This window comes from Brachyhypopomus gauderio, chromosome 21 (assembly GCF_052324685.1).
Source record: "Brachyhypopomus gauderio isolate BG-103 chromosome 21, BGAUD_0.2, whole genome shotgun sequence".
Taxonomy (NCBI): Eukaryota; Metazoa; Chordata; class Actinopteri; order Gymnotiformes; family Hypopomidae; genus Brachyhypopomus; species Brachyhypopomus gauderio.
In genome coordinates, this window is record NC_135231.1 from 10,285,283 (window position 1) to 10,343,657 (window position 58,375).

At 40.9% G+C, this 58,375-nt stretch overlaps 6 protein-coding genes across 7 annotated transcripts in view; 2 read left to right on the plus strand and 4 right to left on the minus strand.

The window, feature by feature from the left end:
• The window catches only part of LOC143484953 (uncharacterized), a 17,799-nt gene extending 15,910 nt beyond the window's left edge, over window positions 1-1,889 (plus strand). Inside the window, exon 5 of the mRNA XM_076984039.1 lies at window positions 1-1,889. This exon is cut by the window's left edge and continues 2,241 nt beyond it. The gene's annotated coding sequence lies outside the window, so the exon portion shown is untranslated.
• An 8,349-nt stretch (window positions 1,890-10,238) lies between these two features.
• On the plus strand, window positions 10,239-15,365 carry LOC143484956 (uncharacterized). Its single transcript, XM_076984041.1, has 3 exons — window positions 10,239-11,049; window positions 11,153-11,312; window positions 11,565-15,365. The coding sequence occupies exons 1-3, from the start codon at window positions 10,719-10,721 to the stop codon at window positions 11,674-11,676; spliced, it is 603 nt and encodes a 200-aa protein (XP_076840156.1). The 5' UTR covers window positions 10,239-10,718; the 3' UTR covers window positions 11,677-15,365.
• Window positions 15,347-19,226, minus strand: LOC143484952 (uncharacterized). Its single transcript, XM_076984038.1, has 7 exons — window positions 19,083-19,226; window positions 18,688-18,876; window positions 18,228-18,324; window positions 17,845-17,918; window positions 17,623-17,730; window positions 16,778-17,062; window positions 15,347-15,816 (listed from the first exon to the last, which is right to left on the minus strand). Exons 1-7 carry the CDS (start codon window positions 19,153-19,155, stop codon window positions 15,569-15,571), a joined length of 1,074 nt encoding a protein of 357 aa, XP_076840153.1. The 5' UTR covers window positions 19,156-19,226; the 3' UTR covers window positions 15,347-15,568.
• Window positions 19,227-23,603: 4,377 nt separating this feature from the next.
• LOC143484947 (uncharacterized) lies at window positions 23,604-28,330 on the minus strand. Of its 2 annotated transcripts, XM_076984027.1 has the most exons (8): window positions 28,078-28,330; window positions 26,413-26,983; window positions 25,863-26,190; window positions 25,464-25,569; window positions 24,840-25,075; window positions 24,343-24,501; window positions 24,122-24,241; window positions 23,604-24,011 (listed from the first exon to the last, which is right to left on the minus strand). In XM_076984027.1, the coding sequence occupies exons 1-8, from the start codon at window positions 28,204-28,206 to the stop codon at window positions 24,008-24,010; spliced, it is 1,653 nt and encodes a 550-aa protein (XP_076840142.1). In that variant the 5' UTR covers window positions 28,207-28,330; the 3' UTR covers window positions 23,604-24,007. The 2 variants fall into 2 exon arrangements, with proteins under 2 accessions (XP_076840142.1, XP_076840141.1); XM_076984026.1 differs by having other exon boundaries at window positions 23,604-24,241.
• Window positions 28,331-36,312: 7,982 nt separating this feature from the next.
• On the minus strand, window positions 36,313-40,120 carry LOC143484954 (zona pellucida sperm-binding protein 3 receptor-like). The gene is made up of 7 exons (XM_076984040.1): window positions 39,962-40,120; window positions 39,348-39,527; window positions 38,894-38,993; window positions 37,943-38,016; window positions 37,725-37,832; window positions 36,939-37,223; window positions 36,313-36,778 (listed from the first exon to the last, which is right to left on the minus strand). Exons 1-7 carry the CDS (start codon window positions 40,032-40,034, stop codon window positions 36,669-36,671), a joined length of 930 nt encoding a protein of 309 aa, XP_076840155.1. The 5' UTR covers window positions 40,035-40,120; the 3' UTR covers window positions 36,313-36,668.
• A 3,186-nt stretch (window positions 40,121-43,306) lies between these two features.
• Window positions 43,307-49,785, minus strand: LOC143484951 (uncharacterized). The gene is made up of 9 exons (XM_076984036.1): window positions 49,660-49,785; window positions 49,331-49,470; window positions 48,273-48,458; window positions 47,804-47,906; window positions 46,980-47,053; window positions 46,590-46,700; window positions 45,563-45,862; window positions 44,175-44,423; window positions 43,307-43,770 (listed from the first exon to the last, which is right to left on the minus strand). Exons 2-9 carry the CDS (start codon window positions 49,401-49,403, stop codon window positions 43,661-43,663), a joined length of 1,206 nt encoding a protein of 401 aa, XP_076840151.1. The 5' UTR covers window positions 49,404-49,470; window positions 49,660-49,785; the 3' UTR covers window positions 43,307-43,660.
• Between the last annotated feature and the right edge of the window lie 8,590 nt (window positions 49,786-58,375).

Consider the following 58,375-nt stretch of genomic DNA (forward strand, 5'->3'; position numbering starts at 1 on the left):
GTGTGTGGCACACAGCCGCTACACACAAAACACGAAGGGGCAGGAAGGCAGGGACAGGCAGGAACACACCTCCTGCCGTCCAGGAGCTGGAACATAAAACACAAAACATTAGGCAGCTCACCTCCCCGGGCGGGACCCTGGACCGACCGGGCCGTTCACAACACAAAACCACGCCCCGTTCGGTCACAGGGCCCTCACGCCCTAACCGGCGTTTAGCCAGAGAGCCCCAAGGGTGTGCGGACGAGGAGCTACGACTCCTTTATCGTCCTTAGTGTGTGTGTGTGTGTGTGTGTGTGTGTGCGCAAGTTACCTCCCCGAGGCGTGGCTACTTCTCCTCCTGGACCTACCTCCTCCCAGAGCTGACCCCGGCCCTTGGCTGGGGGTCACCCCAGCCTCCTGGGGAGCCAACCCCTCCCGGGGCCCCTCATCGCAAGGTGGACTCCTCCACCCAACCCAGGAGCGCCAGAGACCGAGGCCCAGAGCACCCCCGACGCGGGCTAGGGAGCAGCCCCAAGGGCCTCCTGGTCACCCTGGGCAGGAGGGAGGATCTCCATCTCCAGCAGGAGCTTCTCAGACCAGAGCCCCATGGTCCCCAAACATCCGGGGGCCCCAGCCCTCTAGGGAGGGGCTCTTCATGACCGGGCTCCGGTCACCCCACAACACAAGGGGGCTCCTGCCAGATGGAGACCCCCACAAGGTCCAGGAACACCACGACACCGCCAGGGGGAAGCACCTGCACAGAAACAGAACACACACACACACACCCAACCACACACCAACATACAACACAAACGCGCCACACCGACGCCCTCCGTGCCATACCCCGTGGCACGGGACCACAACCGGTCCCCCCCCAAACACACATTTAAGGGGAGGAGCAAGCGTGGAATTACACACAACAACGACATTTCACGAGCACGCTAGGACACAACGAACACGCAAATACTAGACAAACAAAATAGTGCACAGACAGTAAACGAACGGGACCAAAACGTGCGTGCTCTACATAAACACAATAGTGACGCGCTGCTCAGAGTCGCAGTCGCTCCCCACATTAAACACAAGACACACAGGGAGCGAGGCGACCGTGACGAGCGGCGACCGCGTCACACACATGAAACATTAAACACATATCGACGCGCACGCACACTGATCCTCCGGTCCGTTACCCGTACACACTTATCACACACACACACGAGAGTTTTCCCAGGCAGACACCCTGGTCCTCACCGTGCCACACACAAACAAACGCACGGCGGAACTCTCTCAACACACAACGGACACGAAGGGCTTTCCCAGGGCAGACTGCCCTGGTCCTCGTCGTGCTACACACATACACACACACACAAAACACAAAAGCACGGCGGAGCTCTTCAAACAAAACACCACGTAGACAAACACTTACCACGAGACATGACCACGAATGAAGGAGAAAGAAAAAGAGACTTGGCAGCTTCCGAAGTGTGGCTGGTCATTCTGTGATGGTGTGAGCAACTGAAAAGGAAGCGATCACGCGAAATCTCAGGGAAAAAGGATGGTTTAATAGAAAGTGTGCAAACCAAAACCCGTGCAAAAGATCCAAATTAAGGATATAATGACCAGCGGTCAACTGGTACAAAGACAAGACATATATAGGCAAACAAACGACCCTCAGGTGAGACATATCACGGGCTCCTCCCACCTGAGGGACGCACATGACGTCACCAAATAACAACAACAACAGCCGCTGTGGACGGAGGCGGCCGGTAGGGGGCCGCCTCACCGTGACAATTTTGAGATACTAAGTCATTATTTCAAGATAGTATCTCGAAATAACTACTTAGTATCTCAAAATAATGACTTAGTATCTCGAAATAATGACTTAGTATCTCGAAATAATGAGATAGCAATTTACGTAATAATGAGAAAAATATATATATATACAGTATGTGCTGTTTTTTTTTTATTTTATTTATGACGAATTTCAATGTTGCTTTGTGTTTCAGGTTTGAAAAGTACTCGCGACGCGTCAAGTATAAAGCCTGGTTTATAACATAGCTAACATAGAGGAAGTTATTGAGTTTGTCGACCAGCTTCAAGGTTCTGGAAGACTTAATGGCATATCGTCTTGGTAGAGATCACTGACTCTTAAGCCTGGTTTATACTTGACGCGTCGCGAGCGGCGCGAGGGTCTGCGCGCTGTGGCTCTGCCCGTGCGCGAGGATCTCGTGTGCTGTCGATTCAGCGCAGTGAACAAAGTCATGTTTGCAGGGTTCATACACCTTTATAAGGTGGAATTCAAGCACTTGTACGTCACTTTCAAGGTCCAGTTCAATATTTCCCAGCACGATAAACTTAAATAAGTTAAACATTTATACATATACTCGAAATGATTCGAAATAATTTGCTTTTAATCACATTATTTAATGGTTGTTTATTTTCAAAACGCCCAATCTGAACGTCTTCACGTTCTCTCATGTTTCGTCCTGGAATTACAAGAGGCTCGTATTTGTTAACGTAATACAAGAGAACTGTTCAGTTAGACAGATATTTGTTGTGAAACGAAGTAGTTACAATTTCAAGCATGTTAAAGTACTTTTCAAACCTGAAACACAAAGCAACATTAAAATTCGTCATAAATGTTCATTAAAAGGCTTAGAATTCGCTTCAGATGCCGTTTACAGATTGTGATTCCCCGCTGTGCAAGGGAAGCTACAATGTCCTCATGAGGCATAAGCAAATAAGACCTAATAAATGTATCTCTGTTCATTGTGGTATAAATCTAAACAATCAAAGTATATACATTTTCAGGGAACTGTTACTGCCTCTCTCCTTGTATCTGCAATGTATGCATTTAGGCCAGTAGGTTTGCAAATGAATGAATGAAAACGTGCGCACGATTAAAACAAAACGTGCTCACGAATTGTTAATCGTGTGAATGAATTACTAAATCGTGACCACGAGTTTAATTAAAACATGCGCACGATTAAAACAAAATGTGCGCACGAATTGTTAATCGTGTGAACGAATTAATAAATCGTGAGCACGAATTACAGAAAACGTGTGCTCGAATGGTAAAATGTTCCCTCGTTTAAAATTGGTAATTTTTTTTTTTACCCATGTCCCCTCCCGGGCTCCGTAGTAACTCGTTATATTACTCTTCACTGAAAAAAGTGGTAAGATTAGAGTAAGGCGTTACTGACATCACTGTTCACCACACACTGCATCAGACGTGTTTGGTTCATGACTGGAATGTAATCAGACTGTGATTTTCCATCTCAAACCTGCTATAAATGTTGTTTCTGCATTTGCTCATATATGTTCATGAAGGTGTTTGTTGCTCAATCTATTAAGATTAAAAAAAAATTTTTTTTTGCAACACTAAGAAAATTCTTGTTAATTGATTTACACTCATCGGCCAATTTATTAGGTACACATGTCCAACTGCTCAGTAGTTGGGCTTCTCTCCAGCAGGTGTGTGTGTGGGTGTGTGTGTGTGTGTGTGTGGTGGGGGGAGGGGGGTCCACTAGAACCCCCCCCGCACTTCCCAAGTGCTTCAGTCAGCCTGGATGAGAATTTGGTAGTGTATGTTTAAAACGTTTGACGGATCGCCCCAACCGATATGCAGTCCTTCTCATTGGCTGTCATTACCAAACACCTCTTTGGCTCTATCTACTGGATATGGGCAACTACTGCATCTTTGTTACACTAACACACACACACACACACACACACACACACACACCTGTGAATGCGTGTGAAAGAGGACCGGCTACCAAGTTCATGGGGCTAGGGCACATAAAGAGGGCTTCATAAAAACCACAGTCTACCTCTGATACACATCCTGTCTGAGCTTACAACAGGCACACCAAACATACCCTTAGATGTGGCTTCTAAACCTGCTGCTTATATCTCAAGGTGAGTGTCTTCTACTGTGTGATAGTTCAGCCAAAGATCTGGGAGGCTATAAATATGTTTACTATGTCCTTTTGACTAAAGATCATTGGCTATCCACAGTGGGCCGGTTTAAACGTTTTAAAGTAACTTGAAAAGATGTAGAGGTGTACAGGAAATAGCACCGAGCTGCCAAACCAGTCCCAAACCGTCAAGTTCTGTAATTATTTACAAAATAATATAAAATCTCTTTTATTTGATCTTGAGCTGATTCTTTATGTAACAGTTTTGTTGTTCTTTATAGTTAGTGCCCACCTTTGGTGTGACAACAGCATTGTCCATGCCACCGTTGGGGGAAGGTTTAATGTCACCTGCAAATACACTGCAAATCAGTACCGCTTCAGTAAGAAGTACTGGTGTCTGGGGGAGTCCAGAAGTACGTGTGAGATTCTCATGGATACGGACGGGTTCACCGCGGCTTCCTTGAGGAGTCGGGCTCAGATGGTGGACGCCGTGAAGAGAGGCCTGCAGGTTTGCGTGTCCGCCCTCCAGCTGGGAGACGCTGGAACCTACTGGGTTGGGATCGACACAGTCTACGCTGATATTATGGTTAAGATCCAAGTTTCTGTAAGAGAAGGTAAGGTTTTGCGTGTTTTTTAAGGCTGTGTCCCCGTACCTGTGAACTACGACATCATGACCTGCTTTTAACACCAAATACTTATGGAATGATGGACATCTAATGAAATGTACACTACCTATTGTTATTATATGGGTCATTCCAGGATTTTGGTACATTTCAGGGGTGGTAACTTCTGAAAATTTGATCTTCAATTTGATCATTTTAAATCATATATTTATTATCTACAGGTTATAAACTATGAAAAAGTTTGATTCGTCAATCTCAGATATGGAAGAAGTTTTTTCTTTATTAGATTGGTGTGCAGTAAATTGGTATGCAGTAACAGGGTTGCGACTAACAGGGTTGCAAATTTAGGCTAAGTTGTGGTCTACCCCAGGAACAGATGCTCACTGTAAAATTTAGCTATGTATACAAGATCAAGGACAAATATGGTTATATAAGTATATAAAGTAAATTTTGACTCTACTCAATATTAGTCTTACAATATGAGGAACAGGGTTGCATTCACTGAGTGACACACACAACTTGGACAAACATATTTGGAAAAAAACCTTGAAAATTGTTAGAGCACTTACCATTTTTTTTTGCCATGTGGGCAGGAAATGTCCTTGTGATGCAAATTCCTTTGTGCCAGCACACAAATATTTTTAACCCTTTCTCTGCCAGATAAAATTCCTTATGGTAACAGGGCTGCGCGCATGTTGTGGGACACAACTTAATAGTGTAAAAACTGTGACAAAGAAGTTGTTTTCATAAGTAAAGGAGATGCATTTCAACAATATACAAGAGGAAGTAATTTATTTAGAGCTTATTTTAATTGTTAAATTTGGCAAAGAAGTTGGTCACCCAATGTGTGGGACAAGAGAAAATGGCCATTTTTTGAGGTGGTTCAAAGGTATTCGGTCTTTTGAATAATATCTAAGGTGCTTATTTTTCCACCAAATTTTACAGTTTGTCTTATAACAAGTACAATGTTAAAAAAAAAATAGTCATTTAGATATTTTGGATATGTACATTTGAAATTTAAGTGGTGGGACAGGAAATGTACCAAAAAAGTGTACATTGTTAACATTGTAGTAGTGTACATTAACGACCGCCGTTAACGTCCCACCACTAATATAATATCGGGCGATATAAAAATTATCGCCGTTAATCTATTCTTAAAGTTGGGTTGGGAACTGGGTCAAAATGGGTAAACAAACTATGATGACTTTCAACTTGATAGTTTAGCTCGGCTGTATTCCTAACCAAATTGCACAATAGGGGCGAGAACATGAAAATTACATGTGAATTACAAATCATACGTGTGTTTACATGGATACAGCCACGAAGAATCCTGGGATATGGTGGGACGCGAAGGATACTCAGATGCATCCTTCGTTTTCGGGGTTTTGAAGGCTACATTCGTCGGCCGCATAAGAAGGAGTCCACGAATTGGGACAGCCTCGTCGCGGCGCAGTGACGTAACCGGCCTACAAATGCGCACTTCGTGGGCTGCAGCCCCTGAATTGAGATACAGCCATTTTTAGGAACGTAAAATGTTACCGGAGCGGAGCTCGGAGCGGTCGTTTTCTGCATGGTCCTAGCGCTAGAATCGTCGCTATTAAAATATTTCTTTTTAACCGTTAAAACTGCAGAGGACCAAAACCGGCTTTTGAAGAAGTCCCCTCCCAAATTACGTCCGTGAGGTTAAACGTACTAAATGTTGGCTTACATTTCAAATATCATGTTTAGCTGAACAAACATGTTATCAACCCCTTTATGTACAGTATGTAGGCTTACAAATTCATGTTAACTGAATAAACCGTTGAACACGAGTAGCCTACATTTTATTGAGCATATTTTTTTTCTTCAAGTATCAAAGTAGAACAGCTTTCTCAAGCAGTCATTGATGCATTTTGGAAACAGGAGATAAGCCCCTGGTCTATGGGTTAAAGTTCTCCGTCACTACGACGGATTTCCGTCATTTGATTTTTGGGGGGGGGAAATTCCGTCAAATCATAATAAACCACACAAGCGCGTACTATCTGTTTTGTGGCCGAAATATGATTCTCTCACTGGCGCTAATCAGCACCGGATGGATGACGGCGGTGTCATTTGATTGACTTGCGGGTCCGCCTTCAGATTTTCGGACATTACGTAGAAAAGTTACCTCCCTCCTTATACTTTCTCGAGTGACAGTGTCTCGAATTTTTTTACTTCGCGCGCGCCGCGCTTCAGCGCAATGAATTAATCATTAAATATTCATTTGTTCATTCATTTTGAATATTATAACGTCATGTCCATACTAAAAAGTAACTACATTTCAATTTTTATTTGAATTTGTAGTGAAATATAGAAGTTATGGTTATTTATACTGAATAATCTCTCCACCGATCACAGACTTTTCTTCATTAATTAATACAGTTGGAGAAAATAGGCGCATTTAGGGCCGGAGTGGGGCACTTTTTCAGCCCGGGAGTTTCAAGCCCAAATCCGGCCCAAAATTATTTTCTTCCATTTAAAATGTCAACTTTTTTATTTCTAAACCAATTTAACATGGATGGTGTTGTTCTGTTTGTACTTAAAAGCTCTATCCAGTGGTGTGATTTAATTTGCCATTTTTGGATATTAAATTTTTTTGTAACATACCTATTTAAGCATCTTACGGCTTATGTTTTTGCGATAGTGAATCTGATAAAAACAAGAGAGCTTCATACCTTTTAAAACTCACCAGGATTAACTAAATTTGACTTGATCTTTAAATAATTTTCTGGAAGAGGACCCCCAGATAACTTGAAGTACATTTATTGCTCAGGTGTTGCATTTTGTTGCTTCATAGCTCTCTTTTCTCCTTACACAGGCTGTTTAGATAAATATACTTTATAAATGTGTTTATTGTGTAGAATTAGGCAAAAGAGGCCTTGTCCCAACTACACCACATTATCAGTAATTGCTGGCATTGTCTTTTGCCAGCAATTTCAGTCAAATGAAAATTTCTTGCTTTAACCCGTATACACACACACACACACACACACACACACACACGCACACACGCACGCACGCACGCACGCACGCACGCACGCACACACATGCCCATGCACGAGGGAGGAGTCAGAGGATGTAGCATGACAGAAACATCAGGTTCAGTTTCAAACTCGTCTGACTTTTCAAACCCACACAAATTCCACACTGTGGCATCATGGTTCTCAAGACCCTGTCATTTCATTTCTGTCCTGGGCACACATGCAATTATGTGCAAAATAACAGCAGAATGTTTACAACAACTGAGAAAAAGCTCAATCCTCATAACAGCATTCATTTCTTTATTTCCACACACACACAAAGGCTCTGTGATCACTGCACATCGCAGGCCTGATAGTTTTCAGGCACCACGCCGGAATTCCGGCGTACCGACGTGTCCACGAGAAAAAAGAAATTGGGGGGGGGGGGGGGGGTGTCGTTTGGGCGGTGTCGTTTGATTGACTTGCAGGTCATCCCGCCTTCTGATTTACGGACATTACGTAGAAAAGTTACCTCCCTTCTGCCTTAAGTCCACTTTGCTTTGGTCAGTTAATGTTTTCAACTTGTTTGGTCGTGCCGAAGACATTAATGCTCCGATTCAATCGACATAAACATCATACAGACGGTCCCCGGGTTACGAGGTCCCCGAGTTACGATTTTCCGTGGTTACTACACATCTCCCATTTACTGTATAGGCTAAAGCCTCGTTTGGACTTAAGTGGTTCTGTGTCGTAAACGGAACTTGGTGTTTGGTGTGCGCGGCGTCAGGATTAGTTAAACGCAGTTATGGATAAAGGTATTTGCCAAAAGGCTAGCTTTAGGATACGATAACTGTGTATAGTACGTTATTTACGTACAGTATGTACGTATGTTCCGATTTACACCGAAAATCGATTTACGACGGATCAACGTCATAACCCGGGGACCGCCTGTATCGGAAGAGCTTCAGGGGTAGATATAAGATAAAGTCAGTATTTTATCTTTATTCTGATTAAGTTAAATTTTTATCAGAAATATAAGAAAGTGGTTTTTTTGAGCCAGTACAGGTGGTCAGACGATCTGATTAATCATGGCCGTCTGTAACTTATGGCGTAGGCTAAGGTGTAATACATGAACAAAAGCACAAAATGTACCTATGTCCTAATAAACCAACACAAAATATTTATTAAATATTTTATATATTAAAACTAACTATAATCATAATACTTGTAATTCTTTTAAACTTTATTTGCATAATTTCTTTGAGTTGTCTGGTATCCTATAATTTACTAACAATAATGAATAAATAATTAATCATGCCTGTTTTTAACATATTGTGTCTAATTGTGTTACCAATCTTTAGGTTACAGCATTTTCTCAGAATATTAATATAAATTTGTTTTTTTTATTTATTTCACTATAATGATTACCTAACTTATTTATTATTAATTAATTTAAAGATTAATTATTAAATATTCTAAATATGGTATACTTCCACTTCAGGCAGACCACACCTACACATGCCTGAAGGGAGGGGCCAGGGGCTGGACCACGACACACATTCAATTCCACATGAAAACATGACCAAAATTCCCTTTTTAGAAAATTAAGATAAAAGAATAATAGGCTGTTAAAAATAGCAGTGTCTGTATTTTCTGATCACTGAACTAATATGTAGTTGTATAACCATTATTTCTGAAAATTGCTTTACATCTATGTGGCATGGAGTCAACTAGCATCTGATACCTAGATGAGCAGATATTCCAGCCCAAGCTGTCTCCACAGTTGTGTTCACATTTTTTGGGTTGGCAAAAACAGCATTTTTGATATCACTCCACAAATTCCCAGTCAGATTGAGGTCTAGGGATTGGGCTGGTCACATCTTGGTTGGTGTGGAAGCAGGATGTTTGCGTGCTTGCTGGTGTGTTTGGGGTCGTTGTCCTCCTGATCACACATTTCAAGGGCATTTGTTCTTCAGCATAAGGCAACAGGACCTCTTCCAGTATAGTGATAAATTCAGACTGGTCTATGGTGCTTGTTATGCGATAAATAGGCCCAACTCCAAAGTATGAAGACCATCCCCAAGCCATTATGCTCACACCACCATGTTTTACTGGCTTCACAGTGTACTGTGGTTTTAATTCAGTGTTTATGGGTCATTGCACCAACGGTGGCCTTTAGACCAAATGAGAACAATCTCGCTGCCATCTGTCCGTACAATGTTGTGCTACTTCTCTTTAGGCCCGTCAGTGTGTTCTTTGGTAAACTGTCACCTTTTCAACACGGACGCTTTTTAAACCATGCGACTTTATGAGCGTTTCCTGCAAATAGTTTGGCTTCATGTAGGCGTCTTCTGATTGTTGTAGTACTCACAGCTAACTGAAGATCTTTGATTTTCCTGCAGCATATCATTGGATGTGTCTTTGCCCATCTGGTTATTCTATAATCAAATTCAGTAATTAAACACATTTGTGATTTAAGACTGCTGTTATTTGGCACATAAGTGTACATGAACTGACGTCCAGTAAGATACAGAGAATAAAAGCATAGCATTCTAATATCAAAAGAAAGATCTGCAGGATACCAGCAGGATTCATATCTGTCTCTTCTTTTGCTGTTGGCCCAATTTCACTAATATAAATATGTAATTATATATATTAATGCATGCATTAATACGTGAAGGCATATTGTTCTGGTATATGTATATCGACTCGAAACTCCATGTATAAAGTCTCATGGAAGACAAAGCTCCAGACTATTCTCCGTCCTGGCTCCAAGATGGTGGAACGATCTTCCATTAGCTGCTAGGACTGCAGAGTCTATTGCTATCTTCAAGCGTAGACTGAAGACTCACCTGTTTGTTGAGTTCTTACCAGAACACTAACTCAGCTGATACCACTTGCCGTTGTTCTTAAATTGTATGTCTGTCTATGGTTATTTGTGCTTCTTGGCAAACGTCTAACTTGCAAAACACTAGGTAATGACATTGACTCCTGTAGTTTAGTAGTAGTCTGACTCAATGGTATCTTGAATTCTGGCCTATCCGTACTATTTCCTAGGATGTATTCTGTGATCAGAAGCAAAGCACTTTGTAAGTCGCTCTGGATAAGAGCGTCTGCTAAATGCCGTAAATGTAAATGTAAAATATATGTAACATGTAGTGGTGATTATAATGAAGGATGGATATCAGGATGGGGCTATGTCTCACTAATGGGTCACACAAATGACTGTAATTGCAGAAGGTGTGAGTGTTCCAGAGGTCTGGACAACGGGCTCCCCCCTGGTGACCTGCAGGGGGCAGTCTATCACCCTTCACTGCAGGAGCGCCCAGGGCACCAGCGTGCAGTACAGTTGGTACGCAGGCGCCCGTGGGGCAGACGTCCTGCTACGTAGCGGCCCTGAGCTGCCCCTGCGCTGTCCGTCTCTCCCCCCGGACGGGCGGGTCGTCTGCGCCGCTCACAACGCGGTGAGCAGAGAGCACAGCACACCCGTCTTCCTCCGCGTTCTGAAGACGGGACAGGAGGAGGACTGTGTGTATACCGTCACGTCTGAAGGTGAGTCAGGCCTGCTGACTGTGGGCCGTCACCAGCTGTGTGACGCCAGAAGGAAAGAAAGAAATCTGGGTCAACAACAGCGCTGATGTGATGTTGCCCTCAGGTCTCGAGAGCTACGACTGCTGGATAACTACACAACCACCCCCGACAACCAGCACGACATCAGAGGAAACGTCACATCCAGCCGCTCGCACTCTGACCAGTGGAGACGGAAACCAAACACCCCACGGCAATCAAACCTTTAACGGCAACATTTTCCTCAGGTATGACCTAGAAAGTTATCATATGGCATCATGCAACAGTTGTATATCTATGGTATATAATAGTATATCTGTTTGGATAGCCATGCATGCCTCAAATTGAAACTGACAATGTTGCATATAATATCAACGTGTATTTGTCTTATGACATTACCATTTTGTAAAGACTTTACAAAGAAACCCACCGTAGTTTGGGTAACTGTAGTGGTTCAGATTCTTCAGCAACACCTCAGCCTTCTGCACGTGTGTTTCCAGGTCCTGGTCTGGTGTACCAGTGTGGTATGACGTCATACGCTGGTGTCTCTTCACCGCCATGATTGCCACCATTGGCCTGGTGCACATGTACACAGCTGTCACATTACGCTGAATTCAGACGAGCTAAACAAAACCTGAGGCCTCACATTAAATTCACACATCTCCATAAGAGTCATACAATACCAAATATTTGTACTTTTTCCTCTTTTTTGGCACAAAAACCTTCATACATTCAAAACTTGCTTTGCTCAAGTTTATAAGGCTATTTGCATAGAGTCAAAAATATTAGGAAACTGGACTGACAAATGGAATGTAATCTATTAACTGGGATAGTGAATGTTATTATATAATCTTATTACTTATATAAATATTATTATATATTAAATATATTACTCATATAAAAATAGGGAACATAAATCATCTTCAGATAGCATGTACACCTTCTCTTGTGTGTACTGTATTACATGTCGTATATATTATTTTCCATGTTGTTTTGTACTTTTAATGTTTGATTTGGAACTACATTTTTTATATGGATTCTATTTACTGCTGTTTATATTTTATTATAGAGTAAAGAGTTAACAGAGGTACAACGACAAAACTCTACCTGAATTCATGGCTGGTAAAAACTCTTCATGACATTTTGATTTCATAGTCAGTGAAAATTGTTTAATATTGACTGGAGCCATGTTCACAACACTGAAAAACAGACATTAAAACTAAACAAATGTTTTGACTGAAGCAGAATTTGCTTTGACAGGGATCCAAAACTGCACAGAATCCTAAAGCTTTCTTGACAAATACGGTTTAACCACTAGATGGCACCATTTCCGCGTTATAAAAACACTGTTGCGACTGAAGTGTTTGTCTAATTTCCTGCACCCTTGTTGTCTAACGCAATGCTTACGGGAAGCGGCAGATTATTAACTAGAGTTAATTAATGTGGCCCCTAATAACACCCAATAATATAACTCCAAGCTTGATGTCATGTATGCAGTGTAACTGATATTAACAATGGGTTGCATATGAGTTTCTGTTCAGTACTAATTTTGCTGTTTACAGAACTGTAGAACATGACCAATAGAAACACACACATAATATACAATAGAGACCAATTATTTAATATGCACCAATTCTAATTAATTCTATTTGCAGTAGACATACAGAAAGAAACCAAGAAAGAGAGAAATTGCTCTTGAGGTTCAGCTGAATAACTTCACCACCAGTGATGGCTTAGTTACCTTGAAAAAGGAATCTGATTACTGATTACTCCTTTAAAAATGAACTTAGTTACGTTACATATTACCTGATTTTAAAAGTAACTACGTTAGACTACAAGTTACTTTAGTAGTTCAGCAGCAACATTAGTTTTTCCAATACTCACTTTATTGGAAGTGCATTTTTAACAGTAACAATGTATATCCTGACATTTAAATAATGTATCTCCTCACATCACGTTTGTGTCGCTGCGCGGTATTATTTGTAAATTTATTTGTAAACGTAGCAATACAAGCGAACTGTTCAGTCAGACAGCTATTTGTTGTGAAACGGAATACAATTAAAATTTCAAGCATTTTAAAGTACTTTAGCCAAAATTCCAGCACTTTTCAAACCTGAAACACAAAGCAACATTAAAATTCGTCAGGTAAATGTTCCTTCCCCTGTTTTTGAGGGGTGTTTCTTTATACTGTACTACCACACTGCAAAAAATGACTTGTAAAACGCGCTCGCGCTCTCACAGGGTCGCGCAGCGTGCGGAGTGCGCTACGGTTAGACGCAAAAGTAGAACTGAGCCAAGAAGAAAGGAAAAATATATATTTTTACTAAGGAAAATAAAAATAGTAAAGCACAGTTACTTGGATAAGTAACTTTAATCTGATTACTGGATTGGAAATAGTAACTTATATTACTCTTTACTGAAAAAAGTGGTAAGATTAGAGGCGTTACTGACATCGCTGTTCACCACACACTGCATCAGACGTGTTTGGTTCATGACTGGAATGTAATCAGACTGTCATTTTCCATCTCAAACCTGCTATAAATGTTGTTTCTGAATTTGCTCAAACATGTTCATGAAGGTGTTTGTTGCTCAATCTATTAAGATTAAAAAAAAATAATTTATTTGCTGGTTTTCTGGAGGCAAAGGGTCCAACCTTATCTGTGCTGCTACACTGTAGCATCATCCAGACAATTCAAAATGAGAATAGATAAGCAGACCTGTCCTCTATACATACTACATCATGTACTAGACTACCCCTCTATACATACTACATCATGTACTAGACTACCCCTCTATACATACTACATCATGTACTAGACTACCCCTCTATACATACTACATCATGTACTAGACTACCCCGCTATACATACTACATCGTGTACTAGACTACCCCTCTATACATACTACATCATGTACTAGACTACCCCTTGCTGGGTGGCTATCCACCTCAGAACAGAAAGAGACCATCATCAATATGGTCAGAGCAAACAACTGCATACGTTTCCAACAACTACAACAGCACATCATTACTGACCACGTCACCATCAGCAACATTCATTCAGTGAGTCTATCCGGACTGGACCAGTGACAGTGTGAAACAACTGCACTAATTTGCCACTCATCATCATGCCACTCTTGGTCCATACACCACTGTGCACATCATCACCTTCTTCAACACAGAGCACAACACACTCATTCTCCATCACCAGGGGGATGAACCAGAACAGTCCAGGTTTGTTGTCGTCTGGGACAACATAAGTTTGTACCGGGCTGCTCAAGTACAAACTGGTTCACTGAACAGCCACGATTTGTTGTGTGATTCACCTGCACCAAACTCTCCATTGCTGTTGAGTTCTTTGGCATGGAGGTGGTCGCCAACCCCCCCAGTGCAAATACATTCAGCAGGTGATGGAGGAAGATTGAGGATATTTTATCTTTTTGTTTTTTGTTGTTTTTGTTGTTCATGTGTTTACAGTATATACAGCATGTGTTGCTGTAGTGTTCATGCAAAACAAAAACAAATAATTTACTTTATGGTGTTTAAATGTACTGAATATGCAGAAATAACCTCAATATTTGTGAATATTCATGTATATGTGAGACCTCTGACAGACCTTCACAGCAGACTACACACTAAACACTCAAACACATGGTAGTAGTGTTTTCCATTTGTCACTTCAGTGTGTAGTCACATGTATGAAAGACTAATCATCTGATATTTGTGTGTAGTGTTTAGATGCAAAAATATGGTTTTGGCAAGAGTTGGAAGAGTTTTGGTTGAAGTGTTTGCTTTTTCCAAAAGTGTGAGATGTTTTGCCTCTTGTGTGTGCAGCATTGGCTGATGTGTGTTTCGACAAAAGAGACAAGACAGAAATTGGGTCTTAGTGTCTGCAAAAAACTGTGACACAAATGTTGAACCAGCCAATCACATGGCAGCAACTTACTAGCAAGGTGTACTTAATAAAGTGGCCAGTGCGTGTACGCATCTAATAGTTAGAACTGAACACCAAGCAACTCTAGAATCATTACCCCATTTTCAGAGCAAGGACAAGTTTGTATGGTTATGTAACGATACAGACCTCTGTATTCATCATTACTACTTAATAACTTAATTAGCAGTGAAATGTAGAGCATTTGTGGTTAGGTTTAATTCCCAACTACCTGCAGTATGTTTCAATGCTACACAATGCTTTGTGTGTATGTGTCAGTGTGTATTATCTATATATTAATTTTCTTGAGGTTTGTTTTATTGTCCTGAGGAGAAGAAGGATATCAAAGATACTTCATGCTAAAGGTTTAATCTTGACTGTGGTTATAATTAACAATAGCAAGTACAACATGCAGTAATACTTGGGCAATGAATGCAGCAGGTTAACTATCATGGTGGCAGAGCTCTGGGAAAACATCAATAATCTCATTAATTAATCATTAATTCTCAGAACATTCTGGAGATTTTCAAGCAGAGCAGAAATCATGCAGTATAATAAATGGCTGTCAGGTTAAACTAGGCTTGTCCAGTTTTCTTATTAAGCTCGTTTAATGTGACTGAAATTTCAGACATAATTGTCTTCATTTCTTTTAACTCATCCGTCAGTTGATGAATTGCTGCAATTGTGTCCGCCTGTGTTTGTAATATCGCATTGGTGAATTCAGGCCCGGTGCGGGAGGCGTGGCCAGGGTCACGTTGAGCATCAGGGTTGCCGCCGATAACTGGTAGACTCTCTTCAGCTGTCTCCACGTCCACTGTGCTCCCTATGAAAACACAACAGTGCCTGTCAAGACTCCAACAGAATATTGTAGGACAACAGTGATTGTGTGGACTGTGTCTTTCAAATGTCCTAAAGAATGTAAATGTATTCAGACAAATTGGCATCTTCCTGCATTTCACTAACCACACCATGTTTCTCAGTACCTGAAGACATTCACACATCAAACAGTGAGGGGGTGTTGGCTCGTACGCAAGTTCCTTCTTTGCATCAATTTCTATCTGTACTTTTAGACAATACTTAAGAAAATAATATTTGATTAAAAATGCAAAGCCTGTAATACTAGATGAACTATTAATTTCACCTTTATTAAATGTCATACATATTGAATTTGGCAATGGTTACATCCTAAGACTATTGACATGTGCATTCTCAAGACTATTAACATGTGTTTGTGCATTCTCAAGTAGTTAGTCTGTACATCTAAGACTATTAACATGTGTTTGTGCATTCTGAAGTGGTTAGTCTGTACATCTAAGACTATTAACATGTGTTTGTGCATTCTCAAGTGGTTAGTCTGTACATCTAAGACTATTAACATGTGTTTGTGCATTCTCAAGTGGTTAGTCTGTACATCTAAGACTATTAACGTGTTTAGCAATCTCAAGTGGTTAGTCTGTACATCTAAGACTATTAACATGTGTTTGTGCATTCTGAAGTGGTTAGTCTGTACATCTAAGACTATTAACGTGTTTAGCAATCTCAAGTGGTTAGTCTGTACATCTAAGACTATTAACGTGTGTTTGTGCATTCTCAAGTGGTTAGTCTGTACATCTAAGACTATTAACATGTGTTTGTGCATTCTCAAGTGGTTAGTCTGTATATCTAAGACTATTAACATGTGTTTGTTCATTCTCAAGTGGTTAGTCTGTACATCTAAGACTATTAACATGTGTTTGTGCATTCTCAAGTGGTTAGTCTCTTGAGAGAGGTGTATCTTGACTCACCTCTCACTGTAATTACATATTTGGAACGCATTAGTTCCCCGTTCACAAGGATCTCACACTCATACGTGCCACAGTTGTTACGTTTCAGATTCACAAGTGTGAGATCTCCAGTTATAATATTCAGATGTCCTTGGTGTTTGAAACGGTTCCAGTCAGTGACGCTGTTCGCATGTTCAACGACTTTAGTGTTTTGAAATTTCCACATAATGGACTCCACTTCTCCTTTAACTCCAGGCTTTAAAGTGACACTTTTCCCAATCTCCAAGAAGTCAACATGTACACAAGCTGAAACGAGAATGAAAAGTTTAAGTTATTCTTCTGTAGTTATGCACATGCATTTGTATATATGGCCACAAAATACATGTGCTGCTAACTAACAGAAACAAAAGGTCACATTCCGGAAAGGATGATTAAATGAACACAGTAAGCACAATAATGTCAGTGCTATTCAGGTGCTTTCACTGACTTTTCAAAACATATTTTCTAAACTGAAATAAAGCAGGACAGTAGTTAAAGGATATGTTAAAAATTATTAAATTTTTCACTTCTACAAACTGCATTCTGCTAAGGGAGTCAGATACTAGACAGAAACAGTCATTATTTCATCAAATGTCCATTAGGTCTGAGTTCTTGCAGTCAGTTTTCCTTCAGAAACGTGCTAGATGCATCAGAGAGCTATGGACATTCCCTTCAACAGAACAGGTAGGTACCTCTGTTCATAAAATGGTAAAAAGCTATTTCCCAGTGATGTAGCTGGAATTTGAAATCATTACTGATTCAGAGTGCTAAAAATTCAGAGTGCTAATGTAATGTGATTATATCGGTATTGTACTTTGGTATCGTACTTCGGTATTGGACTTTGGTATCGTCGGTGTTTGTGGCTTTTTCATATAAAGTCTCTTCCTGGTGTGGTTCATCAAGAAGTCCTTTGTTAGGTTCTAAACATTTCACCACTAAGAAGAAAATAAATATTCAAACAAATATTATTTCAGACAATTTGGTAAAATATATTTACCAAATATATCCAAAGATTGTAATAGTTTATAATCTGTTCCAAAATGACAAACCTTCACAGACAGGGTCTTTTCCATCCCAACCGTCTTCTTGACACGTTCTAGTATTTTCTCCCACAAGCTTATAGCTGCGAAAAGATGATGGCTGTAATCAGTACATCAGTCAAAACCAAAAGAATTGTGTGTATATTACATGGTGCATGGTGCATACAGACTGTGATGTACTGATTGAGTTAAAGTGTATGTGTATAGTACATAGTGTATAATTATTGTGTAAAATATCAAGTATAACTATTTGTATGTACTTTTATACAACCGATTACTACCGATTCAGTGTTTTGCCTGCCAGCCTGTTGTTGTGGCTGAGATCTATGAATACATGTGCACGTCTTTCACTTTGCATGGGATGTATAATACATGTGAATCATTTCACTGACCCAAAGTCACATTCTGCTGTCACTTTTGCCCCAAACAGCGTTCCGTTTGTGTACGAGTACTTTCCATTGGAGATTACCAATCTTCCACAGGACTTTCCTAAAAATATACAAATATATGACAGTATCACATACTCTGACCAACAGTGGGTCACTGAAAGGTTTCCTGTGTTTGATGATGTCTATGAAGTTTTTATGACCGCAAGCCTCAGCTGTTGCAGTAGTTGCAAACTTTAGGCCCTTAAACCATTATTACCTGAAGCATTTCACAAACATAATGCACATGCCTTCATTAATAACAGCCAATAGCATTTAACAGCCTTTTTAGCATGTGCTGAAAATGAGAGACAACACTACGTTAATGCTCAGATCGAATCAGGGCTCAGAGTCCTGAGCCGTCATGTAGGTGGGTGTTGAGCGTGGGTATTATTGCGCAATAGCGTGACATCTATGGCAGGCTTACTTCTACACTGCAGCTGTAGCTTTGACCACTGTCTCCCGTCACAGGTGATTATGTTGGAAGCAGCCTGCCACGCAGACTCATAACCAGGTACACACTGGAACTCCAGGGTGTCTCCACTGGGGAAAGACTGCTTGTCTGTCTCTTCAATCAAAATCCTGTTTGGCCCAACAATAGGTCTGCCACAATGTGCTGAGGAGATGAAACAGCACACGTAGGATACTCAATACAGTACTGGCAGGACAGATTTCTGTATGTATTTCTATGGATGTCATTTCCTTGAGGAACAAGTTTAAGACGATCATTTTAATATGAGTAACATAGGTAATCACAACATTACAAACACATTTTTAAGTGTGTAGTAAAAACAATGATTAATTTATTCACCAGATCCTTACCTTGTATTTCAGTCACCATCATGAGACATGAGAGAAATATGAACATTTGCTGGGATGAGGTCTTTGCTCTCATTTTTGCCGGTGTCCTAATCCTCTAATCTATTATCTATATCTAACCAAAACCAAAAGCCTCAGTAACTGGTGGTTTACCATCAGAGTGTAACATTATATATAGCTAGATATATAGCACTACGTGTTAATGAAGTCATATGTTGAGTCATGTACATGTGGCATGAATGTCTGGATGTGGAGAAACTTAAACCCACGCATTCCAATTTAAATTATGTAATTCTGTCTATTTATATCTATATCTATCTATATCTATATACACTACCAGTCAAACATTTGGACACACCATTAAGAACACAGAAGTCCTTAATAGTAAAAAAGACAATTAAATCTAATGGATTATTATGCTTATTATGTTTAGATTTGTTTACAAGACAAATATAATTTTTTTAAAGGTGTTATATGTGAATTCATTCTCAGCACACACACATACACCCTTTAAATGCACCCTCATCAAACAGTTGTATCTCAGAACTTTAGTTCCTCACTCTACAAGGTCTCTGTGTGTGAGAAGGTCTTCAGGACTGATGGAGAAGCGTCACAGGTGCTTAAGAAGATGCTTAAAAGAACACCAGGAGCGTGCAAAACTCATCAAAATATAGTTCAAAGAATCTAATATTTGTTCATTACAGCATAAAAACATGGTTTGGCATCTTCCCTGTTTTTAAAGTCGAGAATAATGAAAATAAACAGAATATGTGTGTCTAAACTTTTGACTGGTTGTGTTTATATACAAACTGAACTCCAAAAAAGTTGGGACACTAAACAAATTCAAATTGTGAATAATAACTGAATGCAATGATGTGGAGGTGCCAACATCTAATATTTTATTCAGAATAGACCACAAATCACAGACCAAAAGTTTAAACTGAGAGAATGTATCATTTTAAGGGAAAAATATGTTGTTTCAAAATTTCATGGCATCAACAAATCCCAAAAAAGTTGTGACAAAGCTATTTTTACCACTGTGTGGCATCCCCCCTTCTTCTTACAACACTCAACAGACGTCTGGGGACAGAGGAGACCAGTTTCTCAAGTTTAGAAATAGCAATGCTCTCCAAATCATGTCTAATACAGGCCTCTAACTGTTCAATCGTCTTGTGCCTTCTTTGTCGCACCTTCCTCTTTATGATGTGCCAAATGTTCTTTATAGGTGAAATATCTGGACTGCAGGCTGGACTGCAAGTCAAAGTCAAATTTATTTATATAGCGCCTTTTACAACACATGTCACAAATCAGCTTTAGAATCGTATGGGTCCAGATCCCTAGTGAGCAAGCCAAAGGCGACAGTGGCAAGGAAAAACTCTCTATGATGGTGGGGATTAGGAAGAAACCTCGGGAGGACCAAGACTGAAAAGGGAACCCATCCTCCATTGGGCGGCCCATTAGCACAAGTCCGTATTTGTGGACAAAAGGTGGTTCTACAGATAATGTTTAAGGTCCTTGTTCCCCGGCCAAATAGTCACAGTCCCTTCGGTGCAGATGTTGGGCCTCAGGTAGGAGCATCAGCACGTCCTCTTGCGGCAATGGCACATCCAACCCCGGCATCAGTACATCCACCGGCAAACCAGACCATCTCCCAGGTGCTTGTAGGTGCTTGCATGCAATCGTCTTGGGTAGAAGTTTAGTGACCGAACTTTTTTGGAATCCGGTGTGTATATATGTATACACTCACCGGCCACTTTATTAGTTACACCTTGCTAGTATCGGGTTGGACCCCCTTTTGCCTTCAGAACTGCCTTAATCCTCTATGACAGATTCAACAAGGTACTGGAAGCATTCCTCAGAGAGTCTGGTCCATATTGACATGATAGCATCACACAGTTGCTGCAGATTTGTCAGCTGCACATCCATGATGCGAATCTCCCGTTCCAGCAGCAGATCGTCTTGGCCATGTCTAAATGCATTGAGTTGCTGTCATGTGATTGGCTGATTCGACCTTTGCGTTTATGAGCAGTTGGACAGGTGCGCCTAATACAGTGGCCGGTGAGTGTAAATCAGTTAAGAAGAATCTTATTGGTAATTTTCCTAGTGCTGCAAAATAAAAAAAATCTTAATCTCATGTTAATAACTAGACTGGGACTTTAGACCTGGCTGATGAGTCTTCTGGAGAATCACGTTGATTCTGCGAAACACAGACAAATGGAGGTGTGTACCTGACAATGACAATGGCTGAGAGGAGCTCGTAATGTTGTGGTTCCTGGAAGACAGAAAGCAGGTCCCTATGACTAGCGCTGAAGGAGAGCTGATGGATCTTTGGTGGCAATAAGATCTTCTACATCTCCGTTCTAATAAAATCAGAATTAGAGGTGATTTGAATGTTTCGTGGTAAAACAACATTTTACCAATAAGCCTATCACACAATTTCCAAAATAAAAGATGCACCGCACTAGAAGATGATGCAGGTCCTTTAGGTGGTGTTTTGGGTGGTGTTCCAGACATTTCTTCATTCTACTAGGAGTTTTTTGTCACAAGTGCTGGAGTAAATGTGTCATGCAGTTACTGTCTCTTTGATAATCCAGCAAACAAGGCTGATTTTCCTGCATGGTCAGGGTCCAGAGTTATTTTTCCAGTGAAGGTCATGGTAAAAGAGGAAGTCTGGGTATTAGAGCATTCACTGAGACACTATTTGTGCTTTGGTGTTTCTGTTTGGGTTGGCGAAGCACTCTGCTGAGTTGAAGGTATTGCTGTATCAGTTTCGCAAAAGATGTCGAAACCTTGAGTGCCAGTTTGAGCACTTGAAAGAGGAAGTGATGCGACCCTCCCTTACTGGGCTGCGTGCTTCCTAACAAGATCGTCACTTTTATTTCCGTTTTTTTCTCTTCAGCTGGTTCTTAACTTTCTTAAAGAGCTAATTTATTTATACTGTCCCTTCCATGACCTTCAATCCTCTATCTGTGATCTTCTTGTTGTCCCACAAACGCGACTCGTAAGCTTAGGAGTCAAAAGGGGGTCCAACCCGGTACTAGCAAGGTGTACCTAATAAAGTGGCCACAGTGAGTGTGTGTGTGTGTGTGTGACTGATAGATATCTATATAATATATATAAGGCTGGCTTAGGCCCTATGTTTGGTTCTACACTGTGTGTGTGTGTGTGTGTGTGTGTGTGATAGATATCTATATAATACATGTATGGCAGTGTTAAGCCCTACGATTGGCCCTACACTGTGTATGTGTGTGTGAGCTGTATCTAAGGAAGAGGAGAGGAGGAAGAGATGAGGAAGAGGAGAGGAGGAAGAGGAGCGGTGAAGCTCGCTAGGTGCTGCAGGTGCCAGCTAGATGATCACAGTTGGCAAATCCGTTAATGCCGAGCCGAGCCGGCTGCCCGGAGCATGAGCTTTACGGAACGCGCACAAGGTTCCCGTTGCGCTAACCCCGTCCGTCCCCGACGCGCTCGTATTTAAAGGCTCTTGTTCACGCAGACTTCCGCCGCACGTTCTCGCCGTCCGAGCACTGAATAGCAAACCTGATGAGGACTGGTGTTGTAATTGTTCTGAAGAATAGCTGGGAAAATAAAGGACCTCATGCAGAAGTGACCTTGGTAACCGCTTATTAAAGGGGGGAGGGGGGGTCTCTCCGGGTTCTTTACATCCAGCTAGTTTTGCATGCTAAATTTTTCTGGTTAAACTCGTAGGACCGTGAGCTCTCTGGAGTTGGCAGGAGCTTCGCGTCAAACGTGATTGTTAAAAATGACGCAGCCACTCATGAAGGGATGATGAGACTTTTTAGGCCAGCGTGCTTATGGTCTTATAGTACAGTACTTCACCTTTCTGTCCCTGTTCACATTAAATAATGTGGACTGGGGTTTTTGGAAGGGGACAATGGTGTTGTTGTCCCCCGTGCACATTGTTGTCTGATGTACGTTACTTCTCTTTGAAATCTTAACAGCAGCCAGTCAGATCCAGCCAGGTCCTAAATCAGTTTCTGCAATCCCTTATGTTGGACGACATCACATGTGTTTCTGCTACGGGTCTATCGGGTGAATTCTTTCCTTCCTTTTCTAATGGCATGAGCGCACCAGTCAGGGCGGGCAAACGTAAATTGCATTTGCATAAAAGCACATTGGGTCAGGAAGGGAACAAGCATGTGTGCTTGTCTACACACTATTTTGTCTTGTAATCGCTGATCGTTTTTGGGTGCGTGCAGATTGGCGAGACGGGCCGTGTCTAGTTCGGACGCTGTTCCCGTCCCTCGAACCTGAGCCCTGGGGGGCTCTTTGTGTCCTGCGGCTGCCCGCTGGGTGCCAGTGTGTGCATTAGACGTGATGCGTAGTGAATTTGTGGCTCCGTCGCAGCGGGACTCTGGGACTGGAATCCGCTCGTGTCTCGTGTTCCCGACCTCACGTCTTCTCACCCTCACAAAATAAATAAAGAAACTTTAAAAGGAAGCAAAGATGTGACTGGCAGGGTGAGTGAAATAAAATAGAAGCGATCACACCAAGTATCAGGGAAAATGTATGGTTTATTAGAAAACCAAAAACCAGTGACTTGATCCAAATGAAGGATATAATGACCAGCGGTCAACTGGTACAAAGACAAGACATATATAGACAAACAAACGACCCTCAGGTGAGACGGATCGCGGGCCCCGCCCACCTGAGGGACGTACACAACAACAACAACAACAACAACGACGACGACGACGACAACTGCCGCCGCTGTGGACGGCACAGGGGGCTGCCATACCATGACAAAAGATGAGACAAAAATAAAATATTAAAAGAAATTTTAGATAAAAAGGAAACACAATAAAATAATGAAATAAAGTGACAAATTATAAAATAATAGACAACATAATGTAATAAAGTAAATAAGATGGAGAGTTTCTTAATGATGTCATCCTGTGATGTGAACATGTTTATCTGTATATAAAGAAAAGACCAAAATATCTGATTAGTATTGTTGTACATGTATGAAAATTATATGCTACAGACATGGTTATGGTTGTTGATTATCTTGTTGTTAGAAGTACCTGCTCTTCAAGATGATATCTTTGATGCTCGCTCTCTCCTTTGGAGGCACACATTTGTCCACCATTTTGATAACATCTTTATGGCTGGATAAAAATGTAATGCAGCTACGAGCATAGAACCTGAGGAGACATGTTTAAAATTACTCTCATGGCTGACTCATTAATTTGCTGATGGACACATTGCTGACTCCAGGGCCATAGAGACAAAGTGAGTTGCCTACCTCACTTCCTGAGCCGCGTCCAGAGCCAGTTGGCTGATAGCGGTCAGGAAGCTCTCAGTGAGGTCCTTCTTGCCCGTGAGCAGGCGGGAAGCCCCCAACAGCAGAGCGAGCCTCTGCAGATGCAGCGCTGTTGTTTTTCTCACAGCGCTGTTTTTGTGGCTGGAGGGTTAAAGGAAACACAGTGAGAAATTCGTCTGGAGTTTGTAACAAATACACAAACTCTACCATCCTCATTCTTACAAAAAAAAAAAAGGCTAAAGAATGTGTTCTCCTCCAAAAACATAACAAATCACTCCTGACTGCCCACAAAACTGAGTAGACACTGTGCAGACATGCTGCTCTTTGATGATAAACTCAGAGCTAGTGGAAGTGGGCCGCTATCCATCAATATTGCTACTGCCTGGTACTGACAATGCTCCACTGTAGTAGAAATGTGTGTCCGTCTTGTACTAAAAGCTTTGTTATTTATTGTGATTGTGTTGGTGAGGGGATTCTACCGGAGTCCTCCAGCCAGCAGAGCATTAATGACCCTCCTGGGCGAGCAGCTCTGCACCATGGCACCGAGCGCCAAGTCCACGTCCTCCCTGATAAAGAGGCTGCTGTCACCCGCCTTGTGCAGCAGCACACGGGCGGCAGCCTCCGCCTCGGGGTCCATGGCCCTGCGCAGGTTGGCAAACATGTGTGCCAGTGTGGTCATGGCGGCACACGACACCATGGAACGCAAGTTCTTTACCTGAGACAGGGGACACAGGAGAGAGAGAGGTAAAGAAATGCAACAGTGAGTTTCAAGTTCAAGGTCAAGTCTCCACACATCTCTTATGACGGCCCAGGAATCCAGACTCTTCATGAGGATTTGCCTGGACTGACTCATGCATTAGCCGGCAGGTTTATTTGGGTGTGTCAGAGCAGGGAAATCACTCATTTGCACTGCACCCTTCTACCACTGTGTGTAAGGAGGAGAAATTCCCCCCTAAAACATTCAGAGTGGACTCTTCCTCAGGTTATAACCACGATTGGTCATAAAACAGATCATGTCCTGTTGGGACAGCAAAATGTGAAGCTCCTTTTCAAGCCTCTTGGCTTTGATTACAGCAGCTTTAGTCTCCGAGTGAGATCCTCACCTCCTCGACCACGGCAAAGCACACATCACGGAGCTTGGGCAGAAGGATGTCTGCATGGTTCTGGGCCAGAGAACGCACCAGCATCAAGCCATCAATCTTCTTCTCCCTGTTCCCAAACACAGTGTACAAACCTGGTGTTATTATGTCAGTAATACTAAACAAGTTCCATTACTAATATCAAGCACTTAACAAAACAGCAACAGTGTGTTCCCTATCAAGATGTCCATCGCTAATTATTATATGCTATTTGTGGATTCTCAGACATCCTCAGTTATTATAGCTCTTTGCTGGCCGTCGGTCTAAAACACAATGTCTGTTAGCTTGGTGTAATCATTGTCCAGTCTTCACCGTCTGCTCATTGTGGAGCAAACTGTCTGTTCAAGATCAGTAACAGCCTACCAGTCCTCATTCTTCAACAGCTGAAATGCCTGACTGAGGGCCAGTTCAGGTCTGGCCAGAGGCTGCTCTCTAACCAGGTTCAGGGACTCTGCCACCTCTCCTTCACCCTGGCTAACTGCAGCCCTAGTGGCATCCCTTCTCTCAGCCGGCTTGATGGATCCAATCGCCGCACCCGAGCTGAACTGAGCCTTCTTTGGGCCCGTCTCACCACCGGCTGGTTTAAGGTGGAGTTTTGGCTCCTGACCCGAGTTACCCTGGGTTCCCATGTGAGGCAGCTTGATAGCTACAGGGTCTCTTGCCAAAAAGCCAGTTCTGTTCTTGCTGCTCACTGAATTCATCAACACAGAATTTGCATACCGTTAATTAACTTTCTATTGATTTTTCAATGGCCTGAATCTGTAGTTAGGTTTTTTTAAATATAAATACAGTGTTTTAATTCATTACAGAAAACATCTATATGTGAGGTAAATGGGGAGCTGAGTATGGCCCCTGTGTTGAGCTTTGCTGCTCCAAGTGCTTTAAGTCAATATTTTCCAGGAAAGGAACTCACCTGGCACCTCACAGGACTTGTCCACGGGCTTGGCCGTCCTGTACAGATTCCGAGGCCTCGGAATTCTGCTGGGCGTGGTCACCGCCGGTGGGGGCACGGGTGTCTGCAGAGCAGAAAGGGCCCGGAGCTCATCGGGCGTGCACGTGTCCACGGGCGAACACGAGTCCATGGGGCTGGGGGTGCGGCTGGGGGTGCGGCTGGAGGCCCGCGCTACTTCCCGAAGCCTCACACTGCCTCGGCCGAAGGCTCTGGCGTTCCGTGCCGCTTTCTCCGCCTCCTCGAAGATGTGGGCCCGCATGGCCTTTACCTCATCATAGAGGCCTAGGGGGAGGTCGTCCAGCTCGTCTTGGACAGCAGCACGTGGGCTCTGGGTCACCCTGGTCGGCTGGTGGCGTGGAGTGCCGCAGATGCGCTTTCTAATGGCCTCCTGCTGTTGTTCTTGCAGGAAGCTCCTTTCAGTTAGATCCCTGCAGCGGTCTGCAAGAAACTGCTGCTGCTCACGCTCCATCCTCTCTAGACGGTGGGAGCATGGGATTATGCGGTTTGCATCTGGGCTCGCCCGCATGTAAGCCTTAAGACAAATAATGTAGCATATGTTATTAAATTAATTGAACAACATATAATGAACGTATAACAGCACTCTTGTGTGATATTGAAGTTTTTACAACAGTTAGTTCGAGGTCGTGTGTTATTGCGAATAACACACTCCCTCTCGTGTTCTATTGCTTAATTAAATATTAATTTTGAGACGTTACAGGGTAAAAACAATACATAAATCGTACAACAGAATATGATCAAGTCTCATTGTACTTAACTGTGTAAAGTTACAGTTGCTGTCCCACTTAGGCTTCTAATAACCGGTTAGCTAAGCTGCTAAGGGTACTGGTATTTTATGCACGTCTGATACTGTTCTGTCCATCTGCAGAGAACTGCGTGTCTGTTCGCGGGACCGTAAACAGCTCGGACACTAATGATTCCTAACAGACAAGTGTTTAAAGGATCTGTCTGTCTGTCTGTCTCAGAGACCGTATACGGTCAATGGTCTGTCTGCAGACTGGAAGACAGGAGCGGAAGCGCTCTGGTGGTTGACCAGTTAGAACCGAGTGGATGAGCAGCCCAGTGGGAGCAGAGCAGAGCGGGTTCGAGGGGGAGAGGGCGGTGTTGAGCGGACGGAGAGTTTCACACACACGGACATGCACAGTGCAGCTCCAGTAAGGGCTAAAATCAACTTTACAGTTTAAAGTCAACAATATTGTTTTATTTTTCGACGTTAGACTCTGACAAAACTACTCAGAATCCGTTATAGATTCATCTATTTGGAACGATGTAGTCACAGATAGTTATTAGTTAGACTTGTGCCGTTCCTGTTGTCACCGCGGGAATATTTTCGCATTTACCCGCGTACCGATTGGTGTAAAACGGCCTTTAGTTTGTTGACGTTATTGCCATATTAAAATCTGCCCTTTCCGACATTATTCCCACGCAAATTGCTAACCAACGCACACCGTTGTAGGTATGAGCACGGAATGTCCGAGTTGGTACAAAGTTGCTAAAACAACGTCTTTTAAAATGTGACATCCGTGATTCCGTTCGTGTTCTTCGTATCCTGGAAACTGGGTCCTAAACAGCTAACTACATAAATAACAGTTATTTCCATAAACATACCGGTGTGGATGCGCCGATGTTGCCGCTGCTAGAAAACTCTTTCAGGTTCCGCAGGCGAATCACCTCCTTTAACTTCGCTGCGCGCTCCTGTAGTTGGTAATGCTCCTCAAGCAGGTCTCGATAATCCATTTTTAAGTGAATCGTACCTAATCCGTAATCCAACAAATCATTCTGGTCTAACGGCGCCTTTTATATAAGGTTGCGTGTGACGTCACAATCTCAGTAAACTCAGTAACGCTGTGAACGACGTCATAATGTGCCATGGAATTTTATGATCAAAACGAAATGTTATCAACCAATTTGGAAGGTTGCCAACCCCCCCCCCCCCCCCCCCCCCCCACAGAGACCTGCACACAAAGGTACAGGGTAGAATAGTTAGGCTTTTGTGTACTCTCTCCAGAGATCTCTGTAATTTACTAATAAATTACAGGTTACAGGTTAAATTTACTAATAATAAAAGGTTAAAGACAAGACTGGTATTGTTTTCTCTTGCATCAACAAACATGCTGCGCTAAGGTGAAAGAGGATCAGAGTGCAACACTAGTCAGAGCTCACACCGAACCCCTGGAAAACATGTTCTTACTCCGTTTTAGTTATCTATAGGAAACATCACAACAATGGGTGAGAGTTGCCTTATAACATGAATTTCGATTATAGTGGGCTTTTAACTGGGGCATACACTACAGGGGTATATATTTAGCGTCACCACTGTACCACCTCATCCTGGACCATCTTAACAAGGGACAATAGGGACACAAACTATAATGATGTAAGTATTTGTACTAACTAAACTAATGAATGGAATGAGTTTGAAATCATTAGTCATGTTATTCCATTCAGATTCTAACACATGCTAAGATATATTTCAAATGTATCAAATATACTAATACTGGTAGTGATAACTTGTCTACAGGATCAAAAGAAGCTTTCGTGCAAAGCATTGTAAAATTGAGATGATACTGTTGTTGAGGTGACTATCTTACTTGCGCAGATATTAGCTACGTGATGAATAATGAGCGGAGCGGAGTTTCACAATTATTCCTTTTTCTTTATTATTAAATAAGCATGGAACAGAACTAGAGCACGACCTCTCTCTTGAGCAAATTTCACTTCACTGACCAGGATGCCTCATTACATCATATGATATATCACATCTGTATAACTGATTGGCTGCTGAATCAGATACACAACATTCCATATCAAAATAAGAGCGTTACATCATATTTAACACCCCCACTCGCTCTTATTCCATTGCATCCCATAGAAAACAAAATAACAGCTCCGGTGTAAAAACTGGGCCAAATCAAATGATGCGGATCAAACAGAAATTCCATACCAGATCGGTCGAGGCCCGGGTTAACAACGACCGCCACTGGTGCTGTTAGTGGAAATTGGACTACTGTTGGGACAAGGAGGAGAGGGGGGAAGAGGGTTCTGAAGATGAAGGAGAGGAGGCAGAGCAGGAAGGTGGAGGTTAGAATTGGTATGTTGAATGTGGGCTCTATGACAGGTAAAGGGAGAGAGCTAGCTGATGCGATGGAGAGGAGGAAGATAGATATACTGTGTGTACAGGAGACCATGTGGAAGGGGAGCAAGGCCAGGAGCATTGGTGGTGGCTTCAAACTCGTCTATCATGGTGTAGACAGGAAGAGAAATGGAGTAGGGGTAATCCTGAAGGATGAATTTAGTAAGACTGTAGTGGAGGTAAAGAGAGTAAGTGACAGGGTGATCTGTGTAAAGTTAGAGATTGATGGGGTGATGATGAATGTCATCAGTGCTTATGCTCCTCAGGTAGGTTGTGATATGGAGGAGAAAGAAGAATTCTGGAGAGAGTTAGATGAAGTTGTTTTGCAGATTCCTAAAGAAGAGAGAGTGGTTATTGGAGCAAATTTAAGACGAGTTTACCTACTTAGGGTCGAGGCTACAGAGTAATGGAGTAAGTGAAAGAGAGGTAAAGAAGAGAGTGCAGGCAGGGTGGTGTGGATGGCATAAAGTGTCTGGGGTGATCTGTGATATAAGGGTGTTGGCTAGAATGAAAGGAAAGATCTATAAGACAGTAGTAAGACCTGCTATGTTGTATGGACTGGAGACAGTGACACTGACAAAGAGACAGGTGAGGGAGATGGAGGTGTCTGAGATGAAGATGTTGAGATTCTCATTTGGAGTGATGAGGAAGGATAGAATCAGAAATGAGTTTATTAGAGGATCAGCACATGTAGCATGGTTTGGAGATAACATTAGAGAGGCGAGATTGAGATGGTTTGCACATGTACAGAGGAGGGAGGAGAGGTATACAGACATGGATGTCTGACAATTTTCTACAGTTAAATAAACAGAAGACAGAAGTTCTTGTTCTTGGCAGTGATTCACAAAGGAATGATGTCCAGACTTATTTAAATCAAATGAATCTGAATGCCAGACAATGTGTTAAGAACCTGGGCGTCACCTTTGATAATGAGCTCAGCTTCAAATCACACATCATGACTACATGCAAGACAGCTTATTTTCACCTTCGAAACATCGCTAAGGTCCGAGATATGCTCTCTCCTGCTGACAGTGAAAAACTTGTCCATGCATTTATCACATCAAGGCTAGATTATTGTAACGCTGTTTTATCTGCTCTTCCAAAGAGCTCTATTTCGGCTGCAAGGGTTCTGACCCGCAGGAGAAAGAGAGATCATATTACACCTGCACTCCACTCACTGCACTGGTTACCTGTCAGCTTTAGAATAGATTTTAAGGTTCTAGTGATGGTTTTTAAATGTCTTCATGGTCTTGCTCCTCTTTACCTCAGTGAAATGATGGTTAGATATGTTCCAGTCAGGTCTCTCAGGTCTTCAAACAGTAATCTACTGGTGAATCCTAAAAGCTGATTAAAGATTGGCGAGGGTGCTTTTAGCCACTATGGCCCAAAGCTCTGGAATTCTCTTCCTGAAGAGCTCAGAGGCATTTCATCCCTGCATAGTTTTAAGAGCAGTCTCAAAACATTCCTGTTTAGATCCGCTTTTAGTTAAGAAATTCTCAATCTTATTTAGTTTTACAATATGTTGTCTATTATTTTCTAAATCTAATTATCTTAATAGTTTTATCTTATTTACTTTACTTTTTTTACTTTTTATGTTATTTTAATATTTTTATCTTTAATTTCTTTTAACATTTTCTTTTTGTCTTATCTCCTTTTAATGTTTATTTTATTTATACTGTAAAGCACTTTGAGTTGCATGTATGTATGAAAGGTGCTATACAAATAAAGATTATTATTATTATTATTATTATTATTATTATTATTATTATTATTATTATTATTATATTGGTAGGAGGGTCTTGATGATGGATCTTCCAAGCAAGAGGAGGAGAGGTAGACCTAAGAGGAGGTTTATGGATGCAGTGGTAGAGGATATGAGAGTGGCTGGTGTGTCAGTGGAGGACACTCAGGACAGGGCCAGATGGAGGAGTTTGATCTGCTGTGGAGAACCCTAAACGGGAAATGCCGAAAGAAGAAGAAGAAGAAGATTTAAGTTATTAACAATCGTTTGAAATGGTTATCAACATACACAGACTGAACTGGACTTAATAACAGGAGTGCATATAATTTTAGTAAATTATTCTGGTGAGTATCAGCTGCACTAGGTATGTTAATCGGGCCGTCCAGCTGTGGTGCTGATCCGACGCCACTTGTGCCAAAACTCCGGACACATGTAACTTGATCAAGTAGCACGTCTGCATCAGATGAGATCAGTATAAGAAAGTGGAGTGCAAAAGCAGGTGTAGTGACAGAATTGATGCACATTATTGATATTTGAAGTATACTATATAAGTATACTACTGGCACATGCATTAACTCACGGGTACTGTGGAATATATTTTTACTCACCTAAAGTGAGAAGGACATTGACTCAGTGGGAGCAGTGCTGCTGCGATTTGGACCGAAGGACGGCTGGCAGGTCTGGAATGAACTTAGTGGTTGAGATGTGAAGGACATTATGGAGATGGCCGTCGGTCATTTTGGTCTAATTTTAGTTATGATATTAATTTGGCTGATTTTAGCAATGAAATTATGAGCTTGTTTATGATTATATGTGCAAACTGTTGAATGTTTTTGAATGAGGCAAAGGTTAACTTTTGAAAATTTGGAGCTGTACACCAGTAGCTGTGAAGGGAACTCTGAGGCCATCAAAGCCTTTTCTTCCTATTGTATGTGTAGATAAGGTAGGTGGCCATGCACAGCATGCTGGCTCCTCTAGTCCTCCAGCGCAGACTTGAATGAAGGTGGAAGTTCAGAAGGGTAATGAAATGGGAGGAGCTGTAGGAGGAACTTGACCCCCCATCTCCCTGTACCCGCTTTTACCCTCTACTGCCACGCCCCATAATGACACGTACCCCTTCACAGTTTTGACCAGCAAGTCAATCCTAACCTCCATTCATGCTTCACATTGTAACTTTACTGTTATTGACATTTGTTCTGCCTTTTTGTCCAGATAGTCGTCAGATGTTGTTTTCATCTTTAGAGGATGATAATTCACTTTGAGCCACCTCCCTCAAGGGTTCAGTGACTCCCCTGTAGTGTCCTCCACCATCACGAGGGACACCTTGGCTGCATGGACACGTCCTCCTGACTGTGCTGTTATCAGCTATGCAGACACATTTTGCTCTCAGCCACTGATGCCTCTGCCTGTAAACAAGGTTCTGTGTCTCTATTAAACCACCTCACTCAGTGAGCTTACAAGGTATCAGTCTCCAAGCTGCAGTTGTGCCGGGGTGTCCTATCTGGAGCTGGTTCACTACTGTCGCCATCGGATACTGGACTGTTCAGATTATGACAAAATTGTGCGATAGTGCTGCTGTAAAGATCATCCTGAGTAGATCTCCTGCACTGATGCACGCCTTCAGATCCCTCAAAGGGGCCCTGACCTCACCTCTGGCCCTCGACCAAACTATGAACTGCCATTTCATCTGTATGTTTCTCATTAAGGGGTCACTGCTGTGGGTTCCTGGCCCAAGAGTGGTAAATATGGGTTACATATCTTTTAAAATCTCTTGATTGTGTTTTACCGGGCATGCCTGCCTGCTTGAGGCCCATTGCTGCCTTTGCACTACTGGTGAATGATGCTGAGAAACTGGTTTTATCTCATCCACTCATGACACACACACTACATCAGGTTGTTTATGGCCACACCTGACTGGTCACATGCACTCAAATGACTCTATTCTGATCAGATCTTCAGACGGTAGTATAGAACTTCCCAAGTCTTGTCTACCATTTCTTGTGTGATATGTTCATGGCATTACACATATTGCTCAAAGGGGGGGGGGGGGGGGGGGGGGGCTCGTTAACATGATTAGTGATTCATTTGATTATTGTTATCATATTTTTGTGTTATCAATATGATAAAAGAGGGGACTGTACGGGAATTTGTGATTTACTGTTTGTGACCCTCAGACAGTACACTGACATTCAGTAACACTCCCTTATCTGTGTGTCTGGTCCTCAGTTAGAACCTCTCTCTCTCTCTCTCTCTCTCTCTCTCTCTCTCTCTCTCTGTCTACCTCTCTCTCTCCCTGTACTTTTCCACTACCCCTAGATCCAGTCTACTGTGCCTCCTCTCCTGATAAGGAGAACACCAATCACACATACGTTTTATTATTTTTACCCAATTGTGGTAAGACACATCTTCTTCATTCTGTATTTAACTACATGTATTATAATTAAACTTTGGAACTCTTTCCTGACACCCGTGGGTTGTGAATCTGTTCTCCTGGTACCAGCTACCGAACTCTGAGGGATGTACAAATTATGAATCCTGATGGATTTGCTCTATGTCTGAAAGATGACTCCAAAAGAAATAATCTTAACAGAAAAGGGTTTATTTATGAATAATGTATGAATAATCAGTAGACGCTTATACAACACCGCACGTCAGGTCTGAAAAACCTCTCCTTTTGCACAGATTTAACACACTATAGCATTTGTTAATGCTATTCTGATTTTACTAGGAAGAATAGCACCGCCTGGTGGGCTTTTCTTGTAACAACTACTTGAGGCCTGTTCAGTCTAAATTCAACAGTCTAAATTCAACAACATACGTTGCTGTAGCTGCAGCGCCCGAATTTCCCTCACGAGGATCAATTAAGGAATCATGTCTTGAATCTTATCTTGAGAGTTATGTTTATGACTTGTAATGTTTTAATATAGGATAATGGTTAGATTTTCCCTTTTTATTCTCCAATACAAGAGGATGAAAGAGTGATTCAGAAGCGGTTTGTTCTGTTACCCCACTTTCCCATACGACACTAACCAGAAGGTTCTACATTTCAATTTAATACAGTCACTGTGGATTCTAAGATCTTCCAATATTTAATTTCTGCATGCATTTTTCCTTTTGTTTTATTAGGATTATGCGAAAATAAACAGATGGAGATACACAGTTACACTGAAATCTGTGACCACCGACCACTCATATATATGATATATAAGTATGATAAGAAGTCCTAAAGCCATAATGACTGAGCAGGAGAACTTAAGGAGAATGTTTTGAGTTCACTTATCTCTCTGGATCAAAGGGCCAGTGCTGTGTTTATTATGAGTGATCAGCTTTTTTTAATGATAAAATTATATTTCTTTATTTTCTATTAAATAAAATATTGGAAGTGATCTCTTTCAAACTGACAGTGCTCCTTATTCACAAGGTATGAATGGTCACCGAAGAGTCTGAAAATGATATAAATTATCTAATTATTTTTATCTGGATTATCAGATTACCACACATGATCTAATTTATCTAATGCATATAATGTTTTAACTGAAGCACAATTTGGTTTGAAAGGAATTCAAGCAGTTCAAAAACGTACTGTTTTCTGGACTAATGCAGTCTAACCACTAGGTGGAGCCCTATTGCGTTTTAAAAATAGACCTACTACAAGCAGGTGGTGGTAATATTCTGGCTGGTCACTAGGTGATAGAAATGGAGGAAGGAGCTGTTATCTTTTTTTTAGACCTTTTAGACCTCACTACACTGGTGAACCACACAGCACTCTTGCTGACTTGCTGTGTAGTTCATTTCGCCATTGTTGTGCTAGTCGTCGTTAACCAGAAGAGTCTCTGTTCCACTGTTGAGTCTGGGCACACCTCCCACGTCTTGGGAGCTGGTGCTCTAGTGCTGTAATTAAGGATTAAGACAAACTTAAGACAGACTGCTTCATATGTGTATTAGGGATTACCGAACAATCCTTAAATGTGCTTAAATTATCCCAGTTTATTCATGGTTTAGCAAGATGTCAAGTTGAGCTAATTCTTCACCCAGTTCATTAAATGTATTTTAAACAACTTTCTGAAGTTAATTAATGCAGGTAAAACTCTTGGGGAATTACAGTAAACTGTAATTGAAATCACAATAAAGTGTGTATTCCTAAAAAAATGCTTTTAATTATCTCTGTGGCCTATTAGCAAATGTGTATATCTCATTGCAGTGTAGTACACAAGGCTCCAGAGAATCAGGACGTTTCAGACCAAGGTCTTTCACCAGCTGTGCATGTAAAGTACTTCTGAAGTTCTAGGAGTTGAAACAAGGTTGTGCAAAACAGTACTTTCCTCCAACGAGTTTCTGATGTTCTGAGTGTAAACACAATCTTCTGATTTAAGGTCCCTAATGTCATTGCTGCCTTATCAGTGTCATAATTGCAGTGTCCATTATCATCCTAATTCCTCACGCCTGTAAAGGAGATTTATCTTGATGATCTGAAGGTGTTCAGCAAGAAGATCAGCAGATCTTAAGTTTCTCCACTGTCCAGCTGATTCAATCTCTTGCAACTCTTACAACCCCAGCTGTCATCTGTGAGAATCAGTGACAACTGATCATTTTGTGCTAGTTATTTTAGTGGCTGTGTTGAACAGTGTTCATGTTGCAGGACATTGTAGGGAGGAGGATGATGGCTTAGCTGTCGTCCATTTTGAACAATACCTCTCATTCCCCACACGAGGTCGTGGGAGCGTCGTAAAGCTCTTTTAGCTATTGACTATTATAGTGGCAGGAGTGATACCACAGGTCATGTGTTCCGTCTGCAGTACCACAGGTCCACAAATATATTGTTTTATTTTTACATTTATGTCCTTATGTATTTATGTATTCGCTCTTTTTACTTCTTAAAAGCCTCCATTTCCCCAGGTGAATGTCAGGGTCTTGTTTACATCTCCCTCTCTAATGCTGAATTCAACATAAAGAACAGAACCAGCACACGTCTTGTTTACGCTTTATTGTTAACTGTGGCTGCAATTAACAGCAGTAGCTACAGTAAAAAGAGGACAAACATTTGAGCACACTATAAAATAGAAGAGTATAACTATAAGAGTATAACTAATAGTATAACTATAATAGCATAGCTATCAGAATAGCAATGATCTGGAAAACAATGCTTTTCTTGAAAACAGCGCTTTAGATTATTCTGCAGATTTTCTTGAAGACAGTGAATTCTAGATTATTCTGGAGATTTTCAAGCATATGAAGCATCATGCAGTCAGTGGCAGTCTGGTAAAAGAAGACCTCCCCAGTTCAAAAGCTCTTTTAAGGTCACTGAAATTTCGGACGTGATTGTTATTAATCTGTCTGTTTTTCAGATGCTCCAGTTGCTGGGTCATGTGGAGCATCAGGGTTGCCGCCAGTAACTGGTAGACTCTCTTCAGCTGTCTTCTCATCCACTGTGCTCTCTATGAAAACACAACAGTGCCTGTCAAGACTCCAACAGAATATTGTAGGACAACAGTGCTCGTGTGGACTGTGCATTCTCAAGTGGTTAGTCTGTACATCTAAGACTATTAACATGTGTTTGTTCATTCTCAAGTGGTTAGTCTGTGTATCTTGACTCACCTCTCACTGTAATTACATATTTGGAACGCATTAGTTCCCCGTTCACAAGGATCTCACACTCATACGTGCCACAGTTGTTACGTTTCAGATTCTCAAGTGTGAGATCTCCAGTTATAATATTCAGATGTCCTTGGTGTTTGAAACGGTGCCAGTCAGTGACGCTGTTCGCATGTTCAACGACTTTAGTGTTTTGAAATTTCCACATAATGGACTCCACTTCTCCTTTAACTCTAGGCTTTAAAGTGACACTTTTCCCAATCTCCAAGAAGTCAACATGTACACAAGCTGAAATGAGAATGAAAAGTTCAAGTTATTCTTCTGTGATTATGCACATGCACTTGTATATATGGCCACAAAATACACGTGCTGCTAACTAACAGAAACAAAAGGTCTGGTCTGGAAAAGATGATTAAATGAACACAGTAATATTTTGTGTTAATATAAACTGAAATGATCGTGTTAAAAATGATTACATTTCTTTACTTCTACCAACTGAATTCTGCTAAGGGAGTACGATACTAGATAGAAACAGTCGTGATTTCATCAAATGTCCATTAGGTCTGAGTTCTTGCAGTAAGTTTTCCTTCAGAAGAAACGTGCTAGATGCATCAGAGAGCTATGGATATTCCCTTCAACAGAACAGGTAGGTACCTCTGTTCATATAATGGTAGATAAGCCATTTCCCTGTGATACAGCTGGAATTTGAAATCATCATTACTGATAAAAAATTCAGAGTGCTAATGTGATATATAATGTGTATATTGGTATTGTACTTTGGTATCGTACTTCGGTATTGGACTTTGGTATCGTCGGTGTTTGTGACTTTTTCATATAAAGTCTCTTCCTGGTGTGGTTCATCAAGAAGTCCTTTGTTAGGTTCTGGACATTTCACCACTAAGAAGAAAAGAAATATTCAAATAATGTTTCAGACAATTTGGTAAAATATAGTTACCAAATATATCCAAAAATTGTAATAGTTTATAATCTGTTCCAAAATGACAAACCTTCACAGACAGGGTCTTTTCCATCCCAACCGTCTTCTTGACAAGTTCTAGTATTTTCTCCCACAAGCTTATAGCTGCGAAAAGATGATGGCTGTAATCAGTACATCAGTCAAAACCAAAAGAATTGTGTGTATATTACATGGTGTATAATTACAGAATGTGGTGTATTGATTGACTTAAACTGAATAGTACATATTGTATAATTACAGACTGTGGCATATTGATTGAGTTCAAGTGTATGTGTATAGTACATAGTGTATAATTACAGACTGTAGTGTATTGATTGAGTTAAACTGTATGTCTATAGTACATAGTGTATAATTACAGACTGTGGTGTATATGTTGCCAGTGCATAATTTCTTAGGCCTTCTATATCTCAACTTTTACTAATACTGTCAACATGCCAAATATTGGCTTACCATCCAATACTGGACAAGTCCTATTTTGTAATGAATCATTTATAATGAATTCATTCAAACTATTTGCCTGTCCATTTAAATGCCAATTTTTAATAGAAGAATACATTTGGATGAAACAAATACTTTCTAAAAATATCAATTATTTATTAGCATTGCAGCACAATTCATCCCTGTGATTCACCAAAGGCAATATGCCTGGTTTTAGTGAATGTTGGTGTTGAGATTTCTCTTTAAAGCTTAAAGGTACACTTCAGTTTCCTCATGAGGCATACAAACCTTCTGGATAACCAGTTCATAAACTATGGAGGCTGTCTACTAATTAGGCAAACAAATGTAAGACATGTTCCCTGGTGTCTTTTCTGCTATTATATGTTATTAACATTTGGTTTTAGTGTTTGTGTGTCAGTAAATGCCTTTTTAAATGTAACCTGTCATCTGACATGTGAAAGTAAAATATCCTCATGTATAAGTACTTTTATGCAACCGATTCATTTGCACGGGACGAATAATAAATATGAATCATTTCACTGACCCAAAGTCACATTCTGCTGTCACTTTTGCACCAAACAGCGTTCCGTTTTTGTACGAGTACTTCCCATTGGAGATTTCCACAAGTCTTCCACAGGACTTTCCTAAAAATATACAAATATGACAGTCTCACATACTCTGACCAACAGTGGGATTGTCCCAGTCACAGAGAGGCTTTCTGTGCCTGAATCTCAATATTCCACTTCTAAATAATGAAGCGTTTATGAACTCAACCTTAAGGCCATTAAACCATTATTACCCAAAGCATTTCACAAATATAATGCACGTGCCTTCATTAATAATGGCCAATAGCATTTACCAGCATTTTTGTCACAAGTAACTTGCATTTGTTTACTAATTCTCAGGTTTGCCGGCTAGAATTAGAAAACAAATATCAAATCAGGGCTCAGAGTACTAAGAGTTATTGCGCAATAGCATGACATCTATGGCAGTCTTACTTTGGCATTGGAGCTGTAGATGTGACCACTGCCTCCCGTCACAGATAATCTTGCTGGAAGTAGGCTGTTCATAACCAGGAGCACACTGGAACACCAGGGTGTCTCCACTGGGGAAAGACTCCTTCTCTGTCTCTTCAGTCAAAATCTTGTTTGGCCCAACAACAGGTCTACCACAGTGTGCTGAGAAGAAGAAACAGTACATGTAGGATACTCAATACAGTACTGGCAGGACAGATTTCTATATGTATTTCTATGGATGTCATTTCTAATGAAAGTTATGGGGTTCTCCATCACCCAGTCATTACATTACACACTATGTAGAATGATTTGATGGAGAAAATATTTCATTAGCCTAAAATCTTCTTAATGGACAATGTGAAAGGTTCAAAGACATTTAAACTAAGGAGGAAGAAAGCGGTAGTCTTTGTAGTTGCCGTCACAATGTACTGGTATGGTTTAGTAGTGTAAACATCTTGAAAAATTTTCCTCGTTTCATTGAGGAACAAGTTTAAGACAATGCTTTTAATATGAGTAACATAGGTAAACACAACATTACAAACACATTTCTAAGTGTGTAATAAAAACAATGATTCATTTATTCACCAGATCCTTACCTTGTATTTCAGTCACCATCATGAGACATGAGAGAAATATGAACATTTGCTGGGATGAGGTCTTTGCTCTCATTTTTGCCAGTGTCCTAATCCTCTAATCTATTATCTATATCTAACCAAAACCAATAGCCTAAGTCACTGGTGAGTGTACCATCAGAGTGTAACATTATATATAGCTAGATAAACCACTACGTGTTAATGATGTCATATGTTGCATCATAGACTGTATAGTGGGCTGAATATCTAGATGTGGAAAAACTTTTAGCTCCGCCCATTCCCATGTAAATGATGTAAATCTATCTATCTATCTATCTATCTATCTATCTATCTATCTATCTATCTATCTATCTATCTATCTATCTATCTATCTATCTATCTATAATATTTGGTACAGTTTGCAATTACAGAGGTCAAACGTTTCCTGTAGTTATTCACCAGGTGTGCACACACTGCAGCAGGTATTTTGGTCCATTCCTTTGTTTCTGGGCTATCACTGAGAAACACGGAGTTTGAGCCCTCCCCAAAGGTTTAGGTCTAGAGACTGGCTAGGCCACTCCATAACCTTGCTATTCTTCTTACGGAGCCACTCCTTTGTTATCCTGGCTGTGTGCTTTGGGTCATTGTCATGTTGAAAGACCCAGCCACGACCCATCTTCAATGCTCTAACTGAGGGAAGGAGGTTGTTCCCCAAAATCTCCCAATACATGACCCCAGTCATCCTCTCCTTAATACAGTGCAGTCGTCCTGTCCCATGTGCAGAAAAACACCCCAATAGCATGATGCTTCCACACCCCCATGATTCACAGTAGTGATGGTGTTTTTTAGATGGGACTCATCATTCTTTGACCTCCAAAACAGCGAGTGGAATCAAGACCAAAATGTTCTATTTAGGTCTCATCTGACCATAGAACTTTCTCCCATGACATGGACATTTTTGTGTGTGTGTGTGGGTGTGTGTGTGGGTATAGGTGCATGTAGTAAAGCTGATGACCAATCAGGTGAGGATGAATGCAGTGAGTATTATCTGATTGAGAGAGACACTGACTGTAAGGTAGCAGGTATAGACCAGGCTCACCGAGGGCTGAGGGGCCTAGTCACCAACACTCCTGCCAAACCTCCTCTGGCTTTAACATCAGCACAGTGCAAATGCAATGAAGAAATCAGGACTTGGGTGAGATGATTCCTGGAAAGCAATTCATGAAACCAGTAAGAAAATCGATAGTTTATTTTAGAGAGTTAACAGTTCCATTTGATGAAATTGATCATTTGTGTGCACAGGCTGTGAGCACAGACATCTTGGATTACAGTTTTTCTGTACTGTATTTGGTTTATTTCTCAGATCAGAATTGAAATTCTCAAAAAAAAAGTTCATTCAGTCTTCACATCTCCTTGTCACTTGTGCACATCGTAATTGCATTTCTCATTGTGTTTTACATTTTGCAAATGCTTTTGTACATATTGCAAATTGACATGGACAGTTGTCTGTTGTTTTTTACATTATCAATTGCTTTTGACATGTTTATCAAAATGTGTTGTATGGATTGTCTGTTGAATTGTCTTACCCTCCAAAACATTTAGTCTTTAGGTCATCGCCTAGGTCATTATATGCAAATCTGAACATGTTGTCATAATCTCTAAGGCATCATTTTACATTTATTTATTTAGTTAATTTTTTTGTTACATTTTGGTAATTTATTCTCATTTGATTAAATTGTTTGCAAGTGAACATTCAGTTACAGTAAGAAAGGGACTTGGTGAAGGCTTAGATCAACCAATGGTTCCATTTTCACACCTCAACAAGAGGAGGCTGTATGTGCTCAGGTTGTTTTGAATGTGTAGAATAAGTTTCTAATTTTGCAGTTTTTCCAGTCAGTTGTCTGTCTTTTCTGAATTTCAATCATTTTTTTATTTGTTTTTGTCAACAAATTGCAGTGCGAACAATATAGTCAAACAATATTGCTGTACAAATTTGATTCCATACAGTCATGTGTAACTTTGTGTTCCAAGTTTGTATGTGTGTAACATATATTTGATATACCACAGAATGTGCAGCGTTCTTGAAATCAAAAGCTTAGCTAGTTTCCATCAGAATATACAGTCTACACTGACTGTGACTTATAGTTGCACTGACAACATGACTAAGTATTTTGACTGCCTTGTTCATAGGCAATGGCACACAGACATAGATACTCTGATGGCACTGACACATTGACTGACCTAAATATTTGATTTTGGGGCAAAAACAAAGAATTTTGAGTGAAGTATCTGCTTTTGCAGGTATTTCATTGAGTTTTGCTGTTTGCACTAAATGCACTGTTTTAACAGTGCACTGCATTAACAGTGCCAGAGGGGCATTACCAATGCCTGAGGGGCATTACCACTGCCAGAGGGGCATTGACAGTGCTAGTCGGGCATTAATGATCAGGGTCACGAGTTATTTTTCCACTGAAGGTCGTGGTAAAACAGGATGTCTGGGTATTATCGCATACACCCATGTGTTTGGTATGCTTGGTGTTTCTGTTTGGGTTGGCGAAGGACTCTGCTGAGTTGGAGATAATCCTGCATCAGTTTCACAAAAGATGTTGCAACCTTGAGTGCCAATTTGAGCACTTGAAAGAGGAAGTGATACGACCCCCTTATTGGGCTGTGTGCTTCCTAGCAAGATCTTCACTTTCATTTCTCTTTTTTCTCTTCAGCTGGTTCATACCTTTCTCAACGACCTTCGATCCTCTATCTGTGATCTACTTGCTGTCCCACAAACTCGACTCGTAAGCCTGGGAGGCAGATTCTCTAGGTAACTGTTCTCCTCTGTCTCAGGATAGCAATGCTCTGGAAAACAATGCCTTTCTTGAAGACAGAGCTCTAGATTTTCTTGAAGATGTTCTCTGTCTTTCTGGAGATTTTCAAGCATATGAAACATCATGCAGTCAGTGGCAGTCTGGTAAAATAAGACCTCCCCAGTTCAAAAGGTCAATGAAAGTTCAGACATAATCCTTTAAATTTTTTGTTACTAATTTGTCTGTTTATCAATTGCTGCGGTTGACAGCATCTGTCAATTCAGGTCCGGTGCGGGAGGCATGGCCAGGGTCACGTTGAGCATCAGGGTTGCTGCCGGTAACTGGTAGACTCTCTTCAGCTGTCTTCTCATCCACTGTGCTCTATGAAAACACAACAGCGCCTGTCAAGACTCCAACAGAATATTGTTGGCCAACAGTGCTTGTGTGGACTGTGTCTTTCAAATGTCCTAAATTTCCAGTCCTCCATTTCCCCAGGTGAATGTCAGGATCTTGTTTACATCTCCCTCTCTAATGCTGAATTCAACATAAAGAACAGAACCAGCACACGTCTTGTTTATGCTTTATTGTTAACTGTGGTTGCAATTAACAGCAGTACAGTAAAAAGAGGACAAACATTTGAGCACACTACAAAATAGAAGAGTATAACTATAAGAGTATAACTATAATAGTATAACTATAATAGCATAGCTATCAGAATAGCAATGATCTGGAAAACAATGCTTTTTTTGAAGACAGCACTTTAGATTATTCTGCAGATTTTCTTGAAGACAGGGAATTCTAGATTATTCTGGAGATTTTCAAGCATATGAAGCATCATGCAGTCAGTGGCAGTCTGGTAAAATAAGACCTCCCCAGTTCAAAAGCTCTTTTAAGGTCACTGAAATTTCGGACGTGATTGTTATTAATCTGTCTGTTTTTCAGATGCTCCAGTTGCTGGGTCACGTGGAGCATCAGGGTTGCCGCCGGTAACTGGTAGACTCTCTTCAGCTGTCTCCACGTCCACTGTGCTCTCTATGAAAACACAACAGTGCCTGTCAAGACTCCAACAGAATATTGTAGGACAACAGTGCTCGTGTGGACTGTGTCTTTCAAATGTCCTAAATGATGTAAATATATTCAGACAAATCTGCATCTCCCTCCCTTCCACTAACCACACCATGGTCCTCAGTACCTGAATACATTCACACATCAAACACTGAGGGGGGGGGCTGTTGGGAGGGAGTTGCCCCGCCACACTGGGGTTAAGAAAATTAAACATTTTTGTCAATAAAATATTGACGTTGAATAAACCTTTGTCATTATGTTGCCATACCACTGGAGTATGTTGTTGTGTTCGAACGTTTTTCATCTTGGAATACACTTTAGGCACGTCCCAAACATCGAGCTGTAGCCATCACTAAGTGTTTTAAAGTTACCTGAGAAACAGTCCTTCACAGCAATAAACACAGTCTTGTTGCTCACTGTATTTTCTGCTGTACAGCTGTAGGTTGAGTTATGGTCTGTGGTTTTGTTGATCTGAACTTTGTCTCCCTGGCGTGTGAAGCCGTGTGGTCCGGACCATGTAAAGTTGGCTTGTGCTGGGGGATCCACTGAACACTGAAGTGTTATCTCCTCAGTTTCAGTATCGTTTGACAGACACATCACTTGTGGTGTTGAAACTGCATCTGAAAGTTAAATGTGTCCTTTAAAACAATACAACATCATAAAAATGCAAAGCCTGTAATATGAGATGGGCTACTAACTTTACATTTCTAAAGTTTTGAATGTCATATACAGTATACTGATTATAGTAACTGAATATGTTTTAGCCCGTTTTGTACACAATAAACTGTTGTCAGATTAAAAAATGTCTGTATGGTATTCTGTGGAGCCATTTCCCACAAACAAAGATTTTATGCACTAGAGTCTGGAGTCTTGTGATAGACAATTAAAACATGTAATACACTGCAAGAACAAACATTAAACCTGCATGACTGTTATCTTTGGACCTAGGGACAGATGTACTGTAATAAGAACTAGCTAGGATGTTTATATAAGCATTGTGACGCGCGGCTCGTGGCGAAGGATGAGACACGGGATCCTTGCTTTTCGTAACAGACATCACTTTAATCAACATCTATATGTGCGCAATAGCGCACGGAGAACAGAGATACACACACAACGTGTAGACTGTAGACAACGACGAGCACAGGACACTGCGCAAGCGCACATTAAATAGACAGACCACATTAGCCCCATGTGATTACGAGACGATTCACAGGTGAGACACATTATTCACACAACAAAGCTATCACCACGGAGTTCCGAAAACGCAGACAGAGCACGTGGACAACGTTTACACACGCCCAAAAGGGAGGGGCCGGGGTCCTCAACGTGACAAGCATATTATACCTTTTATAATAAATGTCATAAATGCAAATATTATATAACAGAGGATGTTGAATTACTGATGGTCTGCTGACACTGACTTACATCTAAGACTATTAACATGTGTTTGTGCATTCTCAAGTGGTTAGTCTGTATATCTAAGACTATTAACAACATGTGTTTGTGCATTCTCAAGTGGTTATTCTGTACATCTAAGACTATTAACGTGTGTTTGTGCATTCGCAAGTAGTTATTCTGTACATCTAAGACTATTAACATGTGTTTGTGCATTCTCAAGTGGTTAGTCTGTACATCTAAGACTATTAACATGTGTTTGTGCATTCTCAAGTGGTTAGTCTGTACATCTAAGACTACTAACATGTGTTTGTGCATTCTCAAGTGTTTAGTCTATATATCTAAGACCCAACTCACTTACCCATCACCGTAATCACATATCTGGAGCGCATTAGGTGTCTCCCAGTACGGGTTTCACACTGGTAGACACCACTGTCTCTGCTCGTTAGTTGCATTAGTGTGAATTCTCCAGTCTCAGCATTCAGGTGAGCTCGGTGACCTAATTGGTACCAATCAACAGAAGCATCTTCCCACCAATCCTGAGTAAATTTAACTATTGTTTTCCCATTGTGTTTCCACCAAATGAACTGCTTTTTTCCATTAACTCCAGGCCTTAAAGTGACATTTTGCCCAGTCTCCAAGAAGTCAACATATACACAAGCTGAAACGAGAATGAAAAGCTGTAGTTATTCAGAAGAAAAGAGCTACAAGTTCAGAGAACAACTGTACCTCCACTGTACCTCCATTACCCTCACATGTAGTCTGACTGTACCTCCACTGTACCTCCATTACCCTCACATGTAGTCTGACTGTCTCCACTGTACCTCCATTACCCTCACATGTAGTCTGACTGTCTCCACTGTACCTCCATTACCCTCACATGTAGTCTGACTGTCTCCACTGTACCTCCATTACCCTCACATGTAGTTTGACTGTCTCCACTGTACCTCCATTACCCTCACATGTAGTCTGACTGTACCTCCACTGTACCTCCATTACCCTCACATGTAGTCTGACTGTACCTCCACTGTACCTCCATTACCCTCACATGTAGTCTGACTGTACCTCCACTGTACCTCCATTACCCTTACATGTAGTCTGACTGTCTCCACTGTACCTCCATTACCCTCACATGTAGTCTGACTGTCTCCACTGTACCTCCATTACCCGATAAGGACAACACCAATCATACATCCATTTTATTATTCTTTGCGAATTGTTTAGAACACATCTTATTTCTTCTATATTTAACTGGATGTCTTTAAAAAAAAGGTTTCCTTCAAGGAAGACAATGAAAAGCGTGTGATCATAAAAGTGTAGTTAATTGAATATGTAGTAATCTGTATCTGTAATCTGAAATCATCGCCAGCACCAACATCAGAGATTACCTCGATCGTGAATTTCCTCTGCAGAGGCTGAGCCCCCTTCTCTGTAAAAATATTTTTCATGTGGTACTTCAAGACGTCCGTTGATTATTTTAGGTTTTGAACATGTCCACACTAAGAAGAAAACACATTTTCAAACACATATTGTTTCAAGCAATGTCGTAAAATCTAGTTTCTGTGAAGATTCAAATTGTTTCTAGTACAATTGTTTCTAGTACAATTGTTTCTAGTACAATTGTTTCTAGTACAACTGTTTCTAGTACAATTGTTTCTAGTACAATTGTTTCTAGTACAATTGTTTCTAGTACAACTGTTTCTAGTACAATTGTTTCTAGTACAATTGTTTCTAGTACAATTGTTTCTAGTACAATTGTTTCTAGTACAATAACAAACCTTCACAGACAGGGTGTTCTCCATCCCAACCTTCATCTTGACACGTTCTAGTTTTTCGTCCAACAACTTTATATCTGTAAGTAGAAGATGACTGTAAACAATATACCAGTCAAAACATAAACTATTAAAGTGTGTGTATAGAACATGGTGTATAATTACAGACTGTGGTGTATTGATTAAGTTAAAGTGTGTGTATAGTACATAGTGTATAATTACAGACTGTGGTGTATTGATTTAGTTAAAGTGTGTGTATAGTATTTAGTATATAATTACAGACTGTGGTGTATTGATTGATTTAAAGTGTGTGTATAGTACATAGTGTATAATTACAGACTGTGGTGTATAGTACATAATGTATAATTACAGACTGTGGTGTATTGATTGAGTTAAAGTGTGTGTATAGTACATAGTGTATAATTACAGACTGTGATGTATTGATTTAGTTAAAGTGTTTGTATAGCCTATATAAATAGAAATTTCTAATCTTAACACAGTAGCTATGTGTTAAACTGGTGTATGAAATAAATTTGTTGCTGGGAATAAATCTTAATCTGAGGAATTTGTCTTAAAATATGTGTATCAACGCAGACCAGCGTCTCAGAACCAGCCCTTAGTTGCCTGTTAGAAGTGAGTTGTCTCACGTTTGGACATAGCTTTTCAATTGTTCCTTTTTTTTCTTTGCTTGCTAAAATACATTAAATTAAATGAATGTTGCATAAATTATATGTGATATGACTGAGACCTATGAATACATAAGCATGACTGCCATTGTGGGTGGGTATACGTATAAACAATAAACAAAAGATCTGAATAATTTCACCGACCCGAAGGCACACTGTGCTGTAGCTGTTCCACCAAACAGAGTTTCTGGTTGAGAGTAATAGTAATTCCCATTGGGGAAATTATGAAGATATCCACAGGACTTTTCTAAAAGTATAAATATATATCACATTTATATCACATATATTTTATTTTATGAACACAAGCCTGAGCTCGTGCATTAGCTGCAACCTTTAGGACATTAAACCATTATCACCTCTTATTATTAATACAATAGCATACAATAGAATTTTACATTAGCATTTTTGAAATGGCATTTATTTACAAATTCTCAGGGTTCTGCTTAGTGCTTAGTGAATAAATGCAAGTTACATGTGCTAAAAATGAGAGACACAAATGATCAAATGACAGACAGGAGTCTTAAATAACAAGGTGGAGTACTAAATGCACTAATCTTTAGGTACACATGCATTCTGACAGAATATGATAGTGTGACATGGCAGAAAAACGTACTGCATTCAAATTGCGGCATCGTCCACTGGTCCCCATTACAGGTAGTTTTTCTGGAAGCTATTTGCTGTGCAGGTTTATAACCAGGCACACACTGGACTTCCACAGTCTCTCCATCTCTGAAAGTCAGTTTGTCCGACTCCGTAGTCAAAATTCTGTTCCCTCCAACATCGGGTCTGGAACACTGTGCTGAGAAAATGAAAGAAAACTCTTTGAGGGTGTATTTCTCAGAGATCACTTCACATGAAAATACTGTGTCTCACCGTCACCTTCTTGTTCACTATAATAATATAATAATCTTTATTTGTATAGCACCTTTCATACATACATGCAACTCAAAGTGCTTTACAGAATAAATTACATTACACACTACCTTACAGAAGTGATGTATAAAACACAGTTGTTCTCTAGACGTCTGACCCATTCGTTAAGCCCAGAGAGGTGATAAAGCCAGAACACACCACTCAAAAATCTCACAATATAAACATGTTATTATGCTATTAGTGACAAATTATACAAGCTTAAGTTGCCAAAACATTTATAAACATTACAGTTTGGATTTGGTTAAAAACTATGTTATTCCTGTTAAGTTATTATAATTTTTAGAAGTCTTTATTAATGAGACCTGAACATTCACCTGTCATACTCTGACCCACACCTAGACACTCACACAAAGCTAACACCCAACCAACCAGACTACTCCAAACGATCAATCACCAGCACGTCTACCAATCACGTTTACCTATCAAGCACAGATGCCTCCAGTTGATACTCGCCACTGGGACCGCTTATTTGTGTTTGTGTTGTGTATTTTTACATATTCACATGTCTTTGTTTTCTTGTTACGTTTTTCCATTAAAAACCATGTCTTCCACTGTCAAACGTCACATTAGCAGGAATATAAAGACATACGCATGACAAAAGAAGAATGATTAGATGTTCCATGACTAGAAAGTTATAGCTTTGTTTTAAACATGAGTAACATTAGTAAACACAACTTTACAAACACATTTCTAAGTGTGTAGTAAAAACAGTGATTCATTTATTCACCAGATCCTTACCTTGTATTTCAGTCACCATCATGAGACATGAGAGATAAATGAACATTTGCTGGGATGAGGTCTTTGCTCTCATTTTTGCCAGTGTCCTAATCCTCTATTTCGACGATGTAGCCACAGGCTCAATTATTTTGGCAAGATGGCTAGATAAGAACAGAAAACAATGCGTTTTTGGTTTTAGCCAAAACCAAAAACCACAGTCACTGGTGGCTTGGCATCGGAGCATAACATTATATATAGTTAGGTAAGTCATTACGTCTTAATGACGTTATATGTTGCGTCATAGATCAAATGTACAAGCGGAGCAGCGTGTATTCTCATATGAAACTTACCTTTTTAAAATGTATTATTTAATGAAAGTAGAACAATGATCTAAATAAACCAGTCTCACATTTATGTAATAAGGACACATGGTGTCACTGATCTAAAGTCGCTGGTTAGTTCAGTCACATGACCACAGGTGTATGTAATCAAACATCTAGCCATGCAGTTTGCTTTTGCAAGTGTTTGGGAAAGGAAGGACTGTTCCAACGGGCTTGTTTGATTGGGGTGAACTATTGTAACAGGATACCACCATTGCAACAAGTCAGGTTGTGAAATTTCTTCTTCCTAGAGGTTCTACAGTCGAGAGTGAGTGGTGTTATTGAACAGTGGACCCGTTCATGAACCACAGCAACTCTGCCATGAAACACAACGTGAAGACACAGAGTGGGTTACTGAATAGAGGACAGGACAGAGGAGAATAGAGGACAGGACAGAGGAGAATAGAGGACAATAGAGGACAGGACAGAGGAGAATAGAGTAGGACAATAGAGGACAGAATAGAGGAAAGTAGAGGAGGACAGGACAGAACAGAGGGTTGTGACCGGAGGATCGTGGGATCGTGGGTTCGGTTCCCAGGCCAGAGGCCATGACTGAGGTGCCACAGACCCCTAGTAATCACTAGTGTGTGTGTGTGTGTGTGTGTGTTCTCCCTGCACAGATGGGTAAATGTGGAGGACTAATTTAGATTGTGGTGGAAATCACAATTGGCTATATGGCAACTTAATAAAGGCGACGTAGCCCTACATGCTTTCATATTCCATGTTTAAAACCTGATGGAGTAAGAGTGAAATTGACTGTGACACTGGGTGTTTTTTTTGATACCACCAATACGTAAAGTCTTTCACATTTCCAAAGCTGAAGGTTTGACTAACTATGCTTCGATCTGTGGAAATGCAACGCACAGCACTAGAGGATCACGATAGCTGTCCGCACCAAGACCAAGACGTGTGTTTTGGTGTACGTTGGTGAAAGTGTGAAACCAGCAGACGGGGACTTTGGGTAACATCATTTGCCAAGATAAGAAGGCTGCTTTTCTTGGAAACTGTTCATTTAACTTAATTAAATTTAAAATTCAATTTAATTTAATAAAATATCTAATATTTATGTGTAAGCATGTGTAATTTTGATAATCACATTTGAAAATTGTATTAAATTAATCATTCAAATTAAGCAAATGAATTGAAAATCAAAGTGAAAATCATTCCACACTAATACCTAATTCAGAGGAGAGTCCCTGGGCATTCAGGGATGCTGACCCACAAGCCCACAAGGCACCCGGCACCAGAACCAGCCGCCCAGGTAGTCAGCTTCATTTGCTGGGTTCTACACATTTGTTTTTCTGCTGGTCAAGCACTCTGCTGCTGGAGGTAACGCAGGGTCAGATGGAAGTTTGAGGGCCAATTTGAGCATCTGAAAGAGGAAGTGATGCGTGCTTCTCCAAAACACCACCACTTTCACTTCCTCTTGCTCTTTCCCTCCTGGATTGAGGATCCTGCTGTGGCTGAAGATCCAGCAGGTGCTTCACCGGTTCTGAGCACAACAGCGCTGTTACAAACCGTCTTCCCACAATGCACCACGATCACGTACAACACCAAAGGTGTAACAGGCTCTCAGTGTAGATAGTACCAGTCTGTCCAGTTGCCTTAATGCAGGCCACAAGAAATGCAAATCATGATCATAAATCCAGGACGGACACCAAACTAGTTTTCATCTGCTTGTCTGCATTCATATAAACCATGACACAACTTCATCTATTTTGCTGCACTATGTAAAGATTGTAAAATTGTTTCATAATCCTGCTTAGTCATGCTGCTTTGTGACAGGCCTTGGTTTTTAAAATCTGCTTCTTTCTTCTAAAAGCGATCCCGTGTAAACTAGCTGTCTGTGCCCACCTGCTGTACCTGTTTCTACCCATACCACATCTCCACCAGTATCACCTCTCACTCACAATGTTACCAGATACTGGCCAACATCTCTTCATGTGCCAGTTCTGTGCTGTCAATTCTATGCTGTCACTCCAGTTTTCTGTCAATAAATTATTTAGAGTAAGCATTTCATTTTGCTCTGTGGACAGTATTGAGACTCTTAAGGGTTTCTCATGAACCTCTACCCCTACGAAAAGTTCCTCAATCTTTATGGCCCTATAGCAAGAAGAGCTGTGCAGCAGGTGTGATGGACGGTATTCTAGACCAATAAGAACTGTGCAGCAGGTGTGATGGACGGTATTCTAGACCAATAAGTACTGTGCAGCAGGTGTAATGGACGGTATTCTAGACCAATAAGAACTGTGCAGCAGGTGTGATGGACGGTATTCTAGACCAATAAGAACTGTGCAGCAGGTGTGATGGACGGTATTCTGGACCAATAAGAACTGTGCAGCAGGTGTGATGGACGGTATTCTGGACCAATAAGAGCTGTGCAGCAGGTGTGATGGACGGCGTTCTGGACATTCTTGTATTCTCCATCATAACTATGATCAAGGCTCTATGTTAAGGTGAGGATAACACAAATAGAACACAATGCTATATTAATATCTTCCATAGCTGAACCACTTCCACACCACAGAATGAATCTTTCTCAGAGGTGTCAAGGAAGTACAAATACCAGGGAAAAACAAACTAAGGACGCCCGGTGAAGTAACTGTCTCGCAAACGAGATGAGGACAACGCAAAACCATATCAGCTTACAGCCGCCGGGCTCTCGTGAGGTTCTGGGGGGTGTTCCAAGAATCGGGTTCAGCGAGAAAACCCGGATAAGTTAACTCAGAGTTCACGGAAACTTGAGGTTTTCCGTTCCAGAAACCGAGCTTAGAGAGAACCCTCTCTAAATGTCCCTAGGAATCCTCGAGGTCAGTTTCCAGTGCCTGAAGGGGCTCAGAGTAACCCCTGATAGGGCGTGCCACATAATAATGGCATATGTGGTATTACACAACATTGCAACCATCCAGGAAGAGCGACAGCCTACCATCTCTGACATGCCCACAGACGAGGAACCTTACATGCATGTGGGTGACAACAGAGATGGTGGAGTTGTCAGAGACTCCATCTGCAATCACTGCTTTCCACATTAAATCATGCACCACCACCCACCCCACCATCCACCCTGTAACCCAGTGGTTCCCAAACTTTTTCTGCCGTGCCCCCCTTTAGTAGATGAGAATATTTTTGCGCCCCCCCTACACCCCCCCCCCCCCCCCCCCCCATATTGACTAGGGATGTGTTGAAAACTTACAAAAACAATAGGTTCACAACTTTGGTCAAACATGAAAAAAATAAACTGCAAGAAACCTTTTAAATGGTTCAAGAATTCTAAATATAATTTAAAATAAATAAGGAGATGAAATAAGAGAAACAGCAATACATATGCGGCTAGTTTGCAAGCGCAGACATCACGCAGAGCACAAAGCATGTAATGGCCAGAAATATGTGTACTGTCTCTTTAAGGGAGCGAGTTGCGTGCGCGTATGGAATATTGTTGTTTTTTTAGCTTTCTGCCGAGTCAGACCACTGCTCTTTATTTCATTTCTGTAAGTAACGCATTAAATGAGATTTGGACAACTCACCAGTTCATGCATGAACAGTGAAGTATTGCTGGAGCCCAGGTTTATTTTGGTCAACCAGCAAATAAACGGACTAAGTGGAATACCACCAGCACGAGTATTAAGGTTGAACTAACTCCGAAAAGCAAGCAATATAAGCATAGAACTAGACTGAATAGATCTGTTTTTATGGATCGGTCACATTGTCACCGATACCCGATCTAGAATTTTTTCAGATATTAATATCGGAATCGGTGCATCCCTACATGTGCACGTTTTACTTTCAAGCTCCGCGCCCCCCCTGCAATAGCTCCGCGCCCCACCTAGGGGGCGCGCCCCCCACTTTGGGAACCACTGCTGTAACCTTTTAATATACATTACAGTCAAATTCACTGTTATGTTTCATTATTTCATTTTTCCTGTAAATAAATATATTTTATAATATATTTTAAGAATAAGATATAGTTATGTACAGCCATACCACTTTGTACAATATTCTTATACTTCATTTTTATCTGATGCCATGTGTGTTTCACACCACTCAGATTAGACCTGGAATTAGTAAGTGTTCAATAAAAAAATATTTAAAAACTCAATACAGTATTATAAAGGTGGAGAAAATAATAATATAATCGCACCCTTCTGCTAAATATAAAAATATCATTTTCACTCACGCATTAACTCTGTTGGCAATTTTTTGACATGCTGACTGCCTTTCTCTAGCAGCTACCGCAGTATTACATTTACGTTTAATAATATCTAAATATTCTGCATACGCAGTCATTAATACTTCACGCTACAGTGGTGTGAAATACGATGTTCGGCTGATTTTTGCGTTTAAGTCCATGATAAATCCTATTTATCTGCGTTCCATTAAGAACTTTCATAGTTACGCGTGAACGCGCTTCTGTCTGGGTCAACCTACTCAGAGTTGAGCGACCCTGATTACTTTAACTCCGATCCGCCGTTTTGGAACCGAAAACTCTGAGTATGTCAGATCGAGGTAAGACAACTCAGGGTTAAGTTTAGAGTTTGTTAACCCCGCTTTGTGGAATACCCCCTGGGACGTGTTGGCCATAAATAAATAAATAAACACGGCATGCACCGTACCGAGCCAGCTGGCGATCGGTCTGCACAGCGCGGCAAAACCTTAGAAAAAATTATCCTGATAACACAATTACAGATCTCCCAAGCTCTCTTTGCATAACATAAGCACATACTTCATCCTAAAGCACAGTTGTCAATAAACAAAATGACAAAAAACACAGATACCTCAGTTTAAACATAGGCCTAATCATTCTCTAAATAATTTTACATTTAAGGGGGCTATAGACCCCCTTAAAACACGTCAAATGATGCCAATGGTAACTTATCAGCTTTATGATTTTAAGAAAAATATAGATTTTCTATTATTATTTCTGTCTTGGGAGTGGTCTCTTCCAGACTCACAGTGATCCCAGTTCACAAGGCATGAGTGGACACTGAATGGTCTGATGGGGATTAAAATGATACCTTTGCAGTAACCAGACCTCAATCCAGCTGAATACTTCATGTTAGTAGTGCTCTCCAACACCATAATCAGAGCACCTGTTGAGAGAATATCTTTTAGAAGAATCCTTCCGGTACAGTTTCAGACACTTCCAGAGACACTGGGTTTATCTTCTGTCACCCAGACCTCAAGTGAGCTCCTTGGAGCCTGGTGAAGTAGATCATCTAAGCAAACCTGACATTTCTCACTGATGTTCTGACATTTCTCACTGGGATTTGGGATGAAACCCAGAAAACAGACGGTGCTCTGTTTGCGTTCTCGTTTGGGACGTTTTCATTGCAGTATTCAGGTTCAGGGCTACCTCCTGCCCTGGCCACCCGAGAGTCAAGACGTCCCACCAGTCTAAAAATGGCTCGACAGTACTGAAGAGGCGTGGCTACACCTGGAGAAGGAGGCGTGGCTGCACCTGGAGAAGGAGGAGTGGCTACACCTGCAGAAAGAGGCGTGGCTACACCTGGAGGAGGAGGCGTGGCTGCACCTGGAGAAGGAGGAGTGGCTACACCTGGAGAAGGAGGCGTGGCTGCACCTGGAGAAGGAGGAGTGGCTACACCTGCAGAAAGAGGCGTGGCTACACCTGGAGGAGGAGGCGTGGCTGCACCTGGAGAAGGAGGAGTGGCTACACCTGGAGAAGGAGGAGTAGCTACACATGGAGAAAGAGGAGTAGCTACACCTGGAAGAGGCATGGCTACACCTGCAGAAAGAGGCGTGGCTACACCTGGAGGAGGTGTGGCTACACCTGGAGAAGGCTCTCCATCACCACTCGATGCAGGATGAGTAACACTACCTTGTAATATTCAATCAATATTCACTAGTGCATCATTTAGCCTCATTGTTAAATGAGAACCTGGGATATTAGTGTGCATGTGTGCATGTGTGCATGTGTGTGTGTGTGTGTGTGTGTGTTTGTGTGTACATTAACACCTCATTTCATTCTGTTTATGGCTGTTTATTCTTAAGCCAAAAAAAGGGAGTACATCAGTGTTGAATCATGTGCAACTGTCAAAAATTGGTCACAGGGTTCAGGTAGGAGGGCCCCTTATCAGAAGTGTGCTTTTGTCTGAAGCACCCTTGTAAATAATTTTGTATCTTAGTACGCTATATTTAACTGTAACATTATGCTAAGCTCACTTTGTTTCATAGGTGACTGGAATACTAAGCACATTCAACAGATCACAGTGAATTTCGGGTTTACTAGCAGTGTTTTTAATTTACCATGCCGAGACAACTGATATGAATTCAAAACTATGTCCTTAAGACAGAAGAAAAAGAGATGGATGAAACGTTGGGGATAAGGTGAACTCATATGAAGCACTCAGAGCATGGAAATGTCTTCTGAGGTTAAACAAGGTTCCTCTCATCCAGCAGTCTCCTGACATCTGTTCACACTCCATTAGCTCCAGTTATCATTAGACTACATTGTTTTTATCTCAGGGTGGTCACACTCGGCCTCCGTAAGCTGGCTTCATCCTCCTGTTTGTGTCAACGTATTGCACATGTCGGACTGTAAAGATATAACATAAATATGACCCTATAAATATGGGAACGTTGACCTGTGAGCTACCTGTGAGCTTATAAATACTGTTAGCTAAGCTGAGTACAGTTTTTCCTCATATATTAGTTATTTGTAAAAGAAATAAAGTAAAGAGTCAAACTGTTTCCCCTGTAACGGCAACGTTTCTTCAGCAAGTCTGAAACTGAAGCCAAATAACCCTATGCTATAAATGATGAGTAACATATTCCCGATTTATTCAGGCCAACAAGAACTACGACGTGTTTAATAGCCTTTGTGCATAATTAACACCAGTCAACTACGAAATGCCGTTAACGCTTTTGTTGCCCTGAGGTCATGCAGATCTAGTGTAGACTTGCGATTAGCGGGAACATTGCAGTTCTGCTCTTTGTCCTCGAGATGGCAGCATTGTCAAAGCAGCAGCGTCTTCAAACGGACCATAAACAATTTTTAGGCCATAGAAACGTCTACTTTGTCAAATCTTTCATAGTGATGTACTTATCAAATGATTGTGCTAGTTTATTAATGCCATGATTTGGGTTCCTTTATAAACAGTATTTAAGTATATAATAACTATAGAATCAGTATAGAATTTGAGCCTTAATGTCATTCTCTAGCTGCAGAATATGAAACATGCATTTCTTAGGAGCTCAATACTTTAATGATTACCTTTTAATTCTGTAATGACTACCTTTGAATACTTTAATGACTACCTTTGAATACTTTAATGATTACCTTTGAATAATTGAAGGATCACCTTTGAATACTTTAATAATTACCTTTGAATACTGTAATAGTTACCTTTGAATACTTTAATAATTACCTTTGAATACTTTAATGACTACCTTTGAATACTTTAATGATTACACCTGCCCTCAGTCAGTAAGATCAGTCAGTACTACTCACAGAAGACTTCAGGTTCCCTCCTGAAGTTTAGACTGAATCAAAACATTCAGACAAAGGTCACAAGAGGACCAATGGTCAACAATAGAGTTATAGTAATCTAACAATAGCCATAAGCCAAAAGAAATTATTTATTACCAGTTTTTATTGGGAATGACTGATTTATTACTGGTCAGTTTACAGTGATGATGATGAAACTGAATTTTTAAACTTGCACTTTTACTGTCACTACAAGTTCTTTATTTATCTATCTATTTACTGCACAGCAAAGTCTTACTGCACCTAAACATGTATTTGTACTGTTACGATCTCTCTATTCTTATCTCTCCATCAAGAGACTTCTTGGTCTATTGAAGACTCCATGGTCCTAATTCACTACAAGAACACACACAAACCTGACAAACCCAAATTTATGGATCTTTGGTGGCTTGCTGGCAGTATCGGGGGAGACGGAGAGAATGTCCCCTGCTGTTTCAGCATTTGAATTACACAGTCAAGAGAGATGGAGCTACGGTAACTGCAGCTTCCCTGTATCCTGAGAATCACCCAGGCACATCATCCGCGTTTGAAAACGGATCTGATGAACAGAGCCATTTGGGCTGTCCGTGCACACCCTTCTGAGATAGCACCCACACTTTTAGTGGTATAATGGTGCTTGAGGGCTCCTTATGTAGCATGACAGTTTGGGAAGAGTTGGAATATAAGGTGATGGGTAGGAAGAAGTGGAGATTAACGCCTGTTCAGCAGGACCGTGAAATACGGCTATTTCAGGGCTACTGTGACACTGTGTGTGAGGTCAGATGTGGCCGTTTCAGGGATGGTGTGATACTGTGTGTGGGGTCAGATGTGGCCATCATCAGAGGTGTTCATCAGAGGTGTTCCACAGATGTGTTCATCAGACATGTTAAACACTCTGTCAAGGTCAGGTGTGTCTTTAGGATTTGATAACATCTGTACCTGCTAAGGCTGATAACATATACTTGACAATAATTTATTTTTTATGTATTTATATTTAAGATCAACACTTGTACAGCTTTTGAAAATCACTATTTGTGATCAAGAAATCTAATAATTTTACAATACATTACATTTCCTAATGATGAATTGTGACAACTAACAACATTTCTGTATATTAGCTAAATCAGTTACCTAGGTCATCTAGGTTTATCTATAGATCGGTTGTTGTAAATAGTTATTTTTTTTCTCTTCACATCACATATATGA

Bases quoted from the DNA above. Each gene is read 5' to 3' on its own strand.
- LOC143484956 (XM_076984041.1), top strand. From the start codon at position 10,719: ATGACTGTAATTGCAGAAGGTGTGAGTGTTCCAGAGGTCTGGACAACG. The intron at 11,050-11,152 runs GTGAGTCAGGCC...TGTTGCCCTCAG, and splicing joins GTATACCGTCACGTCTGAAG to GTCTCGAGAGCTACGACTGC. The intron at 11,313-11,564 runs GTATGACCTAGA...GTGTGTTTCCAG, and splicing joins AACGGCAACATTTTCCTCAG to GTCCTGGTCTGGTGTACCAG.
- LOC143484952 (XM_076984038.1), bottom strand. From the start codon at position 19,155: ATGAGAGCAAAGACCTCATCCCAGCAAATGTTCATATTTCTCTCATGT. The intron at 18,877-19,082 runs GTAAGGATCTGG...TCATCTCCTCAG, and splicing joins GATGGTGACTGAAATACAAG to CACATTGTGGCAGACCTATT. The intron at 17,919-18,227 runs GTCAGTGAAATG...ATCTTTTCGCAG, and splicing joins ACAGCAGAATGTGACTTTGG to CTATAAGCTTGTGGGAGAAA.
- LOC143484947 (XM_076984026.1), bottom strand. From the start codon at position 28,206: ATGGATTATCGAGACCTGCTTGAGGAGCATTACCAACTACAGGAGCGC. The intron at 24,502-24,839 runs GTAGAATCCCCT...TTAACCCTCCAG, and splicing joins CTGCTGGCTGGAGGACTCCG to CCACAAAAACAGCGCTGTGA. The intron at 24,242-24,342 runs GTAGGCAACTCA...ATGTCTCCTCAG, and splicing joins GACGCGGCTCAGGAAGTGAG to GTTCTATGCTCGTAGCTGCA.
- LOC143484954 (XM_076984040.1), bottom strand. From the start codon at position 40,034: ATGAGAGCAAAGACCTCATCCCAGCAAATGTTCATATTTCTCTCATGT. The intron at 39,528-39,961 runs GTAAGGATCTGG...TCTTCTTCTCAG, and splicing joins GATGGTGACTGAAATACAAG to CACACTGTGGTAGACCTGTT. The intron at 38,017-38,893 runs GTCAGTGAAATG...ATCTTTTCGCAG, and splicing joins ACAGCAGAATGTGACTTTGG to CTATAAGCTTGTGGGAGAAA.
- LOC143484951 (XM_076984036.1), bottom strand. From the start codon at position 49,403: ATGAGAGCAAAGACCTCATCCCAGCAAATGTTCATTTATCTCTCATGT. The intron at 47,054-47,803 runs GTCGGTGAAATT...TTCTACTTACAG, and splicing joins ACAGCACAGTGTGCCTTCGG to ATATAAAGTTGTTGGACGAA. The intron at 45,863-46,589 runs GTAATCTCTGAT...TTCTCGTTTCAG, and splicing joins AGAGGAAATTCACGATCGAG to CTTGTGTATATGTTGACTTC.